This window comes from Lactuca serriola, chromosome 6, assembly GCF_051521515.1.
Source record: "Lactuca serriola cultivar US96UC23 chromosome 6, Lser_US96UC23_V15, whole genome shotgun sequence".
Taxonomy (NCBI): domain Eukaryota; kingdom Viridiplantae; phylum Streptophyta; class Magnoliopsida; order Asterales; family Asteraceae; genus Lactuca; species Lactuca serriola.
The window spans coordinates 27763464-27835552 of record NC_136413.1 but is presented as its reverse complement, the minus strand read 5'-3'; the positions used below and the strand labels follow the sequence as shown (position 1 = coordinate 27835552).

The following is a 72089-nucleotide window of genomic DNA, read 5'->3' as shown; positions in this document are numbered from 1 at the left end:
TTGATGAACTGAAAGGACCTTTATGGCTATATATGTACACATGATATATAACTAATATTTAAACGACCTTCGGACGAGTACCCGATATCCCACCAGACCACATCTCAAGCGCGAAAAGGAAATAGGGTGGATAGCCTTCCTAAGTCTTTTAAACATTTCTTATATAACTATACATATAGAGGCATGCAATTTATAATTTAAAAGCATAAAATAAGATTTGTAAAACCTTTGAACACAAATATTTTCTAAGAAAAGACCGACTTGATGTCGATCTATAAAATGGTTTTGAAGGCATGGGTTTAATAAAGCAGTTTAGTATAAAGAACATTTGTTTGAAACACAATTGTAAATAAGTTTGAAATGTAATATACAGAGTAAAATGTACAGTGTAATAAGGAGTTTTTAAACACATAAGGTGTTTATGAAAACTTTTGAAGGAAACTGTTTGGTAAAACGGCTAATGAGTAGCCAATCATTTGAATGCTGCTTATTAATCACATGTGATTGATATAATAATTAGCATAATTATACTTGTATCCCCCCCATAAAACATTTAAAAACAGTTTAAAACATTGATTAAGGGGTATGAACTCACCTGTAGTGAGTGGTTCTGATGACAATGTTGGATGAATTGCTAAGTGTCAAGTGGTGACTTGAGTACACACGCGAATCCTATTTAGCATATATTTGCACACATATGAATATAATTAGTGTTATGAACAACTAATTAATGAATTGGGACCACTTTAGGGACTAGTAAACACTTATATTGAAGTGTTACAACCATATATGATTGTATGAAGGGGTATAAGGCTATACAAGGGAGTGTATGGCCAAAATACACACTATATGTGTGTGCGGCCAGGTGGGCTGCCAGAAAATATGGTGTTCTTGGTGTTCTTGGTACCTTTTATGAAGATCTTCGAGGAGATTTGAATGATACTTGAGAGGATTTCGAGTTCTATGCTTGAAGAAGTGAAAGAAGTGTTCAAAAATGACTAAGTGTGGTATATATAGGTGGAGTGTGCGGTTGGGAAGGGTGTGAGGCCGCAAACACATGTGTGTGGCTGCACACTCAAGTGTGTGGCCGCACACTCCATGTGTTGGAGTGTTTGGCCTCTTTTTGATTCCTACACTTTGAGTTAACCCATTTCCACACTCCAACCTTGATTATAACATGTTTAGAACGCTCCAATAGACCCTAAATGGTACTACAAGATAGAAAAACGAGTCTATTATTGATAAGAAATGAAGAATGCAAGCTAGAAATTTTCAGGTTGTCACATCATCCCCCCGTTAAAGGGAATTTCGTCCCGAAATTAGAATTTAGACAAGGAAGTAGGTACGAATGATCGAGTCATGAGGAGGAAACTTTCTAATCGATTGGTTCTAGCGCTCCTAAGTGAAATCGGGTTCTCAGTTGGTATCCCAACGAACCTGCACTAATGGGCGGTGGCGATGCTTCGTCCGCTTGACCTCTCAGTCGAGGGTCACTACGGTTCAAATACGAAGGCGTGGATCTTGATGAGTAGACTTACAAGAGTCCTAACGGAAAGGTACGGTTTCACGATCGAGACACGAAGAGTAGAATGTACGCTACTGAGTTCACGGAGTAGGTCTAGTTTGTTCGAGGCACAGGACCGATTCTGATAAGAATCTCGGAGGTCCTAACTATATTGGATTTAGCTTTCCACGCGATACGAAGCGTATTAATCCATTCCCAGTGTGAGTTCTCCTAAAGAACTTGGTCACTCACTTGGAATCTCCAAGGTTTCTTTTTCTTGTTTAACTTCCCAGTCAAGGGCCACCCCTTGATGGGTCAGAGTCGAAAGGGTTTCTGTGATTTACGAGGAGTTATGGATGAACTATGACAGTAGGTCTGTAAGACCTAGAATTTGGTGAATTTCTGTCGGTGTCTCCGGTGTCGACAAACTCTCAACGATTTCGGATAATTGCCAGAGTACTCAAGAATTTCCACATCACTAATAGTGTGTCTTTAGGAATTTTTGACTCTTCAATTCCAAAACTCGAGTTCATAGAACTTTGCAAAAAGTATCTCCGACGGTAATGCTTCCAGAGGTTCATTCTTACCACGAGTGTCGATAAGTAAGTCATTACATGGAGAAATGACGAACTGATCCAAGTAAGAAAGACGTACCCTACTCATTTAGCTCATGAAAGCTATGGGTGCATTGGTCCTATCCGAAGGGTATCACTACGGACTTGAAGTGTCCGCATCGAGTTCGGAAGATAGTCTTCCGGACATCCTTCCCTAACACTCGAACTGGTGACATTCGGATCTCCGATCCATTTCTGAAAGTAATTCTTTCCTTGCGTTTGCTCAACCATTTCATCTATGCGAGGCAGAGATAACGATTTCTAATGAAAAATCTTGACGGGGTCCTCGATATCCGAGGCACATACGATGCAATCCGTCGATCTCTGGGAGAATAAGACTGGGGTTCTCTAGGATGAGAAGCCTAGTCTTCTAATTCTATTTTTGTGCAGTTCGTTAACTTGTCTGTACTGTTCTGGTATTTCCGTAGGTGTTTAGACTATAGGGCGATCTGTTTACAAGAGTCGTACTGGGTTCTAAGTTTGTTCACATGACGATGCGATTACTCGTAGGCTTAGGCAGTTCTCCGTCCTGAAGTTCATATTAGAATTCATACTTGGTTTCACAACCACAATTTCATGTATACGAGTCGTATATAATTAAGATTGAAAAGGTAGTCAAATAAGTGATTCTTCTTTAAGCTCACATCCCATCAGGGAAAAAGAAGTTAAAGTAGAATCATCAATTCTAAACTTGTAGAACCTTGATTATATATCACTCTTATGCATACATTCCTCAGTGATAGATCAATCGTATAAATCCTTGGATTGAACTTGACGTACTGCATGAGTGGTACTTCGGGGATTTCTTCGGAAAGAAAATAACTAAGAGGTACTCCTGGCATGAGTACTTCGGTGTTCTTGATATGACGGCTTCGCTGGAAAAGCGATCTAGACGAAAGAGATGTACGTAGGAAGTTGTTTTTGTGAGGATCAAATTGAATCTAGTCGTATGATAATGTTGAAATCATACTGAAACTTAAAGACATTAGATTTGAACATAAGACGTTTTACAGACGAAGCACAACCATGCAACCATCAACGGAGTTACACTACTTTAGACTTACAACAAGACCATTGCTGCAAATAAGATATACTACAAAAGACAAGTATACGCAGCACGAGCATCCCTATAAAGACATGATCTCGCAAAAGATAAGACCCTATTTGCACTAGTTTTGGATAGTTTACAAGTCTGTTACAACGAAACGCCTTAATTACATTAACGTGGGTTCCGGAGCAGGTTCTCCCGCAGCTGTGATCCTGAGAATCCTCCCATCTATGCCAGAGTTCTTTGCTATAGGGCAATCCTTCTTGACGTGCCCTATCTCACCACATTGGTGGCATGAGTGGCTAGTACTTGCATTGGTGACGGGATTGCGGTGTTTAGCCAGTGTTATGTGGACACGAGTGCCTTCCTCGTTACTCCACTTTGAAAATTGCTTCCTAAAGCGTTCGGCCGGAGTTGCCACTGGTGGCTGTGGCATGGCAAGTCTTTTGGCTCTCTTGCGCTCCCTTAAGGATTTACGATATCGTCTCTTCCTTTCGGTCTTTAGGCTTCACAAGTCCATGACTGTTGCCATTTGTTGGTTTCCCGGTTTGGTACTACCATCGGAACTCCCGGCTCCTTTTTCAGTCTTGTTTGTGTTGCCTGAGTTGATTTGTGTAAGGAAAGTTGTCACAGCAGCTGCTACTGCAGCTTGTAATGTAGCGGCGTCGATATGGAGGATATGGGTTTCGTTGCTCGGCTGATTGCTTCCGGATGACGACATGATTCTGTAACACGAAAGATAAGGATTTTGTGAGCGATTCTGGTTGACCCTTGATGTACTTAGATTGTTCATGTAAAGAGTACGACTATGATCTCGAAAGTTTGACCTACATCCCTATGATGCAGTCCTAGTACGGATTGGAAGTATGTTCACGGAGGTTTGATCTACATCCCAATGATGCAGTCCTAGTAATGGGTAGAAGTAAGTTCGTAGAATGGTCTCAAGACGTTTGTCGTTCAATCCGAGGTATCGTGGGTTGGTGAATAACAGGATCCAACCACTGAAAGAGACTTGGAAATGTCTCCGGAGCTAAATTACTATAGTCCAATGACTTGACTAAAGCATGTATCAGATAGACTCCAATGAAAGTATGATAAGAGTACTTGAATAAAGAATGACACAGAAGTTAGCCGACTATCAATATCTTTGATATTAATGACGTAAAGATTCGGGAAAATGACCTTGTAAAGGTCTTACATCATAGCCAGAGAAGATAGTTCTTGACAGCAAAATGACCTAACCAAAAGTACTTACAATACAAGATAGTTCCATAGAAAATGCCACATCGGGCATAGACAGAAAAACAATTTCTTTTAACCAGGAAAATAAAGTAAAGCATCTACTCCTGGCGACGGTCATCTCTCTGGTGAATTCTCAGTTCATCCAGTTGTTGTAACGCCCGTAGATCAGGGCTAGTCAGTTTTAAGACGATAAGCATCAAAAATGACTTTTTGATGGAAGATTATTTAGAAGAATTAATCTTAACCAAGTTGTAGTATATGTCACAAGGTTTCCGTGCATATAAAGAACGCTAAAATCCGAGTTATAACGAAGAAGTTATGACCTGTCGAAGTTTCGCGACAGAACCGGCACGACCCAGCGCGACGCAACGCGACGTTAATAGTGAATTTAAGGTAGATAGATATCTATCCTTAGTGATCTAAATGAGAATTGAAGATCTCATCGATAGTAGTGCAACGACGGAAAGACGGACGGAATCGGAGTTCAGATGAAGGAGTTATGACTTTCGAATGGAGTTTTCCTGTCCCGGCCTACGAAAGATAATATATAAGTAATATACTTATAATATATTAAAAATCAATTCAAAATTAGCCAATGGAGTCTAAACGAGAGTTGTAGATCATAATCTCACCTTCGCGGCGATATAAAGAACGTCGAAAACGAAGTTCGTATGCGAAAGTTATGAATTTCTGAAGTTCGGGGCGCGAAACCCCAAAACTGTCAGAGCCCACGACGTGGAACAAGGTTGCCACGACGTGGCAAGTGTCCTGACACCTCCGGGAGGCCCCCAGATGCAACTTGGGATGACGCATGCAGTGACGACCAAGCCCACAACGTGGAACAAGGTTGCCACGACGTGGCAAGGGCCAAATTTGCCCTATAAATAGATTTGAAGGGCCAGCCGTTTAGGGTTGCTATTTTCTCTCTTCTCTCTCCCGTTTTGCATCGATTTGCGTGCCAGAAATACCCCAAAGCCCCGGTATTATTCTCTAGCCCCGAGGCAAGTCCCGAGATCCCGAAGATCCCGAGAAGTGCGGTTCCCGAGCCGAAGCTCTGCCCGCGAGAAGTTCGATTTTTGAAGAGATCTTCCAGATCTGCTGAGGATTACTACTTCTGCAAGTCGTAGTGCTGTCCGATCATCTTCTGATCAAGTGAGTGTATAGTCCCTTTCATAAACACGATTTTAATACAAGTATTGTTTGAATGTATTAAGTATATGTTTGGTGTGAGTGTGTAGTTACTTTATTCTAATACGTAAATACGAAGTATTTACTATGAAATACGTGTTATATATATAACGGTGTTGATTTGAAGGGGGTACCTAATCTCTTTCAAATGCACGATGTTATACAAGTATCGATTTAATGTACTAAGTATATGTGTTATGTGAGTGTATCGATGTTATCTTCTAATCTCATAGATATGATTTATTCTCTATGAAATATGTGTCATGTTTATGTGCCTCATCTTTTATCTGGAATGTGTTTTGAATGAACATATTATATAGGTTTTAAACTGTGTCTAAAAATGTATATTTTATCTAATAGAATGTTGGGTAGAACATGGGTAGATAGTTGTCTTATGATAAAAGGACGAGAGGCATCGATGTCATTGTAATCCAGTCATCTAGCGGAATTTAGATGACGACCACGGACTTTTCTAGACAGTCCAGTGGAACGCTAGCAGGCTCATAACCTGTAGGTGTTAATGAACTTGGGTGTTCATTCGCTGTATTCCATCCCCCTCATGGTTGCCTTATTTGACTTATATTGCTGAGGAACCCCCGAAGCATGTGTTGTCGCCCCGATGAAATATTCTTAGACTAGGTCCCTTGTGTTAGTTGTCTTAGGGACGTAAGGTGAGAATAACGGGAATGGGTAATTGGGTTAGTATTGGTTGATGAAATTAAATTAATTATTTATTGTGGGTTGAAAACCATATATGCTCACCAGGCTCCCAAGCCTGACCCACTCAGTTTTCTTTGCATTACAGGTAATGGCACAAGAGTATAAGTTGGTGGACTTGACGAGAGATTTTGGATTATAGATCAGTAGTTATAAATAACTTTTTAAAGTCTATTTTGTTCTGTTTATGCTTTTGGTCTGTATTGAACATGACATCCAGAGATTTTGTTATATAATGAAAATACATTTCTTTAAAGAAATGCTTTGATAAACTCTTATCATATTTTGTTTTGGGAACAAATTCCGCAACTCTTTTAAATCAAAAGAATTTACTTTGATTTTATAAAACAAAGCATAAACAAATCGGTCTTTTCTGGCCGTGAAATTGGGGATGTCACAGTTGTCGTTCCATATCGAGAAGGTATCTTTCGTACACCCTCTGGCATACTCGGAGCTCTATGACTTCGGCTCGAGTTTCAGCTAATGTTTGCAGCAAGATCTCATGGTCTCTCTCAGACCTCTCACGAGCATGTTCAAGGCGATTGGTGTGAAGCATATGCATTCCTCCATTTGTATCAACTTCTGCGATACGTTGTAGAACTGTCATGCCCTGAATTTCGTTTTGGGCCACTCTACGGATCAGAATTGGTAGGACTCTGTCTGCTGTGATCCCTTCACTTACGTTGTAGAAACTTCGGTCTCCATTAAACGGCATAGGTTGATCTTGACCTTCGCTCCATGTTTCCAAACATTCCACCCATGGAGGCGTCGGGCCATGAAAAGTCGGACGAGGGTTAGGAATTGGAACGGGAGCTGCCTGGGGTAGGTCCTCAACCTCGGGTTCGGAGTTAGCACCATCCGGAAGGTCTTCATCATGGTGATCCTTCACGGGGACATGATGATCATTCTCTGGCTCTTATTCAAACCATCTAGCAATAACTTCGTTCGGAAGGAACAGGTTGCCGTGGGGATGGAGTCCAGCCATGTTATCTACGCGAGAATTGGGGTAAGAAAATAATTATTAGACGAATTATCTAGATAATTATTTAGAAAATCTTCATCAGTTACATCGCTATTTGTGAAGTGCATACCAGTTATATGTAATCGAATCAGGATAGGCCTTCGAATATGTGACCTTAACTCCAAATTCACACAAAATCGGGGTAAAGTAAAATTTCACAGATTCTAAGTCTATAACATCCTAATTATATATATCCTTAGTGTATCCACTTAGAAACTATCAACTTAGTAATGAAGATCCCGTTTTAGTTCTCAAGTATAAAGTACTTATAGTAACACCAAATACTCATATAGTATTTTAAATTTAATGTTATATTCTATTGTTCTCATTGTGGTAGGGTTGGTAAGATTTTAGACTTGTTGCAACCACACAATTAAACTTAGGCACATGCTAGTCAACCCCCGGATAATATAGGTGATCAGGCTATGTCTTCCCAGTTTTGATCATATGTCTCTAAGCTCACTTGTGTTGCCCAACAACCGTAATTCTTTTGTACTGTCCTAGTGACACTGATTTTAGTATGAATTCAGGCACGTATACTTTATTAAATAGTTTATTATTTAAACTATAAACTCTTGGTCAGAGTATTTCTAATCCCTTATGTATTTATAGTTAGTATATCTTTTATGGGTTGATATACTTAATTCACTATAAACAATGCCCTGATACCAATCTGTCACACCCCAAAACCAAGAACGGTGGAAACGTTCTGGGCGGAGGACTTCATGTACAGTATCACAACAATGTAAAGTAGTAAACAAGCAAAAACATCATCCATTGCATTAATAATAGAATTATTATACAAGTGTGTTCTATCAAATTTTGATAAACACTAAAGCATAAATCAAAATAAAAGATGAGTCTTCAACGAGCTCCATCTTCCTTAATCCTTGCATTGGTACCTGTCTATGATGACCAGAAGATACAAGAAATTTTGAAAGAGAGTATCAACTTTGAAGCTGGTGAGATCATAAGTATTTTAGTGTCTTAATTTGTATGTAAATACTTGTAGGTATTTGAAATGTAAGTATTGGTATGTATACGAATTGTAAGTATTGAAAATGTAAATGAACTGTATGTATGACAATGTTTGTAAAACAACTGTAAACGTTTGAAAAGTCCTAGAAATCCCTATGATTCCTATTAGTAACAAAAGGAGTCTTCTACCAAGACTTAACTGTTCTGAATGTAGTCTTCTACCAAGACCTAACTGCTTTGGATGTAGCCTTCTACCAAGGCATCTAGTGTCTGTGCGTGTGTCTCTTGTAAGAGTATGTATTTTCCCAGGTATGATTATCATTAACCAAAAATATAGTTTCTACATTACCGTGCGTCGTGTGAATGTGCACGAAGTGAATGTAAATGGGAAAACGAAATAGTACTATGGGGTAGTGTTGAACTACAACCGTACCAATTACCTTAAGTCTAAGGTAATCTTGTAAGTACTGTAGCATTTGTAATAAATAACTACATCGGTACTCAGCTGCCTTATTTGAGGGATAAGGTATAATGTGATGTATAGATCCCAGGCTGTACGCTCCCCTATCAAAGGGATTTTGGGACCTACCCACGACCCCTGCATATCTGCAAGCCGTGAGCATCCACATTACTATGATCATGTATACTTGATATAACTATCACAATTGCGTTGTGATTCATCAGTATAGTTAGATCCTGAACTGGGTCCATGCTATAGCACCTAGTGACATCTGTTCTATGTATACGTAAGTGTACTCGTGTAAGTGTGATCATGTAATTGTACTCATGTAAGTGTGATCATGTAATTGTACTCATGTAAGTGTGATCATGTAATTGTACTCATGTAAGTGTGACCATGTAAACACATCTATGTAATAGTATAGTAATGTACTGAAATGTTCTATCGGTAATGTATGTTCTCCCTATCTAACAAGTATAGTAAAGTACTATAGTGTTCTAGCAAGTATTGACTCATGAATGAACTGACTCATTGTAGGTTATCGCGTTCTAGTAATAGTTCTAGTATCTTCCTAAACTACCCCTATGGTAGTTTACTAGTAATCTAACTGGCACGTATGAACATGGATGTATACCCTTGCTACCCAGGGCATTTGATGAACTGAAAGGACCTTTATGGCTATATATGTACACATGATATATAACTAATATTTAAACGACCTTCGGACGAGTACCCGATATCCCACCAGACCACATCTCAAGCGCGAAAAGGAAATAGGGTGGATAGCCTTCCTAAGTCTTTTAAACATTTCTTATATAACTATACATATAGAGGCATGCAATTTATAATTTAAAAGCATAAAATAAGATTTGTAAAACCTTTGAACACAAATATTTTCTAAGAAAAGACCGACTTGATGTCGATCTATAAAATGGTTTTGAAGGCATGGGTTTGATAAAGCAGTTTAGTATAAAGAACATTTGTTTGAAACACAACTGTAAATAAGTTTGAAATGTAATATACAGAGTAAAATGTACAGTGTAATAAGGAGTTTTTAAACACATAAGGTGTTTATGAAAACTTTTGAAGGAAACTGTTTGGTAAAACGGCTAATGAGTAGCCAATCATTTGAATGCTGCTTATTAATCACATGTGATTGATATAATAATTAGCATAATTATACTTGTATCCCCCCATAAAACATTTAAAAACAGTTTAAAACATTGATTAAGGGGTATGAACTCACCTGTAGTGAGTGGTTCTGATGACAATGTTGGATGAATTGCTAAGTGTCAAGTGGTGACTTGAGTACACACGCGAATCCTATTTAGCATATATTTGCACACATATGAATATAATTAGTGTTATGAACAACTAATTAATGAATTGGGACCACTTTAGGGACTAGTAAACACTTATATTGAAGTGTTACAACCATATATGATTGTATGAAGGGGTATAAGGCTATACAAGGGAGTGTATGGCCAAAATACACACTATATGTGTGTGCGGCCAGGTGGGCTGCCAGAAAATATGGTGTTCTTGGTGTTCTTGGTACCTTTTATGAAGATCTTCGAGGAGATTTGAATGATACTTGAGAGGATTTCGAGTTCTATGCTTGAAGAAGTGAAAGAAGTGTTCAAAAATGACTAAGTGTGGTATATATAGGTGGAGTGTGCGGTTGGGAAGGGTGTGAGGCCGCAAACACATGTGTGTGGCTGCACACTCAAGTGTGTGGACGCACACTCCATGTGTTGGAGTGTTTGGCCTCTTTTTGATTCCTACACTTTGAGTTAACCCATTTCCACACTCCAACCTTGATTATAACATGTTTAGAACGCTCCAATAGACCCTAAATGGTACTACAATATAGCAAAACGAGTCTATTATTGATAAGAAATGAAGAATGCTAGCTAGAAATTTTCGGGTTGTCACAAGACTTTACATCAATATGGCCCCAATCATTAATACTTAGGCAACCATCCTGATTCCTTCCATATATCACAGACTCCCAAAGTGAGGAAGACCCGAAACGGTGTAACCCAATAATCCAACCCTACTTTTATTAAAACTTTATACCTTACTAAGCTTTATGGACGAAAATAACATAGTCCGGATCTCATGTCCTTAAGACTAGATGGCCAAGAATCAGAATCGACGCATCCTTAAGAACTCGTCATGGCGAATCAGATTTCGCTGAAACAACGAGCCTACCCGAAGGGGCCCAGCTCCTATGCTTTCAATTTTTCGAGAACCACAAGTATCATATCACACAGTTCTTCATTCGCCATATTTGACTTTGAATTGGCTTTTGATTTGATTGAACTGTGATTTGTACTTCGTTTTGAACTTGGATTCTTCAATCTTCATTTTTTTGGAATTTCTTAAGATTTCTTCGTTTTGGCACTTGAAATTCTGATTGGGTACTAGATATGACAATTGTACCCTTCCTTCTTTCTTTACTGTGTGGATCTGATACTTAAGCTCTCTATTACCGCGGGGGTAACACGTGTCAACAAATAGGTCCGTGTTCTGTGGGTTCAAAGTTGTCGATAAAGATTCTTTTTATATATTCAAAAGCAGATCATCCTAAAGCTGTTATTACCGCCCAAATACGTTTCAATATAAAATTTGTTTATTATCTAAGGCTAGGGTCTCGAATTACGGTGTTTGGGTCCCCTAGTTATGACAGCTGATTCTACACTTCCGGTAACTATCCGGTTGCTTCGGTATTTTTTTTTTCATTTTGATTTTTCGTTTTCCCACTTCATGGAGCACTTGTATGTAAAGAGTGTCATCATCTCGTACATTTTTTTTTGATTGAAAATGCATGCAATTGATGAAATGCAAAAACTTAAAATAAAAATAAAAATAAAAAATGTTTTTGGTTTTTATAAATGCAGAATGAAAGAAAAGAGAAATAATTTTTTATTTTTTTATTTTTTATATAATGATGCATGGATGCATGAACCTAATGTGACTCTACCCCTCCCCAAGCTTAAAGATAAGCATTGTCACCGATGCTTGAAGAGGGCAGAACAACCTATTGCGGCGGAGGAGGAGGAGGATAAGGATAGTAATCAGAGTTTTGGGTCCAAGCCCAAAAGTCCTCCTCATGCTTATGTTGGCACTCTTGATCCCTAGCGTATTGGGTAGTGAAGGAAAAGAAACTCTGAGTGAGGCTTGCAATATCTTGCTGGTAGGTGTCAAGGCGGGTATGGATTGACTGGAATTCATCCATATACTGCTGATGATAAGACGGGGGCGCAGCATAATGGGATGAGCTGGCACCACCGGTGGGAGGAGCACGGTGGGGCTCCTCCTCCTCTTCATCATCGTTAGCACCGGCTTCCTCGTTTTCTTCACTTTGCCCATCTACCTCAGTGGAGAATGAGTGGGGGAAGATGTATGGAATGATTTGCCAATCAGTTATGTGAATGGGGTTTCGGAAATCAAGAATGCCTTTATTTTCTGGTGTGATGAGGAGCTTAGGATCATGGTTTTAACCCACGGTCTAGTGGTGTGTGCCATCCGCTTCCGAACGGAATAGTTGCATGGACTCAAGGACAACAGTGGTGAGATAAGGCTCACCCGACAGTGGCTTGTGGGGACCGGGGTATGGGGCTCGGACTTGGGCGCTCTTTGCGAGCATGCTGACAATACCTCCGCAATAAATCTTTCCCGATCGGGATGTGCTCAAGCGCAGGAGTTTGTGGCATAAAAATCGACCATAATGAGGAACGAGGTTGTCCTCGGGATGAGCCATTGCATAAAGGATTTTGAGTTCTAGCGCGCTGATGGTACTTCACTCCTCTCTAGGGGCGACGAGCGAAGAAATGATTCTATGGGCCACCTTCATCATGGGATGGATAAGTGATGCAGCTTTAGCAACGCTAGAGACGTATGGGTATAATTGGGTGAGTTGGGTCCACTATGTCAAGTCAAAGTATCCTTGAATTGGGTCAGTGGGGCCAAATGTGTTTTCAGTTGGGCCCCAACAATGGCATTAATTTGATCCAAGGAAATCTCATAATCTTGATTCATGAGACGGAAGTAGAGGATCCCATGGTCCAAATAGACTGAGGATAGAAACTCAGCTGTTGGGACTTTGTAACTCAGTTCGTGGACCCTCAATAACCCGTGTCATCCTATGTTGCGAAACAGGGTTTGGACTTGTTTATAAATGTGCAATTCTTTAAGAGATGGCACATGCGCAAACTTTTGGATGGCATGACCCCGCTGAAGGAATGACTCAAATTTGCCCTCTAAATTGGGCCAAGACACATGAAACCACCATGAGCCGGGTTGGGTGGTGGTGATGGGGACCTAGATGGAGGCGATGGGGTCCTAGGTGGAGGTGATGGGGACCTAGGCCTACTACGACAGGCGGATGATTTGGTGCGTCTAGGCCTTTTAGAAGGTTCACCTTCCATAGTCAAATTGGGACAAATTAAAAGTCAACCAGTCAATAAGTCAAAAAGTCAAAAAGTCAACTATTGACAGGTCCAGTCAACATGAATTCAACCACCAAAATTATTTTGCAAGAAATTTGGTTTTGAATGATTTCCTATTGAGAGTCAAGTCCAATATGACCACAATTTCAAGCAATTTGACTCAAGAACATAAATCTCACAAGTGAAGAATTGGAAGGAATTTACCGAATTGTGCATGGGATTGTGTTGTTCTTGATGTGAAATACCTTCTTCAATCTCCCCAAGCTTTCCCTTTTGAAGATTAAGACACAAAAACACCAAAATCATATGAGATTTTCGGACCTAGGGTTTGTCAAAACCGCCAATTCCACCATTAGAATGCAAGAAAATGATATTTAGGATGAAGAAGATGAAGTATAGATGATAAAAATCAAACCTTTTTGGAGATGCAAGCCAAAATCTTGTAGAAATTGGAAGGTTTTGATGAAGCGGACCTAGGGTTGTTGTTGGGAGAGAGGGGCTGTTATGAAGTGATTGTGGGGATAAATGAGGCAAAGTCCCGATTTTTCTCATTAAAAACCACCAGGTCTGATGCGCGAACATGACCCGTGTTCCCACAGGCTAAATTGACATGCCCTGTGTTGGGGGTTTTTATGCTAACTAAAGCACGAACATGGCCCGTGTTGAGTATAAGGCAAAACTCAACACGACCCGTGTTGCTCTCTATATGGGTCAAAGTCATTTTTTTTATGAACACGGCCCATGTTCACTATGAGCCAAAATCCAACACGACCCGTGTTGCTCTCTGGATGAAAAATGATGCTTTTTTCATGAACACGACCCGTGTTCAATTCAGGTCAAGTGGGGCATGACCCGTGTTGCTCTCTGTATGCTAATCCCCAGTTTTTGAACTTAAAAATTCTCTCTCTTTGAAATGAAATGCGTTTGCATCCCAAGGTCCTTTTTTTTGAAAACAATGACAAAACACATTTTGAACATTAAAAACCATAAAAATGCAAAGAACGAAATGTTTTAACGAAAAATGACAAAAATACCCCCGGGTTGCCTCCCGGTTAGCTGCCCTTGTTTTAAGTCGTTGGCTCGACTTTGTCCCCGAGTATGCTTCAGTCTTGGTACGTGGGGTTCTCCAACAAATCAACCTCCTCATTCTTCACCTCGAATCCTTCATAAAACGGCTTCAATCTATGACCGTTAACTTTGAATGTTTTACCGGTTTGCTTGCTCGTGATTTCCACCGCACCATGGTCAAATACCCTTATGACCACGAAAGGACCAACCCATCTTGATCGTAACTTCCCTGAAATTAACTTGAACCTTGAATGGTAAAGAAACATCTTTTTTCCTTGCACAAAAGTCTTCCAAGAGATCATTTTGTCATGGTACGCTTTTTTCTTTTCTTTATAAATCATGTTGCTTTCGTACGCATCATTCCGAATCGCCTGGAATGGTCAAACACGCCCCGTGTTAGATTTCTAGGCCAAACCCAACACGCCCCGTGTAGCCCTCTGACTCCGAATCTAAACTTGATTTTCTCAATTCTTCCGTTTTACGCCCGATCATCCCGCAATCTTCACCAATGCCCTTTGGCACCTCCAAAAGCGCGCTCCAACCTCCAGTTTACCTGAAAGAGAGATGACAGTGTGCAAATAAGGTCGTTCTAGAGACCAACATGAATATGATAATAATGCAAGAATAATGAAATATAACTAAGCTAAATACATGCATAAAAGGGACTAAAAGTTTTGCAAAAAGGTGCACAAAATACACCTAACAGGTAGGGATGAAAGTGGGTCCAAACCCAGACCGGATGGACCCGGACCCGAAAAACCCGGAACCGGTTAACGAGATTTTGTAGAACCGGAAACCGGACTGGTTTATAGGAACCGGTTCCGGTTCGGTTCCGGGTATGGTTCCGGGTAAAGTGGGTCTAGAATCGAAAAATTCGAAAATATCAAAGTGGGTAGGTTGGAACCGGATAAAGTGGGTTTAGAACCGGAAACCTGAAAAAAAACGTAATTTTTTTGGTAATTACTTACTACTTAGTGGGTTGAACTTTGAAAATTTTCATATTGATATCCCGACTTTGGGGGATTGTAACTCATCGAATATGAAACCAAAATTAACAAATTATAGTCTAAAATCATGTACAAACTCTAAAGTAAACTCTGGAAAAAACCACATGTCAATCCAACTTTAAACGAATGTGATATGCATGTGTTAACATTTTCACATAATACAAAGTACAATAACAAATAGTTAAAAAGTTGAAAATTTTCAGTTTTGATATCCCGACTTCGGAGGACTGTAAATCATTGAATGTTAAACAAAAAATGACAAAATTATAGTCTAAAATCATGTACAAACTGTAAACTACAAGTTGGAAAAAATCACATGTCAATCCGACTTCAAACAAATTAGATATGCATGTTTTAAAACTTTCACCGATACAAAAAAACTGAAAAATTAAAAACTTCCAACTTTGATATATCGAGTTTGGGGAACTGTAAGTCAATGAATATAAAACTAAAAATGACAAATTTATAGTCTAAAATCATGTACAAACTCTAAACTACATGTTGGAAAAAACCGTATGTCCATCAGAGTTGAAATGAATGAGATGAATCTTTTAAACGTTTCACAAAAAACTGGTTCCAGCCCTAAAAGTGGTCCCGGTTCCAAAAACCGGTTCCGGTTTTTGACCCGGTTTACCCGGACCCGATGGACCCAAACCTAGATTACCCGGAACCCGGATAAAGCCAATTTTTAAACCCGGAACCGGAACCGTTAACCGGTTCTATATATTTCGGTTCTAACGGTTCCGGTTCCGGTTCGATTCCTGTTCTGGTTTCGGTCCGATTTTCCGGTTCTAAATCTCATCCCTACTAACAGGTACCGTCCATGTTGGAATCTAACTCAAGGAGACATGAGTATAGTTGTTGCATCATGCGATGGAAAGTCATTAGAGCATGACCATTCAGTCTGTTACGGTAGTCGAAATAAAGACCTTATCGTAGGTTTAGTCTGTTCTAGAAGGAGCAGGAGTCTCCGATAAAGATCAAACTTAGAGTGAGGAGCAAGCGCAAGATTGAGAACCACCAACAATCAAGAAGTCCAAGAGTTAGATACTCATTTGAAAATACATAAGTGTTGTGATGAATACATATGATGGAAAGGTAACGTGCATAATCATTATACAAGTCGTATTTTGCTGATGATTCCAGGACTTAATCATCCTAAAGAGGAGGTAATTGTAACACCCGCAAATTTGGACTAGTCAATTAAGATATAAAAGCGTTCAAAATGACTTATTGATATAAGATTATTTACAACAAATTATCTTAACCAAATTAATAATATATGTGATAAGGATTATGTATATATAAAGAATGCTGAAATCCGACTACGTATGAACAAGTTATGCTTCTTCGAAGTTTTGCGATTAAACCGACACAACTCTATGTATCGAGGAAAGTGAATTTTTGATAAATTACTTTACTAAGTTATCTAAAAAAAATTCGTAGTAGTCATAAAACTGAGAGCGTGCATATAGTGAATGTCCAAATTTGACTTCGTGAGAGGAAGTTATGATTTTTCGAAGTTTTAGCACAATAGTATGGGCACAAAAATTGAAATTCTAATCGGTTGATTATTAGCCGAAAAAATCTAAACTAGAATTGAAGATCTAATAAATACGAACTCGTCGATAAAAAGACAGTCGAGAACGAAGTTCGTATGAAGGAGTTATGAATTTCGCATGGACTTTAACAGTCTAAACTGGTTTAAATATGAATTTTTGTTAGAGCAAGAATTAGATTTTGAGACCTTAATGAAAGTTTTAGAGCTCGTCGATTGGATTCCAGGGATATAAAGAACTTAGAAAATGGAGCTTGTATGCGAAAGTTATGGTCGTCCAAAGATATGTAGAGAATACATTGTGCTGATGACGTGGCAACACTGGAGTGTGCCGTGTGGCTTGGTCGGCCACCCCCTCTGCCACAAGACAAGTCGACTTGGAGCTATGAGAGCGTGACACGTGGCACCAGAATACAGTGACATGTGGTAGTCTTCTAGAAGGTAAGAGGTGGCTGTTTCTGCAAGTGACACATGTCAAACAAACAAAGGAGCCATCAAGACTCATAGATGTGACGTGCCCTATAGCTATACGCGGTGTGCACTTGCTTTAATATATATATATATATATATATATATATATATATATATATATATATATATATACCATTTGTTTTTCATTCTTTCCACACCAAATTTCGATCCCGTTCTCTCTAGGATATCACTTCCTCTTGAGTTCGAATTTTTGGGGTTTCCTTAGGATATTTAGCAAGTTTTGAGGGGTCTAGGAGTCCAAAAAATTGAAACTTTCGGTTTCGATGTTCTGTCCGCGTGTTTTCCTGATTTTCACAAAAACCTATGTATGTTAAGCTACACTCTTTTGTTTTTAGTGTAACTTATATTTATAGTCATAAGTTGTTATTATGAACCTATAAATAAGATTTATAGTCATAAATCTTATATTTTTAGTGTAACTTATATTTATAGTCATCAGTTGTTATTATGAACCTATAAATAAGATTTATTAGTGATTCCAAGGCATTTTACTGATTGGTCTACTTACGGGGATGATGTCTAGGTTAGATTTAGTGAGATGTTTAAAGTGAGATTTCCAAACAATATACTTTGTATACCAAACGGACCCTACCTCCGATACGATCCTACCAGGTTATTCCTTACTTAATGGATCTTGATGTAGACAATAGAATTAGTGAGGAATATAGACAATCATTAGTCTCCAGAAATATTAGACTAAGACTTAGTATAAATCATACCTAAGTCGCGTCAAAGGAAAAGCTAAAGGTGTTAGGCGAAGCTCTTCCGAAATCACCAGTCGTTCACCTAAGTCAAGTGAGTATATAGTTACTTTCATCTTACACATAAATATCAATTATTTAATTTTCTTAGATGTCTTATGTGCTTATTATTTGTGTTCCTTATATCCGTGCTAAATGAGATAATGATTTTACTCGCAATAAATTACATATGTATATTTATTATACTTATATTGCATTAAGTGAAATGGGTAGATAAAGAGAGAAAGAGAGAGAGAGAGAGAGAGAGAGAGAGAGAGAGAGAGAGGAGATAGTGGTGATAGGCCATACCATAGATAATATAATGGTAAACGACCATGCCCAACTAAGAGCAATCATCTAGCAGAGTACTAATGACGACCATAGACTCTTCTAGATAGTCCAGTGGAACACTATCAGACTTGCAATCTTTAGATGTTAAAGAATTATACTATCCAAGAGTATGGATTGTGTGTTCATTTGAGTACCATATCCCACTCATGATTACCTTACTGTTATGAACAAACTCTTAAAGATAAATTTCACAAAGAAAGTTATCGAATACAATCTAGAATACTAATACTAAATGTGTCTAGCATTACATAAATACTAGGTGTGATACATAATCCCTAACAACCAGGGACTCTTCTTGCATATAAGATAACATTAGTTTCTCTTGAATAGGATCTGATCCTTATCAAGTATTCACATAGACATTTTGGTACATATGTTTCCTTGACCCATGTTTTCGGGTCTTCAACCTCCATACGGAGGCTATCAACATAGAAACACATTGAATCCTTCAACTTTACATGATGACAGTTGGTTGATGATAATTTGACTCATCAAATTATTGGGGTTGACCCACCACATATCAATATAGATGTTTATTTCTATGATTAATATCCATTTAGTATGATATGAAGAATCCATATTCTCTTTCTACTTCACAGTGATACACCAAAACACCTTCTATACACATCTTCAAGGAAAATTCATGCTTTATTTATCCTACTTGTCCTATAAACAAGTTACACCCTTCAATTTATACATATTATCAAAAATAGGTATTGTAAAAAGGATTTTAAAAGAGGTGAAAAAGACGTAGGTGTCTCGTATCGATGAAAATGAAGTCTATTATTAATCTCCATTTGAACATATGTAAATCATATAAAATCATAAATAAATTAGAGGCTTATGTCTTAAAAGACAAAACAATGTTTCAAAGCCTAACATAAAAGCAAAAATAAAAATATTAGCCTTCTGTGATGTCGGTGACTAGTGGTGTTGGTTGCGGGAAATGACATGAATAACGTAAGTGGAAGATGAAAAGATACATGAGAAAGCCGTGAGGGGAGGGGGGGGGGGGGGGGGGTTGGGTAGGGAATAGGGACGTGAAGGGAAATGAGTGGATACGCTAAATTTTAGTTTATATTCTGGTAAAAACATTTAAATTAATTTAAAATAGTTATAAAAACTATAAAAAATAAATCAAGGTTAAATAGATTTATTCAAGTTTTATAGGGACCAAATCTACAGTAAAAATGGGTTAAAATGACTATTACTTATGAAAATTCAGTGTATTGTATCCAAAGAAATTAGTAGACTATAAAAATAAAATTTGTAACAACATAAGTATAATAATTAAAATAACCACATTTCAAAAATTAAACAAAAATAAATAAATCAAATAACTTTTTGTAAAATTTTAAATTGACCAACCAATTCAAAATGCAATTTCGAACTAAATTATGATTTATGAACTCATTTTTTCAAACAAAAATAATTACCAAAATTGGTTTTTTAATAAAATCTAAATTTCCAATCTCCATAATCCACACTTAAAAAGAGATAGTTTGAAATTTCAAAAATGATCTCCTATAAATTTTAAACTTGTTTTTTGTCTGGTATAACTCCTTTGATACATGTTTTTTGTTTGGTATGAATATACATTTCTATATATATATATATATATATATATATATATATATATATATATATATATATATATATATATATATATATATATATATATATATATATATATATATATATTGAAGCAGTTAGGTTTGGGGAGTGGTAGACATGGCAAAGACTCTCCACCTCATTCTTGCTATAATCTATGTCATCTTCTCATATGTGAGGGAGTGATGCTTTGTGACAAGAAAAACAGGAAAATAGATAAAGTGGAAGAAAGAGAAAGAGAGACATGGCTCGGAATTTCAATGTCATTTGAACTTGTAATCTTATCGTGCCATGTTCGAGGGGTGGTGCATATCAGACCGCATAGGTGCCACCTCCTCTTTTGTCATGCCTATGCCACCCACACCCCCCAAGTCTTATAACAAAATCATGTGAGCTATGCTAAGTATCATATTTTTATTCGTTGTTTCATCCACTGTCTTTCTTACTACGTTAGTGTATATTGAAGAGGTTAGATAGTGTTGTTGTAACATTTAAGATATAAACTCTGTCTAATCAATAATCTTGCATAATTTGTATTTCTTCGTGGTGTTCATATCGTTTCCACAATACATTGGTATTGATTTCTTAACTTAACAAGTTGTATCAAAGCATAATAGTTCAATCTTTGAGGAATTTCTTTTCGTGTTTTAATCTCATATATGATCTTGTTCACAAATCTATTTTTCATTTTAAAATTTTAAAATTCTAAATTTTTGACAGTATAGATCATGTTTTTCTTAATGGAAAATGAATATAAGGATTAATTGATCCAATGATCAATCAACATACTGGTAGGGATATCCCACAATCTGCTAATGAGATTCCAAAAATCCATAATCCCCCAGTAGGGATGAACAATACCATCGAAAATTATGACATAATCCAGTACCGAACCGGTACTGATACCGTATTTGTATAATTGGTTTGGTAATCGGTACCATCAAATGCCTCAAATCGGTACTCGATGCTATCCTTGTTGATACTTAATTTCCTGGATTTATACAATTGGTTCAATATCGGTACCATATATATATATATATATATATATATATATATATATATATATATATATATATATATATACACACACACACACACACACACACTCTCTCTCTCTCTCTCTCTCTCACACACACACACACACAATTGGCTCGTTTAGGCTCATTTAGGCTCGCGAGCACATTAGCTGAAGCTCGGCTCGAGCTCATTTAATAAACGAGCCTCACATTTGGGCTCGAGCTCGGCTCGGGCTCGTTTAATTCGATATCGAGTCGAACTTTTAACGAGTCGATTCCGAGTAGCTCGGCTCACTTACACCCCTATATATATATATATATATATATATATATATATATATATATATATATATATATATATATATATATATATATATATATATATATATTTAATTCCGTACTCGATTTTGTTTTTTCACCAAATTTAGTACTCGATATATTTGGGTTGATAGCATGCTCATCCCTATAAAATCCAAATTAAATCAACCCTTCAAAACAATATATTCAACTTGATAAATGTAAATGTTTGGTCAGTTTATTAAAACTCGAAGAAACCGCAAAATTATTGATGGCCTGGTTTTATAAATCAGATTGACCAATTGTCTCATGGTTATTGTGAATACTATTTACGTGAATCTAGCTACTAATTAATGTTCCATATAAAATGTTTGATACTATCATTAGGTTATGTTCATTTCTTACAAGGGAAGTTTTTTCATTCAGGTTATGCATGGAGTTATCATCATAGACTTAGTCGGATAAAATTGCTGGTGTCAATTTTCGATACGACCTGTTGTCAACAACAGGACATGAAACATGAAAATAAATGAGTTTTCAATTGAGTTTTTCCTACCCATCAACTCGCAACCTTCCAACTTGTTTATTATACGGGTCGTGTTCGGGTTTGCAAATAATTTTACGGGTTGTCCCATAAACCTGTTTATAATATTAGATTAGAATAGTAAAAAATTAATATATCTAGTAAATAAAGGAGAGTGTAAGAACTAATAAGTAAATATATGATACTTAGGGACCACTTGTTTGCCTCTTAATTGGAAAATTAAGAGTTCCTTCTTGAAAAAGAGGCTCTTAATTTTCTAAAATCCTCTTAAAAGTTCAGACATAAAAGGTATATATGAAACAAAAAAAATGAATGCGTTTCCTCAACTGCTCATTTTCCCAAACATCGGTGTCCATTTTCACACCTCCTTCGCTTATGGTTGGTGGGTGTGGGCTACATGTTATTACATGTTACCACACCAAAAAGTTGTCACATCATCATCCTACTCATAACGGGTGTTATAACACAAAATATGGAAATGGACAACACCTAATAACATGTAATTACACAATTTATTTTTTATTTTATTTTTTAATTTGTAATTCCCATTTTTTTATTTTGTTTTATTTTTTTAATTTATATCATAATAATTTTTTAAAAAACACATAAATTAAATAACGCATAATTAAAATAAATACTAATTAAAAACTACATTCCATAGAAATAAAAAAACAAAGAAAAACATAACCCACATTCCATAAAAAAAAACATAGACCGAAAAAAAAGAAAAAAATTACGAAAAACAAAAACGAAAACTAATATTCGTCTAAATATTTTTGCTCAATCTTCGCCTTCATTTTTCGTAGTGTCCAACCGTTTCGGTGGCAAATTATCTTCGCTAGTTTGAAGAATTGCCAAATCTTTCGCAATACGATCGTTCTCAGCTTCACGGCGCAAAAACTCAAAATGTTCCCGTTGCAAATCATATCTTTTACGCGCGATTTCGTTGTGCTCGTCAAAATTTTTTTTCATCTCGCCTTGCTCTGGTCGTCTACTTTCGGCATCATCTGCGTGCCATTGAGCACGCCTCGCTTTGTCGCGGCCTATTGGTCGTCGAGGCGGAGACATCTCTTCAACGTCGTTCAAGTTGTCCGATATCTCATCCGTGTTCGCATTGAGATCGATGTTCGTGTGTACGTCCGAAACATTGACCGAGCCCGAGCTGCGCGACCTCTTCGATTGTTGTTCCGTAAATGTGTCCGTTTTATTCCACTTTGGGTCTTCCTTCACAATCTCCCGAATTTTTTTGTGCTAAAAAACGTGAGTAGTTTCCACGTGATATTGCTCTATCGCCGCTTTATAAACGTCAAAATCGGTTGCTCCACTTTGCTTGTGCGAAGAAAGTTTGTTGTAGATGGCGTTAAACTTGGTGCACTTCTTGCTAATTTGTGTCCACTTGCTACTCAACATGTCGTGGTTGCGGTAGTTTTCATCTTTATTCAAAAGGGCACGAAATTTTCCGATAACGGCTTCCCAAAAAGAAACTCTTCGCATGTCGTTCCCTTGCGTTGGATTTTTTGATGTCCCGCACCAAGCCACCGCCAATGCGTATTCCTCGTCCGCAGTCCACCATGTCGGAGGTTCGTCTTCCGATTGCTCCACCGCAACCGCTTTCCCTTTCTTTCGTCCTCTTCCTTTTTGAGTTATTTTTTTCCCGCTCCCCCCCCCCCCCCCCCGCTTGCGTCTCGGGTACAGTTTCTTGGGTGGGTTGTGGTTGTGTGACATTTTGTTGCATTGTGGAAAATGGGTTGAAAATGTTTTGTGGAAGGTTTGTAGTGAAATGTGGTGGGGGTGAGAGAGAATTGAAGAAGTTGCCTTGTGTGTTGAGAATGTTAGCATACATTTCGTATTGTGCGAAACCAAGAGAAGGAGGTGTGTTTTTGTTTGGAGGAGGAGTATTGGGGTTTTGATCCATAGTTGGGAAAACAATTTCTTTTTGAAGCTTTGGGAGTAAAAATTTAGGATGAATATGTATATATATAGTGGAAAGATGGAAAAAATCGGAATTTTTTTTAGACCGTTTTTTAACGGTCAAAAAATCAAAATGTTACCGTTGGAAACAAATTCGTTTCGTATTTAACCCGTTGTTGAGCGTTACCGGGGTAACGGGCCTTAACGTAACGCCGAATAACGTGACCCTGGCGCGGTGTGCGAGCCGTTACCACGGCGTTTTCTTCGATCCACGTCGGACTCGTCCTCGACGCCGTTGTCCGTACCGAGTCGTCTAAAGCTTCAACCACGACTTCCTCCCTCAACCGACTCCATCCTCTTGTTGTCACCGTCGTCTTCTGCTTTTGTCATCGCCATCGCCACCCGCCAGTTCCATCGTCGCCTTCGTCCGTCACTTCCGTCGGTGCATTCGTCCGCCAATGCCACCGCCACCTCCCTTCTTCAGCGTCGATCTTCGATCTTCGACTCCCGCCATTCGATTTCTGCAAGGTTTAAGGTTCGAACGCAGAAGACGTCCAAATCTTATCTAGTTCTCAGGTCGACATCAATGCGTGGTTAGCTTCATTCTACCTTTCATCTCTCTCACTCACACACACAAAACTATGTTAATTGGCTCAATTGTTAATTATGTTGCATCTACTTTTTTTTAATTTTTTTTAATTTTTTTTTTTTATGGTTTTCAAAGTTTGATTTCTACTGAGATGTTTGATACTTTAGAAGAGATGTTATTTTCATCGATAGTTTAGAAGAGATGTTATTGTCATATCCAGTTACACATATCACTGCAAGCTATTTCATTAGTTTAACATACAGTTCATCTCACAATCAATTTTAACAAAAGAAACTTTTGGGTCATCCATCCATATACAGTGTCAAGGATTTACCATTGTTTATTTATTGAATCATATGTAAGCGAAAAGAGGATTTGGACTTACTGCACAAATCAATGACCATTGCAAATATGATGTTTGTAAGACTGTTCTCTTGTGGGAACATGTTAGTGATTTTTTTTTCCAAAGCATAGTTAAATGTAAATGTAATCCTTTTTTTTTTTTTTTTTTTTTTTTTTTTTTTTTTTTTTTTGGAATTGTAGTATCCTAACATGACAACAGTTTTGACAATTGCATCAATTGATTCCTGATTTTCAATTGGCTTCAATTTGACTGAAAATTCTTAATGTTATTGGTTATACGTATACGACACTAGATGAAAACCAAATTCTTAATGTTATTGGTTGTGGTTGTGTGACATTTTGTTGCATTGTGGAAAATGGGTTGAAAATGTTTTGTGGAAGGTTTGTAGTGAAATGTGGTGGGGGTGAGAGAGAATTGAAGAAGTTGCCTTGTGTGTTGAGAATGTTAGCATACATTTCGTATTGTGCGAAACCAAGAGAAGGAGGTGTGTTTTTGTTTGGAGGAGGAGTATTGGGGTTTTGATCCATAGTTGGGAAAACAATTTCTTTTTGAAGCTTTGGGAGTAAAAATTTAGGATGAATATGTATATATATAGTGGAAAGATGGAAAAAATCGGATTTTTTTTTAGACCGTTTTTTAACGGTCAAAAAATCAAAATGTTACCGTTGGAAACAAATTCGTTTCGTATTTAACCCGTTGTTGAGCGTTACCGGGGTAACGGGCCTTAACGTAACGCCGAATAACGTGACCCTGGCGCGGTGTGCGAGCCGTTACCACGGCGTTTTCTTCGATCCACGTCGGACTCGTCCTCGACGCCGTTGTCCGTACCGAGTCGTCTAAAGCTTCAACCACAACTTCCTCCCTCAACCGACTCCATTCTCTTGTTGTCACCGTCGTCTTCTGCTTTTGTCATCGCCATCGCCACCCGCCAGTTCCATCGTCGCCTTCGTCCGTCACTTCCGTCGGTGCATTCGTCCGCCAATGCCACCGCCACCTCCCTTCTTCAGCGTCGATCTTCGATCTTCGACTCCCGCCATTCGATTTCTGCAAGATTTAAGGTTCGAACGCAGAAGACGTCCAAATCTTATCTAGTTCTCAGGTCGACATCAATGCGTGGTTAGCTTCATTCTACCTTTCATCTCTCTCACTCACACACACAAAACTATGTTAATTGGCTCAATTGTTAATTATGTTGCATCTACTTTTTTTTAATTTTTTTTAATTTTTTTTTTATGGTTTTCAAAGTTTGATTTCTACTGAGATGTTTGATACTTTAGAAGAGATGTTATTTTCATCGATAGTTTAGAAGAGATGTTATTGTCATATCCAGTTACACATATCACTGCAAGCTATTTCATTAGTTTAACATACAGTTCATCTCACAATCAATTTTAACAAAAGAAACTTTTGGGTCATCCATCCATATACAGTGTCAAGGATTTACCATTGTTTATTTATTGAATCATATGTAAGCGAAAAGAGGATTTGGACTTACTGCACAAATCAATGACCATTGCAAATATGATGTTTGTAAGACTGTTCTCTTGTGGGAACATGTTAGTGATTTTTTTTTCCAAAGCATAGTTAAATGTAAATGTAATCCTTTTTTTTTTTTTTTTTTTTTTGGAATTGTAGTATCCTAACATGACAACAGTTTTGACAATTGCATCAATTGATTCCTGATTTTCAATTGGCTTCAGTTTGACTGAAAATTCTTAATGTTATTGGTTATACGTATACGACACTAGATGAAAACCAAATTCTTAATGTTATTGGTTGTGGTTGTGTGACATTTTGTTGCATTGTGGAAAATGGGTTGAAAATGTTTTGTGGAAGGTTTGTAGTGAAATGTGGTGGGGGTGAGAGAGAATTGAAGAAGTTGCCTTGTGTGTTGAGAATGTTAGCATACATTTCGTATTGTGCGAAACCAAGAGAAGGAGGTGTGTTTTTGTTTGGAGGAGGAGTATTGGGGTTTTGATCCATAGTTGGGAAAACAATTTCTTTTTGAAGCTTTGGGAGTAAAAATTTAGGATGAATATGTATATATATAGTGGAAAGATGGAAAAAATCGGAATTTTTTTTAGACCGTTTTTTAACGGTCAAAAAATCAAAATGTTACCGTTGGAAACAAATTCGTTTCGTATTTAACCCGTTGTTGAGCGTTACCGGGGTAACGGGCCTTAACGTAACGCCGAATAACGTGACCCTGGCGCGGTGTGCGAGCCGTTACCACGGCGTTTTCTTCGATCCACGTCGGACTCGTCCTCGACGCCGTTGTCCGTACCGAGTCGTCTAAAGCTTCAACCACGACTTCCTCCCTCAACCGACTCCATCCTCTTGTTGTCACCGTCGTCTTCTGCTTTTGTCATCGCCATCGCCACCCGCCAGTTCCATCGTCGCCTTCGTCCGTCACTTCCGTCGGTGCATTCGTCCGCCAATGCCACCGCCACCTCCCTTCTTCAGCGTCGATCTTCGATCTTCGACTCCCGCCATTCGATTTCTGCAAGGTTTAAGGTTCGAACGCAGAAGACGTCCAAATCTTATCTAGTTCTCAGGTCGACATCAATGCGTGGTTAGCTTCATTCTACCTTTCATCTCTCTCACTCACACACACAAAACTATGTTAATTGGCTCAATTGTTAATTATGTTGCATCTACTTTTTTTTAATTTTTTTTAATTTTTTTTTTTATGGTTTTCAAAGTTTGATTTCTACTGAGATGTTTGATACTTTAGAAGAGATGTTATTTTCATCGATAGTTTAGAAGAGATGTTATTGTCATATCCAGTTACACATATCACTGCAAGCTATTTCATTAGTTTAACATACAGAGAGAGAGAGAGAGAGAGAGAGAGAGAGAGAGAGAGAGAGAGAGAGAGAGAGAGAGAGAGAGAGAGAGAGAGAGAGAGCTAGGTTATAATGTTTCTAGCAACTATTGTGTGCCTAAATGCACCAATGAGAATTCAAAAAATAATAAATAAATAAATCATTAAAGGGTATTTTAGACTTTTTGTACATTTAATTAAGGAAATAATTTAATTGGAATCCTATAATTAAAGAAATAATTGCCTATCACGTATTTGATCCCTTAAATCATGGTTCCTTCATCTTCATAACCCTAATTCTTTATGAGAGTATTCATCAAACTCCAATACGATTATCTTCTTCACCCACAATAGCTGAAATGTACAACCACGAGATAGCCACCTCCTCAGCTATCGTCTTCACCAACTGTCCTTCACCACCCGTTTATGTTTCTGGTCACCCTCGTTGAGAAGAAGGTGCTCCATTAATTCATAGTGGACAAGAGGATTTCGAACTCCCTGCAAATTGAAGCTAAAAATTAGGGCTTTTTTTTTCATTCATCTGTATACCCTGTTCCCCCATCCTCCATCGAAGCATTTTTTTTGAAAGAGGATGGCATACGAGTACTTATCTGCTTCCAAGCTTTAATTTGGAAATAACCGGCTTCCAGGTATGCACTCTATTATCTGTTTTGTCTCCTCAACCCTATCTCATCTCTCGCTCCCCTTCCATTTCCATTTTTTGAAACACAATCCAAGAAACAGACCGACCATGGAAAACAATGTTGACATATGCTTTCAAGAAGTGATTTTGACTTTGCTTATGATTAGTTATTCCATAAACATGATGATTTAATTTGATTTCTTTAAAGTAATTTGGATCAGGTGACTCGGGGAATACTTGATCAAGTGACTCGAGTACAATCTTTTAGAATAAATTAAATGTCTTTAATGTCTAACACATTTTGTTAAAATTATAGTTTTATTCTGTTAGAATATACTGAAAGTTATACTATTTTAAAGTTGATTAATTTTTTTTTTGGATTTAGGTTTTGAAGGGGCTGCCATTGATGTGAAAAATGAAGAAAACATGGAGAACGAGAGTATTCTAGCATAATGTTGTTATTTTTTAAGAATGTTATTCATTTCTGTTGATATTATTTTAGAATATTTATAACTATATTAAAATGTATAAGACTTTTAGTTTGTAAGAATATGTATCAATTTGTATTTAAGTTCGGATGTAAAAGAATATATATTAGAATGTTGTTATTTTTCGACCTCAGATTCAAGAATTTTGTTATTCTTCAATAATATTCTAATAGAATAAAATTATGAAAGAACATCATTCTAACAAAAAAGTATTCTGACAGAATAAAATCGTTTATTTTACAAATTATGTTAGAATTAAAATTAAATTAATTAAAAATTCAGATTTTTTAAATTAGGAGAATTAATTATCCCTAAAAATCCGAAATTTTCCTTTTATAAATGTAGTTAAATGTCCAAAATACCATTTTGTTAAATTTGTGGGATTATATGGTACATGCTATCCCATTGTAATAGCATACACTCTCAAATCATGTTCATTGATTAAATCCATCCGTTGGTCCATATCTGTGTATTTTAGCACACAATAGTTAGTAAAAACAAAATAACCTAAGCCTATATATATATATATATATATATATATATATATATATATATATATATATATTATATTATATAGGGAAAAGTTCAATAGAGAACCATAATTATTGGTTCTTCAAGGAACCAACTATTTTGTTTTCAATTTCTAAAGCTTATTCTTTATTGAAAAAAAATCTAAAAATATCTAAATTCATATATTAACATTGTGAATGTGAAAAATATTTTTCGGATTCATCGTGTGAATCCGGATTCACGTTGTGAATTTGACGTAAAAAAAAATCGAATTTTATATCATTGGAAAAAAGGATAAAAAGTTATGAATTTCTGTATTTTTACTTTTTTTTGATAAAAAATAAGTTCTAAAAGTTGAAAAAAAGATTGGTTTCTTGGTTAATTATGTTCTCTATTGAACCTCACCCTATATATATATATATATATATATATATATATATATATATATATATATAGTAGGTTCAGGTTCATTTGAGACCATTCTAATTTTGTGAGACCGTGAGACCAAATCTAAAAATAATTTTAAAATGCAAAATAAATGAAAAAATCCAAAAATTCTTTTTTTAAATATTATTTTTCGAACTTGAATTAACTAAAAAAAATATAAAAAAATCCCATTTTTATTTTTGAAAAAATACGTGAAATATTCTAATAGAATATTACACTGTATATATTCTAAAAAATAATTTTAAAATGTAAAATAAATGGAAAAATCAAAAAATTCATTTTTTAAATATTATTTTCGGAACTTGAATTAACTAAAAAAAAATAAAAACATCCCTTTTTTTTTAATTTTTTTAATTTTTTAAAAATACGTGAAATATTCTAATAGAATATTAAATTGTACATATTCTAAAAACTAATTTTAAAATGCAAAATAAATGGAAAAATGGAAAAATTCTTTTTTTAAATATTATTTTCGGAACTTGAATTAACTAAAAAAAATTTAAAAAAATTAAAAAAAATGAAAAAAAATGCCTCTCACGGTCTCACAAAATTAGACCGTCTCACATGAACCTAACCCTATATATATATATATATATATATATATATATATATATATATATATATATATATATATATATATATATATATATATATATATATATATTGTTAATCCGAGTTAGAGTTGAGCAAGACAACATAAATACTTATATGAGTAGTATCCACTTTAAATTTTACGACCTGCTAACTCGCTAACTCGATAACTCGCTAACCAAATACAACATAATTGCTACACTTTGAAAAACCACTGCTTCAGTTACAAAACAAATAAAACGGATAAAATTATTAGGACAAGAACTATAAAAGTTATTATACATATTATAATTGAACTAGTGGATAGCAGGGTTAGAGATTAGGTATAATTAAACAGGTGGGGTCGTTATTATCTATTATAAATTCCTTTAAAAAATTCAAATCTAGCTATCTTATTTTACGATTATTTTAGTTCCATCATTCACGTCTAATCTAATTCAATTTGAATAAAACTACGAATAATTTATTTTGTGAGAAAATTTAAAAACAAGTATAAAAATTGCCACAATGAAGGGACCAGATATCATACTTCTAGAGTCCTAGTTGTTGCTAAATTTCGGTGAATGGTGTGGGTGGGTGGGTGGGGGGGGGGGGGGGGGGTCTCCTATTTACTCAATTTCATTCCTGGTATTGTTGGCTAATATGGTTGTATTTGATCAAGATTAACAACCATGTTGGACTGTCGTGGATGGACATAAGCATTCTCATGGAAATAAGGACGGTGTTTTTTATAGACCGAGAACAAATTAAGCAAAATGTCACGTATGATTGTTCATATAACAAAGACGTATCCAAATTGTATACGACCGTTTATGTTACCAATTTTTCGCCTTCTCTCAATACTCGTGATATTTGGCTGCACTGTGAAAATTTTGGTATCGATATTGATGTGTTTATTGCAAGAAAAAAATAACATATGGGAAAGTGTGTTGAATTTGCTCCATTCATTAGGGTTAAGGATGCCAACACCTTAATCCGTTATTTATGCTCCTTATGGATTGGTAATTATAAAACATATGCTTCTTTTGCTCGATTTGAGAGGCATGAAAATAGGATTGAGTCGAGTACGCCTCATGTATTTGATGGTTGACCAACATGAAATCATAACAAAGTCTGGTATGCTAATATTATTACAAATGGACTTTTTTATCCTCGAGCTAGGGGTTATGGTTATTATATCCCTACTAGAAAAATGTTGTTACATCTATGCAACATCATATTTATTACATGTTCATTACCGTACTACTACCATTTGGAAATTGTTACCACTCCACATTATTTATATTTTTATTTTTTATTTTTATTTTAATATACAAACACATGCATTCATTGGCTAGCTTTTTGACGGTTTGGAAATAATACATTCTATTGGGCGTAATCAAGCATAGCAAACTCTACTCCACATCACACCAACTAGCCACTAACCACTGGGGCAGTGTGCACTATGGGACATGTATGCCACATCAACATTTCACGCGTGAGAATCCTCCTATACTCCAAAGCCTTACTTATATAAAGAAGATGTGGAAGGCCGACAAGTTTCTAGAGGTTAATTTGAAATATCTAGGTTGCCTTTGGGTGATGATTGGGCTCCCTAATGATATAAGAGGTCTTGTGATAACTTTCGAACAATGTTGTGATTAACACATGATTCTATTAATCGAGGCCTTGGTTACACGAATTTATTCCAAAAGAGAGATCATTCGTGTGGATATAAAGGAACTTCCATTAAAAGCTTGGAGTCATTCTCTAGTTAAGAAAACTGCTAATAAATAGGGGTTCACGATTTATATGGATAATGAGCGTGGCGAAAATCGCCAAGGACAATAAGAAACATTGTTTGTTGAAAACCATTCACTATGTTGGCCTGAGAATCGACTATGATAATTATAGGGTTTAGGTCATTTTTGGTCACTAAACTTTTGGTTTTGTGCTCATTTGGTCACTTAACTCTTTTTAAGTTTTAAAAGGTCATCAAACTTTTGGCTTTGTGCTCATTTAGTCACTTAACTTTTAGTTTGGTCATATTTATTCACCTAACTTTTAAATTTGTGCTCATTTAGTCACTAAACTTTTAGATTTTTGTCAAAAGTTAGTGACTAAATGAACACAATTTTAAAAGTTAGGTGACTAAATGAGCATAAATTTAAAAGTTAAGTGACCAAAATAAAAGTTAAGTGACTAAATGAGCACAAAGTCAAAAGTTTGATGACCTTTTAAAATTTAAAAAGAGTTAAGTGACCAAATGAGCACAAAACCAAAAGTTAAGTAGCCAACATGACCTAAACCCATATTTATACTAGTGTTGCTTTGGAGTGTAGGATCACTTCCATGAAAGAGTTCCGTGATACCAAATGCTTCAACAATTATGATTTATCCTAAAAGGCTAAAATTAATTGAGACATTGAAAGAGATGAAAACTCTAAATATTTCCATTCTATTATTAACTTAAAACATCACAATATTATTATTCATGGAGTCATGGTAGATAAGGAATGGATTGAAGATCTAAATCGGGTTAAGAGTAAGTTTGCTCACAAGGGAGATTAAAAGTCCTTTTGGGATTGCACTAGTAATAAAGCTCCAAGCCCCGTTTGGTTTAACGCCACTTTCTTTAGGATTTGATTAAAAACGATATTGTTAATCTTGTTACAACATGCTATCATATAAGTATATATACATAGATCTAGTGGATCACTTTAGTACAACATCCTATATACCAGGATACAGATCTAACAAATCGCTACAATATAGCAACATCCTATATACCAGGATACATATCTAACATATCGCTATAGCATAGTAACATACTAAATACCAACAATTAGGGGTGCAAACGAGCCGAGTCGAGCTCGAGCCTGGCCAGGCTCGGCTTGGGCTCGTTTAAGTTATATAAGGCTCGAGCTCGAGCTCGGCTCGGTTCGAGCTTCCTTGTACTGAGCTCGGCTCGAGCTCGTAAATAATTATACAAGCTCGGCTCGGGCTCGGTCTCGACTCGTTTTTTATTTGATATGTCTAAATAAGCATAAGCTCGGCTCGAGCTCGTTAAGAAGCTCGTTTACTAATACCCTAAATCCATAATTTCCTTAATATGTTTTTATTTTAATATATTTAAATAATATTAAATTATATTATATAAAGGCTCATTTAGGCTCGCGAGCCTAATCAAGCTTAATGACATAGGCTTGAGCTCGAGCTCGTTTAATAAACGAGCTTAATACTAAGCTCGAGCTCGGCTCGGGCTCGTTTAAAATCGATTTCGAGTCGAGCTTTTAACGATCCGATCTCGAGTAGCTCGCGAGTAGCTTGTCTCGTTTGAATCCCTACCAACAATCCAAGGAATGCATAACTATATATACTCAAAGGTGAGATAGACACTCGAACAGGTGATCCTACTCTAGAGCCACAACCAAACAAGGAACAGGCAAGAAAGCCTAGATCAAGAGTCCTCATTCTATCCTACATGAATACATACAACCCTAATACACTCCACTAGATGATAACCAAAACTAGTGGTCCACACTTGGTGCCTTTGACCCACGGGTATAATGAGGTAAAACTCACCTGAAGAACCTTGAAATACTGCAATATGCTCCCTTCTGCATTGCTTGCTCCCACGAATCCGCTAATCATCAAAACCAGGTAAAACCTTAATCAATAGTCCAAAACCCTCAAGTTTTATCAAAATTCAAACTTGGTAAAAAAACTCAACGGTCAATGGAAGTAAACAAAATACAAAGTCCAAGGTTGTTGAGTATGCCCAACGTACAGTTCTCCATTAAGCAATTTATCCATTATGTCCTTTTGTCCAGAGCTCACATCTAGACTCAGAACACCGACGTAAGTCATAAAGTTTCCACATTTATGTCTTTCCATGGCTAGAAAAGGTCAAAAAACCAAAACCCTAACTTATTAATCCATTAAGACATCATAACTCATGTATGGAAGGGATAGAAGGACCAAGATCACATTTTTATGGTTCCTAATAGCTCCATAATGAATAAAGCTTCCAACTTTATCCATTAGGGTGATCCAAACAACCGAGATCTAGTCTTTAAGTCTCAAAGGGACCAAAGGTGCATCTCTATCAACTTAATCCATTAAGTCCAAGTCTTCAACCTTTAGATTTGAATCAATATGATGTTTGGATGGATAAAGTTTCCAACTTTATCCATAACAAGGTCACAAACTTTCAATATCTAAAATTTATGCACTAAAGTGACCAAAACTCATAACACCCAAAACTTTCTAGATCTAAAAATGCATCATTAATATTTAAGCTTATACCTCCAAAAGAAAGATCAAGGAGAATAAGGTCTAGATCTACAAGCTCTAATGCAACTAAAACTTCTCCAATGAGCTCTTTCTTCTCCAAGACGCAACAAGAACACTCCAAAGCACTTAAAAAAAATACCTTCTTCGGCTCAGAAGGATCAAACTATTGTTAGGTTTCAAGGGAGGATGTTGGAGAGGTGGGTGCTAAGAATGGAAAGGGTTTGGGGAAGTTAAGGAGCTTAAATAGGGCTCAAAACCCTGAAATTGCGGTCTGGGTTCTGATCGCGTACGCCCAATATACTCCTAGTACACCTAGCGTACCAGGTTGAATCTCTACGATCATCCTTGCCTAGTATGTCAAGTGTAAACCCTGTACGCCTAGCACACTAGGCTAAACCCAAAACCCCCTAACTTATAACAATCATAACTTCTTCGTTCCAACTCTATTTTCGACGATATTTATATCCACATAAAGGTATTGAAGAACCACACAATATTAGCTAAATATCTTGGACTAAAAACTTCTTGAACAAAAATCCATATTTCATGTAAGAACCCGACATATGACTTTTCCCTTTCTACCCTTCGGCCCAAAACACAATTCAAGGGTTAAATCTCTTAACCATCATTACCTCCTTCCACAAGGACTAAACATTTACTCCTTAAGGCCTAAAGCATTTACACAATCGAATTCCAACCCATGATCCTAAAATAGGAAATGATAGGAAACAGGATGTTACAATTCTCCACCCCCCTTAAATTAGATTTCATCCTTGAAATCAGCTCTCCTTCCACTTCATGATGCAACCCCTCACATTAACCAAACTGTCTAGAAATATATAGATTTGATTGGATTAAGATCTTCTTGGCTAAACATCGTCATGCTAATCCCACACATTAGTGCACAACCGTGACGAAAACCGACTGCTCATATACTAAACTGGGCCACGCTCCAACTTGGCTCCGACAGCCCTACTCAGTGTAACATCCTAATTCAGATCGTCTATGATTTAGGGTTTGTGGGCTGCAACCAGGGAACAAGGAATCCTTAAGGTTGCAACGAGTTACAAGAAGCGTAGGGCTTCTCGATATTTTCCCGTGGATGTAGGATTCATTGGAAATGGGCTTATAATGAAGAAGCTATGATAGTTTGAAGCTTTGGCAAGTTTGGTCCCTTATTTGAAAAAGGTGGCAGCTGAGTACGCGGGGCGTACGCGTGTATACACTTAACGTACTCATGTGTGTGATTTGGATGCAGAGCCACCTAGTATGCTGGGCGTACCAGAGGGTATGCTGGGTGTACTAGGCTCATGGTGAAAACCCTAAATGAGGGGTGTGTCCCTATTTAAAGAACATGATGGCCTCATTTCAGGCCACCATTTCCAGACCTCAACCCTCTCAAAACCCTAATTTCCATCCCTTGAGCTTGAGTGATAATTTGTGAGCTTCTATGTGTTCTTATGGGATTCTTTGAGTGAAGAAGGAGCATTGAAGAGAATGAAGTTGGAGTCCAAGCTTTGGATCTGAGCTTTTCTGTGGATGGAGCCTCGTTTGAAGGTGTAAAGCTCAGAGCTTTCTCATCCTTTTTGATTTGTCATATTATGGTCCATTTTAGGGTTTTTGGTCCCAAGGCTTGAAGCTTTATGAGTTGTTGAACTCCATAGCCTAATATATGTCCCTTTAAGTGGTTTTAGTGGAGAGGATTCATAAAAATGAGGTCTTGGACGTTAAAACCACCCCATGCATGAGATATGAGCATTTTTTGGAGTAAAGAGTGAGAGTTGTTGTGTTGGGACTTCCTCAACCATGCAATTTCTTAAAGTCATGAACTTTATGGAGTATGAACCTTTAGGGAGTCCAAATCTGAGAGTATAACTATGGTCCTAACGGGTTAAGACCATGAGAGTGGGGAAAAGCAAGTCTTGCCATACGCCGAGCGTAATTCTGGTACACCTCGCATACTGATCAAGTCTCCCCGATCAGGATTCGTGTGTACACTGAGCGCACCAAGGGAGGTACGCCCGCATAATCTTGTTGTGGGCTTTTTGGGCTAAATCTCATATTGGGCTGGATTTGGGTTTATTGTGCTGGAGATTTTGATCAGAGAAATATATGTATATCTCTTGGGCCTTTGTGTTATGCTTTCCATTTGGACTTAAGTTTAAGAGTTAGGTCTTGGGAGGGCCCATTTAGTATTGGGCCTTGGTGGGCCCAATGGGCTTGGGTTATTTATGGGCCATGGAGTGGCTATCTTTAGACCTAATGAGTGATGTTTTGGTCTTATATATTAATTTGTTTAATTGTGGGTTTTGACTCAGTGTTAGAGGCCAATGTGCAACTACAACATTTATAGGAGCTGTTCATCATCCGAGGTGAGTCTTCTCACTATACTTACTTAGAGTGGTAACCTTTATGTGACCGGAGGGTCTTATGTGCTTGTATTGAGTATTGTGATATCCTTCATTATGTCTTTGTGATTTATACTGTGTATTATTCTGAGCTTACCGAGTTAGGACCGTAGGGTCCACCCGAGTTATGGGACCGGAGGGTCCTACTGAGACACATTGACCAAAGGGTCTTATTTGAGCATGGCCATGAGAGGCTAATGAGATGTGTGTGTGGTATTTTGGGGAACTCACTAAGATTTGTGCTTACCGTGTTATGTAATATGTGTTTCAGGTATTTCTCAGGATCGCGGGAAGGCGTCGGCTTGATTGTACACATGAGATAGAGTTATGTTCTGAGGATACTGGATTTTTATTCAACAATTATGGAAATGGTTTTTTGATAATTTGATACTTTGGGGTTTTTGTGAAATGTGTTAATGAGAATTATGTGATTAAAAAATGATAAATTTGTTTGAAAATTTACGGTGTTAGACTCAGCTATCATTATCAACACTCGGGCTCATCCCCAGTCCACTAACCGACAACAACACTCAGCTTACACCCGATCCACTAACCAACAACAACACTCGGGCTTACCCCGATCCACTAACCAACAATAACTCTCACAGCCTAACAAAATGCACATTGATCCTATTTTGGTTGAAATTTAATGAAGTAGAAATCAACAAAATTGTATGAGAGGTTGTGGTATTGTGATCAAAATGAATATGCTAATGATGTATAAATGACACAAGTGAGTTTACAAGGAAAGTCCTTGATCCTTACTAGGATCTCCGACATAAAACCTTGGAAGGTGATAATGATCACCTGTCTTGTTTGTTTATTAATTTCAAAGTAGGTTTATAGTGATTATGAAGATAATATGAGTACACGTGAATTAGTTGAGCTTTCGTTTGTGTGTGTATAGTGTGCGATTTACATGTGTTATTTATATCTTAAGGTTGGTTGAAGTGGTTCTCCTTTGAGAATGGGTCTTATGTTGACTAATTCTGCACAAGTGAGAAAAAGAAAGAAGAATATAATCGTTAAAAGTGTTAGGAAATATTAATGATAATAATCAGGATCCTATGACATGTTTAAGGACCCCGATGCTTCAGAAATATTAAGGATCCAGCCCCAAATAATTGCCCCCAAATTATACATGTGAAATATTAAGGTTAATTTCCAAATATTTAAAGGTATAATTTTTTAAAAAAAAAATTAAAGAGATAAGGAATTTAAATTTCAAACCTTAATTGGATAGGATTTATCCGTTCCATGGGTATCATTACACAGACAAATCTCTCTCTCTCTCTCTCTCTCTATCTCTATCTCTCTCTCTCCCCCCCCCCTCTCTCTCTCCTGTCATTTAGGTTGAATAGGGGTAACTAGATGACTTTCTTTACCTTCCCTAATATTTTTCTTGATCATCTTCGGTCACCTTCACATGTAATTTCTTTATCTTCTTTTCCTTTTGTTTTCCTCTTTTTCAGATCATGGGCAAGAAGGCAACCCATTCCCATGCCAGCATTACCGTCACTTCCGAGAATAACTTCATTGAGCAAGGGATCCTGACCTATGATGAGGTATGTTCCTTTGATTATGAAGACATACAGTCACTCAAAGCCGACAAAGCTTTTCTTATAATCTTCTAGTCCTTCGATGCTTCTATTCAACCTAATTTCATTTCTTCTTCCTGGGTATACTTCCATGAGTATCCCTTTTCGGTGGGTCTCAAATACCCTTTCTCGAGCATTGTTTCTGATTTCTTCCAAGCCACCAATCTATCATACATTCAAGCTATGCTAGTTATCTGTAGGACTTTATCTTGGATTGATCGAGTGAATCGCTCTCATAACCTCGACATAGGTCTTGCTGAGTTAGCTTATGTTTATAATCTTTCTACTTTTAGGAATTCGCATTTTTTTTCGCATAGTTAAAACCAATAAATACCCTCTTATCCTAAAATCAAAACATAACGATGGATCCTGGAAAGAAAAATACTTTTTTTGTGTGACGTGAATCCATTGTTGGCGGGGATCTCTTGCCCAAAGCTTAGCTTAAAAAGAGTAGGATTTATTTGTTGATCTTGAGGATCGAAGGATTTACTTTTCTTATTTTGTTCATTTGATGCAGGTTTCAAGTTTGAAGAAGTTTTTTCAATTGCTGAGGACACTGAGGATAAGATCGTGAGCTTCCTTGCTTTACGTGTAGATGTTAGATCATTCAAGTTTGAGTACCCTAGCGTTCAACAAGGTTCATCTACCAACTTTAATGGCCACCGGTAAGGATCCTTCTTTGATGTATTTATCTGTTATGACATTAGGATCCCGAACTTATGAGGATCCTTCTTAATATATAGGATCTAAAGCTACTCGTTCTAGTGCTTGATTTGCCTTATTTGATGTTGAAGATGAGATATCTCGCGACATGCTTATGGTGAAGTAGGAAAAGATTCCTTCTTCTCTCCCTCTTAATAGGACTCGACTTGATCTTGCTATGAACACCCCAACATATCATAAGAGGAAATCATCTGATGCTTGGGATGTTGAGAATCTTGGAACAGATGAGGCACTAAAGAAGTTGATACCCTTCTCCCAATCCGTAACTATTCTTGTGTTCTTACCGTATAATTTTATTTATTACTTACTGATGCTCTTCTTAGGTCGCTGATCACGTCTCTCGCTCTAATGAGGATCTCAAAGCCAAGCTTGCTCAAACAGATCATGCTCTGAGAGAGCAAGAGGAAATCAACAAGGAGCTCCTGTAAAGGGCGGAGAAAAGAATAAGACCGAGGTGGTTCCGAGTGGTGGTGATCAATCTGCAGCTTAATTTTTTTTTTAAAACAACTCTAATATTTTGGGTATGTAAGACAATATTTACTTTTTTTGTGTGTGGGGTTGGTGGGTAACCCCTTTTTTAATTCTTGGTTGTTGATTATATATTTTTATTGCTTGTGTGGTTGTAGCAATAGGTTTTCTAAGAACCCTTAGACAATCAAGATCCTAAAAATTTCAAATCTTATAAGAACTCTTTAAGATCTTAATACCCTAAAAATAGTTAGTAATCAATTGGTGATCTTAAAATAGTTAAGATCTTTTAGGATAACAAACCTTCAAACATTATGCAGGAAAAATAAATTTAAAGGGTAGAACCTAGTGATCTTTAAGGTTAATAACTTTTTTACTTAGGAGAAGTCTGAAGTGATGATTCTCTTAGTATGATTATGAAGTTCACTTATGAAAGGATCCATGCTTTAGGAGTTCATCATAGAAGGTCCTTGTTAGGTTTTTACTTAGTAAACCGAGGAGGATCCCACCTTAGGAGTTTACTAGGAATAATCCCAACTTTGAATATACCTAGGAAGGATCCCTATTTGTAATATGATAATGCTACAAGCCTTAGACATTTCCTAGGGAAAATCCCTACTTATGAAAACTTGACAATATTTATGGATCTTAGCAAATCAAAGGGGAAAATCCCAAGTTAAGATAACATGTTAGTGTTATAAACCTTAGCAAATTACTGGGGAGAATCCCAACTTAAGATAACACGTTAGTGTTATAAACCTTAGCAAACTATTGGGGAAAATCCCAAATCTAGACAACACGTTAGTATTATAAACCTTAGGTTTAAATGTCAGAATCTTAACAAAATTTCAGAAATAAGAGGGTTGCCAAGTCATTGAAGCATGAAATGATCCCTTTATTTACATCCCATAGTAAGATTTTGTGCATTCAAGCTAGGTGCAGAAACCTTAACTCATATGAAAAAGGTAATTAACTCTTTAAACCTAAAAGGGGATTAAGTACCCTTAATCATAGGAGTGATGACCAGTCTTTATTCGTAGTTACTAGGGCACTTGTGTGCTGCAATCCTTAAGATAATGGAATGATGTAACTATTAGGATCCTTGAGTGCTAGCATCCTTGAATGTCAGGATCCTTATGTGTCAGGATCCTTGAGTTCCTGCGTGTAACAAACGTTAGCTTAGGGTGGTTGTTAGCTTGGCTAACGCCCCTTTGATGCTTAAGTTAGTAATGGTTTTTAGAAGAGTAAATAAAAGAACTAGATAAAAGTAGATAGTAGAGAGAGTGTACCTTGAGTTCGTCAAAAATAACTTACATTAAATATGCTTTAAGGTGAATGGCATTCCAAAATATTGGTAAGACCTTCCCTTCAAGTGTAGCTAGGCAATATGCCCCCTTTCCTGCTTCTGATTCGATGAGATATGGTCCTTCCCATTTAGGCACCAATTTACTAGCATTGGGATCCTGACGGGTTTTGGTCATAAGACATCCTATGTGCTCATACAAACCCTAATGCTTGGATCTAAGTTTCTCTATTGTACATGCTTTGAATCCAAGACTATAAACCCTAATTCTAGCATATGGAAATCAGAATTCACATGTAAATAGGTTTAAGAACATACCTTGATTGTTATATAGCAATAACAATCCAACTCCTCCTTGAATTGACCTTGGAAAGCAGAGAGTCACAAGTGTCACTCCTCTAATGGCTTACAAACACCATAAGCAAGTGGAAAAGGTATAAAGAGAGAGGATAGAGGTAGGAATTCGTCCTTAGGACTTCTTGGGAAGGCTTGGCCGAATTCACAAGCCTTAGGGGGTTTATATAGGTGTAAAGATTAGGGTTTTAGTCCTTATCCTTATCTAGTTGCTTGTCCACCAAGCAACCATAAGATAAGTCCTAGAAATCCTTATCCTAGTCAAATTCTAAGGGATTTACACCTCAAATTCGTTCACCATATATATAAGATAATCCTTACCTTATTTTGTAACTATCACATAATTACAATTCAGCCCCTCTAGTTTAATTAATTACACTTGATCACAAAATTAATTCTTAATTAATTATTGACCAATATTAATTAAACAAATATGATTTCTCCTTTAATATATTATCCTTATAACATATTAATAAATCATAATAACCTCTCTCTCTTTATTTATTTCTCCAATCAAGTTGCTTTGGTGAAGGCAACCCAAAAGGACCATGCACCATCGGGTCAAGTACATACCAAAATAGTTATGGACTTAGACACTAATCCAACAGTCTCCCACTTGGATAAGTCTAACAACTATTCTGCGTATGACTTCGGATCCCGATCTGCAATCGTAGCTTTCCAAAGTCGTTGTCAACTCTGATCATATCAAATACGCGTGTCCTTAGATAAGGGATCATATATTCCTCCATTCTAGATATCATATGAGATATGATTTCAAATCATTCTCTTTGTACTATATCTCGATTCCCGATTTATAACGACTGACTAATTGAACAAATCAAATTAGCCCTAGCCCGACCGAGCATTTACGTTTGTCATCACTAAACCATCGAGGGGCCCAAAGATATCGCTTTTATCCTACTTTGAATAAAAGGAATGGATAAACTTTGATAAAATGCTTGCTTGCACTCACTAACCAAATCACACACAACAATATGTTTTATAACACCAAGTTACTAGTGCGTTTACATATTATCAATGTGCAACCGATTCGCAAGATACAACTCACACATCTCGGTTTCAAGAATATAAGATATTATCGTCTCACCAATCACTCGTGATACAATCTATGGAGTGATCCAAGTGAGCGTGGGTCTAATCCAATGCTCAAATCACATTCATAAGCACTCATGAACGTTGCAGCAAACATTTGCTTATGTCTAATACTCTTTTAGACAATCCACACACCAATTCACGACAGTCTTCATTCATATCTACTTCCAACATATGAACGACTGTGACCCGTTTGAATAATTCGATTATTCTTAATAAACTCAATTATTCTGGAAGTCAAAACATGCAAAGTGAAATACAAGAATAATACTAATCCCATATGGCCTCAAACCTTTGAGTATAAATAAAACACCTTTTATTTATCACCATATCGATTACTCATTATTTGTCGTTTCAGTTAATCAACTTCTTACTTGAATTCCAACACTTGTCCCATGCTCCTAGCATGCACACAATGTTTACCTATGGTTCTTACTTTGTGAAATAGATCACATTGAACACATTTCCAATCCTTCTCATTTCACAACTCCAAATCCGTTTTTCATAAGTCAAAGAATATCAAATTCTTGCTACTTATAGAATATGCTAGATTCTAACATTCTATGCAACTATCCTTTCGTAATGTCACTGCACCAAAGTCACAAAGACTATTGCCAATGATATTACAAAGTCCTCTATCGGAGATTGTTACAAGACAATTCCATAGACGTGATGTCTCTCACTCAAAGTACATTCTTTGAACATCCTTTTGCATAGAAGTTTCTAATCTAGTCATAGATTTCTCAATATTCAATTCCCAATATGGACACACTTCCATATGTTCCATATGACAACTCATTCTTAATAGAATCTTATCTATTCGTAATGATGTCGATATGGTCCATCCAATATGGAAACATTTCCATATTTTCCAATACTATACTTCCAACTATTCACAAGCGACCAATCCTCGTCGAACTTTGGATTGTCCTTTGATAGTTGTTTAATTTTTTTAGTCAAAACCAATTCTAGTCCCTTTTCCCTCTAAATGCGCTCGACATTTGGAAAATTTTAGAATGGTCAAGCATTAAGCATTTGCAATCGATCCTATACCCGAAGCGTATGGGACACGACGCATAATGTTTTATTTGCTATGTTCTCAAAATTCGAATTGTGAAAAGGGATGCCGTAATCATAATCGAAATTTTAAGAACACACTATGTACCTTTGACTAAATTTATTAACATTTGTCAACCTAATCCTTTAGATTTGAAATGAAGCATAATATTCTCTCCCTTAATTATAGCGAAACAACCTTTCAACTCTTACAACTTTGCAAAGTATGACTCTTGTTTTCTATAATTAATATTGCTAACCTTGCAATACTTTCCTTAATAATCATACAATCATAACATTTATGCTCCCACTATCATGATGATTATTATAAAACATAACACTTATGCTCCCACTAGCTTCGACATGTATTCATAAACATCTTAACTTTCAGAAAACAATACTTATTGAATTTCTTAAGTTCATGTTTCTAATACTTAGTGCTTTGATAATATTTTATCAAGGCTTCTTGAACTTATACACCTTTGCCTTCGATAGTTTATATGTGTGTCTAAACACTTACGACTAATTGCCAAACCTCACAATTCAAATTATGGAAAGGGATGCCGTAACCATAATCGAATTTGAGAATGCAATTTTACAATCACTATCTTCTTAAGATCTTTCTTAGTGAAAGCATTTCCTCACAATCATTTTCATGAAGGAGGAAATCTTATGACACTTAGATTTAAATGGCGTATGTGTTCCTATCCATGTGAATTTGTTAAAACCAAAGTTTACGACAAATTCAAACTCATATGGACCGAACATTCTTAATCTTGATTTCTTGCCTTATGGTAGCACAGCTGCCCACCATGTCTTCCAAGTAGTTAACCGACTCACCCTTTCCTATCAATGTACCTTTCATTGATTAAGGTGCTTTGCCTTTTATGCGTTCAAATGAGAACTCATAGGACTCACATGCATAATTAACTTGATTGGATTGGCACAAAAACAAAATAATGTCAACACAATAGGTTGTAAACCTCAACTCGTGTGCTAGTGATGATCGATAAGGTTTATTTGATTTGTTCTTGAAACCTTTCAAGACCATTAAGACTCCCACTGACTCCTTGACATATAAGATTCTCTTGTCAAAAACCATTTCTTGACAAACAAGTATTCAAGAGTTTGTGTAGCTTTTATCAAAACACTTCATAAATTGGTCCTAGTTGGTCTTTGTCTTATCCAATACATCACAACTTTCCACATTTAATGAGAGTTACAAACCTTCTTAATACCTTTCACTCAATGTCACAATCTTAACTTTAAGACTTGTTATTGGAACGAAGTATGATTGACTTATTGATTTAACCATTTCTTCAATTCTTGATTCATCTTCTTAGACATGCAATTGTACTAAGACTCACTTAGAGGATCAATTGAGATATGGTTCTTAATCATTAAGACCTATCATAAAGCATAAAAGGTACTCTCCCTTCTTCTTAGAATGGAGAAACTTTTATCTCTCTGCCTACTTGATTCTTGTTATTCGTTCTACTATTGATTTAAACCTTTTGATCAATTCAGAATTACACTTAATCTTATAAGTATAATCATATTTACTAAACCTTTAGTAAATCATGACAAATATCTCGTTACTCTTATGGTGGACTTTGATCACACAACTTTGTGTACTCGATCTCCTAGTCCTTCACTTGACACTTTGTCAATGAATTAGTCTAATTTCCAAATACGAAATTTCTCATTCATCGTGCATCCACGTTGCATGATTCCAAGTTTCTGTCCAATTGAAACTTGGGCGATGAGAAACTCTCCCTATTTGGTAAATTCTCGACTTTCCATAAATAACATAATAAGAACCAAATCCATTATTGCTAATAATAGAACCATTTTAACATCAATTTTTCATACACGCCATTGTAAGGATAAATAAATAAAATTTAAAATCAAAATTTATTTTATTGCGGAAAAATTTGTCCTTACAATGCAACTCATTGAAAAACTTATGCTAATACATCTTTCTTAGCAACCTAATTCTAACTCTAAGTAGTAGCTCAAGAGTCTAATCTTCGAGAAATGCGATCGAAATCCATTCCTTCACGGTTAGATTCTGCTCACTTCTTCCCTTAAGCTCCCTTTCTTTTCTTCGATCCTACAAAACATCAATTGTAATCTTATTACATTATGTATTAAGAATCTAGAATAGAAGCTTAAAAGAGTTAGTAAATGGATTTTACCTATATTAGAGCCATACGTTTCGACTCTCCCATCTCTTAGATCTGTTAGGTAAATGGGGCAGCTTCGTCTCCAATGCCCTTTCTCTTGGCAATAAAAGCAAATCGACTCTTTTGGAATAGGACATGGAACTACTTCAGACATCGCCTTTCTCTTATGATCAAACTTTTCGATCATAGCATGTCTTCGTTGCCATTGTCTATATCCATAGAGGTCTCGAAGGCAGATTCACCAATCAACTTTGCTTTTCTATTGCACCAAATCATTGCAGATTTAGCAACAAGCATATAGGTGAGATCTATAAGGGTCACGTCGTAGTTCATCATATAGTACTCTCTTACGAACTCACAATATGAGTTGGGAAGTGACTGAAGAACCCAATCAACAGCCATTTCCTCACAGACAACGGATCCCAACATTCTTAACTTATCAATGTGTGACTTCATCCCTAGGACGTGTGCACACACGAACTTTCCTTCTTTATGTTTACTTGCCAAAAGGGCTTGAGTGATCTTGAACTTTTCAAGCCTTTGAACTTGTGGGTTAGGGAGAATAATTGGAGGATGTAGAGGAAGTGAAGCATGATTTCTTGTTCCTCGATCGAATCGTGGAATATCATTTTCATGTGGAATGCTTGTTCCACGGGATTTGAGAAGACCATAGTTGTCGAACATTGACATCTACAAAGCGGGAGAAAAACGAATTCAAGTTAGTTGATAGATTGAGTCCTTGGTAGATCACCCAAATGAAATTCCAAGGCTAGGACCCAACACAATACGCTACAACCTAGAAAAGGGATGTCGTAATCTAGTTGCAGAATATTTGAAGGTAAGTGAATGACGATTCACTAATTTCCACCATGAAAAATGAAAAAGAAAATTAAGTTTTAAATATATGAAAACTCCTAGATCCTTTGAGATACATTGAACTTTCAATGGCATGTTTATATCTCGATATGCCCCTCTTGTTTGTGACTGGGATGCCGAGGATCACAAAGCGGGTGTGAATAACCATGCAAACTACATGGTGCCCTCAAATGTTACAGTCACCTATTCGATGTGCCGGTAAACCACACACGCTCCATCGAACTATGACAAACATTGAATCACCCTTTGCTACCTTTGCTTAGAACCATTTAGTGTGCCGGTTAACCACACACGCTCCACTAACGTCTTCGCAAGGGCACAAAGTGTAATTTCATGGAATTGCATCAATTCACTTTTGCCTAAGTAACTAAGATTGGGAATTTTATGAAAACATTTAGTTACTTTAGTAATTCATTATACTTATAATGGAAGGTTTCGTCCTATCCTACCCGTTCGGCTAACGACCCTCCACTAGTCAAGAGTGCGGTGGGTAAGAGTGGATACCCATTCAATCGCCATTTTATAGGCAATTTCCTTAAACACCCCTTATAGACCAGCTTCGTGAATGAGGCCTACTAACGGTAAGACTGACTTTTACTCATACATATATATAATGTTAGACTTTTAATGTTATATATAGTATAGGGTGTATTTTACACTTTTAAAATATTAGGTGGTTCAATTTAACAATTATACTTTTAATTCACTTGAATTGTAAACCTAAACTTTTATGGATTTATTAAACCTCTTTAATTAAACACCTTAATTAGTTAATAAAACCATAAGGGTGTGATTTGAACTTTTTCAAAACTATACTAGAGTTTTAGAATTTAACATTCCTAATTAAACTTTTAATCAACTTTTAAATTCCAAAACTTGAGGGCAAGTTATGAAACATTTCAACACATTAGGGTTTAGAATTTAAATATACATCCAAATTAAACCAATAAATCAAAATTTAAATTCCAAAACTTGAGGGCAAGTTTTGAAACGTTTTTCAAAACATTAGTGTTTTAACTATTTAAATTTCAAAACTACAAAACTTTTGGGTTCAAATTTAAACTATAAAACCTAAAGGGCAAAATATGAAACTTTTCATAACAACAAGGATCAAATAACAAATAATTCAAATTAACATTTAATCACATAATTATCCATATTTGATTTATTTAATGATTTCTTGCAAAACAATTTATCAATTTAGTCAAAATAATTAATCAATTATCTTATAAGGAAACAATTATCTTATTAATTGATAAATATCTTCAATTAGATCAAAAATATAGTCAAATATATCATATAATCGGATTAATATTGATCTAACATGATAAGGTAACTATCCATAAGCAAAAACAGCAAGAAATCCCGAAGTACCCTCCATCTGACGAGTTGACTCGTCGAGTCAGCCTTGGACTCGTCGAGTCACCTTGGACTCGGCGAGTTCAGCCATGGACTCGGCGAGTCCAGCCTCCAGAATGCAAAAAATCGAATTTTTCAGTTACAACAAGCATCAATACAATAGAAACCAATCAAGGCTCTGATACCACTGATGGGTTTTGGTCATAAGACATCCTATGTGCTCATACAAACCCTAATGCTTGGATCTAGGTTTCTCTATTGTACATGCTTTGAATCCAAGACTATAAACCCTAATTCTAGCATATGGAAATCAGAATTCACATGTAAATAGGTTTAAGAACATACCTTGATTGTTATATAGCAATAACAATCCAACTCCTCCTTGAATTGACCTTGGAAAGCAGAGAGTCACAAGTGTCACTCCTCTAATGGCTTACAAACACCATAAGCAAGTGGAAAAGGTATAAAGAGAGAGGATAGAGGTAGGAATTCGTCCTTAGGACTTCTTGGGAAGGCTTGGCCGAATTCACAAGCCTTAGGGGGTTTATATAGGTGTAAAGATTAGGGTTTTAGTCCTTATCCTTATCTAGTTGCTTGTCCACCAAGCAACCATAAGATAAGTCCTAGAAATCCTTATCCTAGTCAAATTCTAAGGGATTTACACCTCAAATTCGTTCACCATATATATAAGATAATCCTTACCTTATTTTGTAACTATCACATAATTACAATTCAGCCCCTCTAGTTTAATTAATTACACTTGATCACAAAATTAATTCTTAATTAATTATTGACCAATATTAATTAAACAAATATGATTTCTCCTTTAATATATTATCCTTATAACATATTAATAAATCATAATAACCTCTCTCTCTTTATTTATTTCTCCAATCAAGTTGCTTTGGTGAAGGCAACCCAAAAGGACCATGCACCATCGGGTCAAGTACATACCAAAATAGTTATGGACTTAGACACTAATCCAACAGATCCGTGGTATTTTGGCATTCTTTCCTAAGGACCAAGTCTTTTACCTGGAATCTTCTGGCTTTGATGTTTTTGTTGTATGCTTTAGCGATCCATTTTTGGTGAGCTGCAATGTGGATCTTAGTAAGATCCCTGAGTTCAACGATAGTATCAAGACCATGGGTTAGGATCTTATCATTGTTTTCTTGATCCTGCAATTGGTATCTTGCTATTGGGATCATCGCTTCAGTTGGGATCATGAATTTTATTCCAAATACTAAAGAATATGGAGTTTGTTCTATGGCTATTTTTGAAATGGTTCTATCTGCATATAGGATGAAAGGGGGTTCTTCTGCCCATCTTCCTTTCATTTCGTCTAACCTTTTCTTCAAATAATTGACTATGATTTTTTGCTAGATTCTGGTCGAACGTTAGCTTGAGGGTGAACAGGAGTGGACATTATCATTTTAATTCCCCAACTAGTGCAAGTCTCTAGTCCTCTTTCTTATGAACTGGGATCCATTGTCACATATAATTTTAACAGGGATCCCGAACCAGCTCATTATATTATGTTTGATAAACAAGACCACTTCCTTATCTCTTACTTGGACAAAAGCCTCACTCTCGATCCATTTTTATAAAAATTCTATCATTACTAGCATGAATACTTTTCTTGTTGACGCCTTAGGTAATTTTCCCACTATGTCCATCCCCTACTTTTTGAATGGCCAAGAGGAGATGATAGGATGTAAACGTTCCGCCGGTTGATGTATGATGTTGCTATGTCTTTGACAGGCATCACGTCTTTGACCATGCAAGAAACCATCATTTTTCATTGTTAGCTCGTAATATCCCGTCCTTAACACGTTGGAGCATAAGGATCTTCCCTCAGTGTGGTTGCCACAATCTCCTTCATGTATATCTTTTAGGATTTTTGTAGCCTCGTGATATTCTAATCATCCAAGGTATGGGCCTGACATGGATTTCCTATTTAATTTACCCTGGATCATCACAAAATGTGAGACCCTTAATGAGATGTGATTTGTCTAGGGCTATCTGAACGAAGCCTCATCCGAGGAGGAAAGTTTGCAGCTTGATTCCTTCTTAGTTAGTTTTGGGATATGATTCTTCGCATCTCGAAACGAAATGTTTTGTCAATTTTCTCTTCATTTGGGATGGTGCCATTTTATAGATGATCAAGGATCTCAAGGTTGGTGGAGAATCCTGGTCGTTAAGATCATGAATATTAGGATCCTGATGAGAAAGTTGAGGATCAAGATCTTCAATGGTTGCAATGTCGGTCGTTTTCTCGTGTTCTTCAGGATCCCTCATTCTTTTGGTAGTATCTTTGATTGTCGGTATCTTCACATAGATGATTGGGATCATGGTCTCTGGTGGGATCCTAAGAGAATATCCTAAGTTGGCTAATGCATCTGCTGCGACATTATCTTATCTAGAAACTTGGTTTAGACTAAAAGTGTCGAATTTAGAGGCTATTTTTTGAGGATCTGGAGGTATAGTGCTAGTCTTTCACCTTTTACTGCATAAGATTAATTAAAGTGGTTAGTTATTAATAAGGAGTTGACATATACCTGAAGATCCTTGATCTGGAGATCCTTGGCTAGCTGTAGTCCCATGATGAGTGTCTTGTACTTAGTCTCATTATTGGTTGCATCGGTTGCTCAAAACTAAGTACCTAGGGTAGACTTTCCCTATGTGGCAATTTTAGTATGATCCCTAGGCCAGTTCTTCATTGGGTTGATGCTCCATCTATGAATAATGTCCATTTTCCCATGCTTTCTTCTTCTAGAAGTTGTCTTGTTTCTATTTATACTTCATCTTGTAGATCATCACTACACTCTGCCATAAAGTCCGCCAGTGCTTGAGAGTTTATATCGGATCATGGTCCATAATTGATGTTGTACATGCTTAGTTTCACGGACCACTTTACCATCCTGCCTGACATCTCTAGTTTTCTTATAACATTGTTAATAGGATAATTAGTCTTACATGTATAAGATGTGTTTCGAAATAGTGTCTTAATTTCGTTGACGCAACTACTAATCCAAGTATTAGTTTTTCAAGGTGAGAGTACCTGTTCTCAGGATCCGAGAGACCTGTATTTACATAGTAGATGGGATGTTGGTTCCCGTAAAGATCCTTGGCTAAGACTATATTCATCGTGTTTGAGGATACTGAAAGGTAGATAAGGAGTGGTTCTCCATTTAATGGCTTTACCAATAGGGGAGCTGAAATTAAGTATTTCATAAGCTCCTGGAAAGCTCTTTCTTGTTCTTTAGTCCATTCAAATATTTTGTTCTTCTTTAAGATTTCATAGAAAGGTTTACATCTTTCTGAGGATCTTGAGATAAACCTATTTAACACTGCCACTCTTCATGTTAGTCTTTGAATATCCTTTTTTGAAGACGTGGATCTTAAATCATTAATGGCCTTTATTTGCTTCGGGGTTTCTTCCATTCCTCTTTTAGTCACCATGTATCCAAGGAACTTGTCTGATCTCATTCCAAAGAGGCTTTTGGAAGGATTCAACTTCATGTTGTATTCATCTAGTATGTTAAAGGCTCATTCAAGATCCTTTAGGTGATCTTCAACTTTCTTTGACTTAACCACTATGCCATCAATGTAGACTTCCATGGTGTCCCCTAGTTTGTCTTTGAACATCCGGTTAACTAACCATTGGTATGTTGCGCCTGTATTTTTGAGACCAAACGGCATAGTAGTTTAGCAATATATACATGTTGGGGTAAAAAATGCAGTATCCTCTTGGTCAGATGGTTCCATTTGAATTTGTTGGAACCCTATTGATGCATCCATGAATGTTAATAATTCATGACCATCAGTAACATCTATTATGGAATCTATGTGTGTCAGAGGGAAAGCATCCTTAGGTCAAGCCTTGTTAAGATCAGTATAATCCACGCATACTCGCCATTTTTCATTATTCTTTTGTACTACGACTAGGTTGGCCAGCCACCTTGAGAACTTCACCTCCTTGGTCATCCCTATCATGAGAAGTTTTTCTACTTCTTCTTCGATGATTAGAATTCTCACAGGTGCAAACTTCCTTCTCTTTTAATTTATTGGTTTGAAAGAAGGGTCAATGTTAAGTTTATGAGTTATAATATTTTTGTCCATACCTGTCATATCCTCATGCTTCTAGGCGAATGTTTTGCTTCTATATTTTTGTAACTTTATTATTTCTTGATTGATTTGTTCTGGTATTGAGGATCCTATGAGGACTTTGGCTTCAGGATCCTTGAGGTTCAGGGGCATCTCCTTTACATCATGCTCTTTTGTTTCTATCACACCTTGTGCCCACTACTTTAACTCGTATGATTGTCATGGTACCGCTGAAGATTTCATCAAGGTCATGTGGCGCTCCTTGGAGTCTTGTTGATTAATTGTGATTTTTATTGTCCCCCATGGAGTGGGCATCTTCACACACTGATGGTGTGTTGAGGGGACAACCTTCATATCGTGGATCCATGGTCTACCTAGTATAACATTATAGGAGGATAACGTATCAATTACACAAAAGTGTTGCATAAAGGTTACCCCCTCTATGTAGATAGGTAGCTTTATCTTGGCAACGTATGTTTTGTTTCACCACTGAATCCAATCAAAATTGAGGATCTTTTAACGATTTTAGACTTTAGGATGTTCATTCTTTTTAAAGCATTCATGAGTATAATGTTGAATGCGGATCCTCCGTCGACAAGGATCCTTCTGACAAAATCGTTGGCGATGTAAAGAGTGATCACCAATCCGTCGCGATGGGGATCTTAGATGTCTTCTCTATCTGCTTCGTCTACGGTGATGTCTTTCTTGTTCGTGATTGGCCTATTCTTCCATGGTCTTTCTTCTTTTTCTGTTTTGACACTTTGGCATGCCTTTTTGCTGCAGAATAAAAGGTGCCACAAATGTCAAAACCTCCAAAGATAACATTGATTACCTTGGCGTCCGTAGGAAGGGACCCTAGTTTTTCTGGGATCTTGTGAGGATCCTGATCCTTTTCTCTTGATTTTTCTTTTCTCCTCCCAAGGATCTCTTCAAGGCATCCCTTTCCTAGGAGGTAATTGATCTCCTTCCTGACATATATTCAATCTTATGTAACCAGAACAAAGTCTTTTTGATATGCACACCGCTTGGACTTATCCTTGCACCTGTTGGATTTTTCTCCCTTTCTTGGCCATATTGATTTATCTCCAAGATCCTGCATAACGAATATTAAACCTGAAGTATCCATAAAAAATCAATAGTCACTAATCTTAGAAAATTCTTCTTCCTCTCCTTTATATTCAAGGGCATTAACCATTTGATGATCGGGTTTAGAATATGATTTTGACTTACAGGATATTTGGACTAAAGAGTCAGCCTTCCTATTGGGATTATCATATGAGTTTAGGGGGTTTCTCCTCTTTTGGATCTCCTTGTCTTAGTCGAGCCTTATGAACCTTAGTTCTCTGCTCCTTACTTCATCCATTCTTTTGCATGGAGTCATTACAAGGTTTTCATAAAAAGGAGAGTCCTTCTTTAAGCCCATCTTTAAGTCTTCTACGGCAGTTGCCATATCAATGTCGAGGATACTTAAAGCTTCCCTGCCAAAAATGTTCACAAAATCACTGGGGGATTCCTTAGGATCCTGAACCACCTGATAGAGATCACTAGTGATCTTTTCGAATGTTCAGCTACGAGAAAATTGGTTATTAAAAATATTAATTAAATGTGGAAATGAAATAATTGAGTAAGGAGAAACATTTAGCAACCATTTTAGGGTTGAGCCTGTGAGGGTCAAACCAGAACCCTTGTATAGGTAAGCTTCTTTCAAATGTAGGGGAATGGGGATGATCTCCATTATTTCCCTGTATTGTGCCACATGTTCTTTAGGATCTATAGTCCTGTTGTATGTCTCCACACTGGGAGTTTGGAAGTGCTTTGGGACTTTGGTGTTAGCAATCGTGGGAGAAAATCTTGAAATACTATGGCTTGTTGGGGAAATCTCAAGTATAGCTACGTTGGACTACTTTGGGCACACTTAGGATCATTTGTCTTAACTGCTGAAGTACCTTGGCCATGATCGACCTCATTCCTGCATTAATATCCATAAAGTTAGTAGTAAAAGTATTATTATTCACGAAGTTACCAAGATCCTTGTTATTAGGAGTGGTGAAGGTTTCACCGGGATCCTGGATCACATAAGTTTGATCATTTGGAGCTGCACCCCACGCAAGAGTCGGCAATGGCGTTCTGGATCTTATCTCCAGGCGGTTCCCTAAGGATTTTGTAATGTCAAAGTTAAGGATATTGGGCTGCAAGATCATGGGTGCTGCTTCTTAGGGTTTTTGGATCTCCGTCCTCATCCTCTCTATTTCCTTGAGCATCGTCCTATTATCCTAAAAACCCTTGGGTAGTGATCAGAGAGATGTTTTTCTTTGGTGCCTATGAAGTATTATTAGGAGCTCGGTCTGGAGGTGGTGGAAAGTTTTTAGAGGAAATGGGAGGAATGGAGGAAGAAGATAATATTCGTTGGGTAGACATGATTTGTGAACGATTGTGAACACCACGACCCCACGATGGGCACCAAATTGTTTTTGTCAAAAATTAATGAAGTAGGAATCAACCAAATTTTATGAGAGGCTATGGTGTTGTGATCAAAATGAATATGCTAATGAAGTATAAATGACACAAGCGAGTTTACAAGGAAACCCCTTGCTCCTTGCTAGGATCTTTGGCATAAAACCTTGGGAGTTGATAATGATCACCTACCTTGTTGTGTGTATTAATTTCAAAGTTGGTTTACAGTGATAAATAATATAATACGCATACAAGTGAATTAGTAGAGCTTCCGTGTGTATATGAATAGTGTGCAATTTACACGTGTTATTTATAGCCTAGATTAAGCAACAAGAAGTCCGATATTTCTAGGATCTTCTGGGATGAATATTTGCACATTGTTTGGCTTGTTATTCCTGGGACTTAAGCTTGGTTGAAGTGGTTCTCCGTTGAGAATGGGTCTTATGTTGACTAATTCTACACAAACGAGAAAAAGAAAGAAGAATATAGCCATTAAAAGTGTTAGAAAATATTAATGATAATAATTAGGATCCCGTGACATGTTTAAGGATCCCGAGGCTTCAGAAATATTAAGGATTCTGAATATGATTTTGGGATCTTTCCCTAACAGATCCTAATAAGACTTAACTGATCCTACCAGGTCTTCGGGCCGTGACTCATACCTCCAAGCCCCAATCTAACAAGAAAAGACAAGGAAGCCCTCATCGCATCCCTTAACTTGGGCTCCTAACATCCTAAAGTCTAAATCACAAGCAAGCTCTACAGATGTTATCAAAACTAAAAATAATACAACTCGAAGTGAAATCCAACAACTGAAGATGATCTTGACGCGACATTTGAAGATTTAGCAATTGTGCGGAAGTCTTGGACTTGGAGAAATCTAACCGAGAACCGAACCTTGGCATACGATCTTTCTGTTGCAAGGTTCCACTCTCCCCCGCTTGTAATATGTTAGAATCTAGCAACTTCACAATCCTTCAATACCCAGACTAACTTGAACTCTACCACTTGATCCCAACCACTAATATCCAGATACACCAGAAAATTTGAACCAACGCAACATTCGCAAATTCCAATACAAATACAACCAAGGGCAAAGATAATTAATGCATTAATAACAAGAAATCAAATTTAACAGAGCTAAATAAGATATTTTCATTCAACTAATCATACATGAAAATAACTGAACTTCGAACACTGCAACAAAAAACCAACACTGCAACAATCGACCAAATAGAGGAATGGATAACTCAAACCTTGGTCCCCGGGACTCCGGACACCACACGACGACTGTCGGGTAGCTGCCAAGCTAGGAGTGTAGGGTCTGGCACCTCACCAAAAACAAGAAATGGATAATTAGATCTGATGTGGCCCTCCTAGCCATAGTGGAAACATTCCCGTGAACTCCGCCTGTAATCCTTACCAAAATGAACCTCCTTGCCACACATGCGACATACAAACGATCAACATCTTCCATCATGAAACTTCCTGCACTCGCTACACTCGGAACTCCTCCCCTCAGTTGATTCTAAACTTGGGTCACCGGACTTAACCTGCTTGCTTGCCAGCTAATGCTATCCTGAAGTTGTTCCCTTCTCCTTTTGCTGAATCTCCAACTCAATATCTCCCCTCCTAACACTTTATTGCATCTCGGTCAAGGTATGATACTGTTGTGTAGATAAAAACTCTCGAATCGCCATCTTGAGCATACTCTAGTATCGCGACATCTGTGCCTGCTCTGAAACAGCTTACTCAGGGCAAAAAAGAGCCATCACCGTGAATATCTTAGTGATCTCCGTCACCGACTCGGTCGTCTGCTTGAGCGATACGTATTTGATGGGGTTTTGAGCATTCTAACACTCCTATGGTGTACATGCAACCCTAGAAACCTTGGATCTATGTTTGACTAAGATACATGCAAATAATTATTTTTTCCAAGGTTCTTATCCTAACTAGCATGGCATGGGGTACTTGAATCAAATAAAGCTAGTAGAATTACTTACCTTGTAGTTGTAGTTGATTGCTTGGAGTTTGAGAGCCTAACACCAATAATGTGGATGCCTCAAATGGAAGTCACAAATCACCACAAACTTGGAAACTTAAGAGAATAGTCACAACCTTTCTTGAAATCGGCCCTCTTAGTATACTCACCACAACTAGTGTTATTTCAAGAACTAACGCCTCTTTTATATAGTGTGGTGGATTAGGGTTACATCCATGTAAACCCTAATACCCATGTCTTTTTATTTCCATGAGATCCATGGGTTAAAGCTCCATGGTGTGTCCATGGACTTTCCATGCAAGCCTAACCCATTCCAAATAAGCATTAGCCCACACTATATAAATACAAGAGTCCATATTTAATTAGTCATACTTTTGATCTCTAATAATTCTAGATTAATTATAGATCAACGCTAATTAAATAATATGATTTTATATTAATATATTAGAACTTATAATATATTAATAAATCATAACTTATACTATTCTCAAAAGATTATCCATAAATTGTTCGGGTGAAGTGCAACCCAAATGGACCATGTCGGGTCGGGTCAAGTACATACCAAATATATATAGTTATCGACTTAGACACTATATCCAACAGTATTCTTGTGCCAGTTGCTGCTGCTCCACGAGAGGAACATACTCCGCTTCGAACATATCCATAAACTGTTCCCAAGTCACTATTGTTTGCTCTGCATGCAAAAATCCCTGGGTCACAAACACTCACCAATCCTTCGCACCCCAGTGAAGAAGATTCAACACAAATTTCACCCTCTGTACCTCAGGTGTGTAGAAACATCCCTCCACGTCAGAAATCCATATCAAAGCGATGATCGGGTCCCTGTCGCCTTGAAACTCAGGAGGTATCGTATAACTCAACTCTTAGTATTGCATCGCCACGCCTCCTTGATATCCTGCAATGGTGACGGCTATTGTGGCTGCGACAACAACTACCTGTGTGACGACGACATACCACCGGTCATACTCCTCGATCAAAGCGCTTTTAACTAACCTAAAAAACTCTGAAGGCGCCTCCCTGATCGCCTCAACCACTTCAGCAACAATGATTATGCATATCTCCTCCTCACTCAGACCTGCTCTCCTAGTGTCATCAGCTCCTGATCCTAAACCTTAAAAAGCCGCCATATTGAAAACATACCAAGGAAATATCTGACATCAAAACACAATGCTCAACACACTAGACTACACTCTTATTAGTTTCTTGTACTTTTAGTAGTGTGGGCCCATACTACCTTTCACACCTATCCATAGTCGATTTAGAATTCAATCCATGGTCCTAAGCCACTATACTAGACCACTCTTACACGCGCTAACACCTACTTCTCCTACGAGATACACTAAATTCCTAGGCACTCTTTCTAGGATTATACTTGCTCCTACATAACTAGTTACTTATGTGCATGCTTGTTGTACATAATACGGGGTCAGATAGATTGTTGAATAATCGACTTTTCCCTACATCCAAAACCATACACAGAACATGAAGTCTGGCTGATTCGATCATTCCGAGGCTATTCCTGACCATATACAACTAATCAATATACACGTAGAAATCACACAATCAAGTAACATATAGCAAACAATTCTCTATATCATAAGGCATCACTGAAATCAGGCACTTCTATCCAACGGTCCCTATAAGAACCCTAAATTATCTACTAGCATGCTTTCTAACTGTTCAAATATCAACAAAATCAAAAAATTGGCGCATATAACAAATATGGGTATTTTAGGAACCACTCTCCCATTCGGGCTGTAGCTGACTGTACACATTGTATCTTCCTATAAAACCAAAGTTAAGTTAAGGTCCACATTCCCGATCCCAAGACAACAATCAAACAAGAACATGACAAGATACTGAGCCTATGTCCCTAACCCAACCCTTTTATTATAAATTCTATTTCAAAAACGTTTTATGAAAACTCTCGCATCCTAGTTTGAGTCTGGATTCACACAAGTGTTCCTCTAGTTCGCTTAATCCGGGGCTCTGATACCAACTTCTAATATCCAATTTTCACAGCAAAAAATTTTGCATTTTTTTATTAGAGTAAAACTTCCCGATTATAAATCCATTATTAAGAAAACTTTTTATTCCAACATACATTTATTGACAATCAGAGTAATATTAAAGCGCGAAATCTTCATTGTTGATGATGAATGTGTACAGTCATGCCTTCGCCTTCCCATGATAACTGATGATACATGAAACAATAAACAACTAGGTAAGCACAAAGCTTAGTGAGTTTCCCCCAAAAATAACCCATACGATAAACATATAAGCATGCATAATGGCCCACAATCATCATATTGGAATACCCAGGCCCAATGAGTTCATGGATTGGAATGCCAACATTCAACGGGCCCAATAAGCCATCGAGCTGGCATGCCCAGGGTTGTCGGCCTACCGCCTCAACCCAACCGCTCTTCCCGAGCCTCTGTGGCTACGTCTTACAACTAGCCCACACTGAATATCTTTGCCTACAACAGAAAGCATGACTGCCTCAACCCACTACCACCATATGTCAACATATAAACAATCAAGGATAAAATAGGCACATAATATAGGCAAACATCAATCATACAACTCCCTATCGCCTACTAGTCCTCTCACAAAACATTGTCCTGCTACCAGCTAACCTTTATGAAATCTGTAACCATAAGTAACTAGAGGTGAGATAGCCACCTGAACAGATGAGCATATTCTAGAGCCACAACCAAACAAGGAACATGCAAGAAAGCCTAGATCAAGAGTTCTCAGGCTATCCTACATGACTACATACAACCCCTGGGGCACTCCACTAGATGATAATCAATGTACCACTATTACAACATCCTATACTATAAGGATATATACATAGATTTAGCAGATCACTATAGTACAACAACATACTATATATTAGGATAAAGATGTAACAAATCACTGCAGTATAGCAACATCCTATATACCAGGATACAGATCTAACATATCATTACAACACAGTAACATACTAAATACCAAAAATTCAATGAATTAATAACTATATATACTCAAAGGTGAGATAGATACCCAGACATTTAGCAAGAAAGCCTATCAAGAATCCTCAGTCTATCCTACATGAATACATACATCCCCTACGACACTCTACTAGATGATAACCAAAACTAATGGGCTGGCCTTGGTGCCTTCGACCCGCAAGTACAATGAGGCAAAACTCACCTAAATCGAAGAACCTTGAAACACTACGATACGCTCTATTCTGCACTGCTCGCTCCCACGAATCCACTAATCATCACAACAAGGTAAAACCTTAATCAATAGTCCAAAACCCTTAAGTTTAACCCAAATTCAAACTTGGTCAAAAGCTCAATGGTCACTGGAAGTCAACAAAAGTCAAATTCCAAGGTTGTTGAGTACGCCTAGTGTACTCAATGTATACCCATCTTACACGACCTGTCCTCACTCCTTCATTAAGCACTTTATCTATTAAGGCCTTTTGTCCAGAGCTCATATCTAGACTCATAACATCGACTTAAGTCATAAAGTTTCCACCTTTATGACTTTCCATGGCTAGAAAAGGTCCAAAAGCTAAAACCCTAACTTATTAATCCATTAAGATATCATAACTCTTGCATGGAAGGGAAAGAATGACCAATATCACATTTTATGGTGCCTAATAGCTCCATATTGGAAACAGTTTCCATCTTAATCCATTCAGATGTTCCAAACAACCAAGATCTAGTGTTTAGGTCTCAAAGGGACCAAAAGTGCATCTCTCTCAACTTAATCCCTTAAGTCCAATTCTCCAACCTTCATATCTGAATCAATATGATGTTTAGATGGATAAAGTTTCCAACTTTATCCATAACAAGGGCACAAACTTTCAAGATCTAAACTTTATGCGCTAAAATGACCAAAAGCTCATAACACCCAAAACTAGCTAGATCTAACAAATGCATCATCAAGATTCAAGCTTTATATCTCTAGAAGAAAGATCAAGGTGAACAAGGTCTAAATCTACAAGCTCCAATGCAACCAACACTTCTCTAATGAGCTCCTTCTTCTCTAAGATGCACCAAAAACACTCTAAAGCACTTAAAAACACCTTCTTTTGCTCACAAGGCTTAAACTAAGGTTAGGGTTTCAAGGGAGGACGCTGTTGAGGTGAATGTTGAGAATGGAAAGGGTTTGGGGTAGTTAAGGAGCTTAAATGGGGATTAAAACCTTGAAATAAGAGTTTGGGTTATGACCGCATACACCTAACATACTCCTGGTACACATAGCATACCAGGTTAAGTCTCTGCTATCATCCTTGCCTAGTACGCGCAACTTACACCCTGTATGCCAAGCATACTAGGCTAATCCCAAAACCCTCCTAACTTCTAACATTCATAATTTCTACGTTCCAACTTCATTTTCAATGATCTTTATACCCAAGGAAATGTATTGAAGATCCCTACAATATTATCTAAATATATTGGACTAAAATCTTCTTGAACAAAAATCCTTATTTCATGCAAGAACCTAGCCTATGACTTTTCCTTTTCTACCCTTTGGTCCAAAACACAATTCAAGGGTTAAATCTCTTAGCCGTCATTACCTCCTTCCATAAGGACTAAAATTTTCATCCTTAAGGGCCAAAACCTTTACACAATCGACTTCCAGCCCACGACCCTGAAATAAGAAACAACAGGAAACATGATGTTATAGAGGTAGTCTTTAATTTTCATTTTCCAGAAACCAAAATCTTTTCCATTGAACTTGTCGATCTCAACTCTCCCGTCTTCAGCCATTGCTCTGATACCAGTTAGTTGTTGGGTGATAATAAAAACAAGTTAAGTACTTCAAACAAATATCAAACAAGCTTTTGTGAAACTCGCAAAAATAAACCTTCGGAAATACGTAAATCAAAAGAACACAAGATTTAACATGGTTCGGTCAAGGTGACATACATTCATGGGTGAACGAGAGAGAGAGAGAGAGAGAGAGAGAGAGAGAGAAGAGGGGAAGGGGATTTTATTAACTTTCTGGACCTATTACAATCACTCAAAATTGTATCTTAGCTTGAGCTCTCATATAAATTTAACAATGTATAATGATGGGGGTGTGAGCCTATTTATAGGCAAGCATGGGAAACCCTATTTATGATGGGCCAGGCCCATCCATAATTAGCCCATTTAGGGGATGCCCTAATTTCCAACCAATCACGAAATTCTATATGGGAGCTTCTAGAATCTTCAATCTGATGAGCATCAACCAAAAACATGATGGATCATCATGGGCCATGATGGCGCATCATGAGCCACGATAGCGCGTCATGATGGTTTACCTGCCATCAAGATGGTGAATCAACCTTGTGGAGTGTCCTCTTTGAGCATCTTCAACCTTCTGAGTAACAATGAAGAATTTCGTGTATCCTAGTGAGTCTTGCACCTAAATGGTGCACCAAGGAGACATGATCGCGCACGTCGAACCTTTGTTGCACATTATGCTCCAATCTCCGTAATGGCACATCTTTAACTTGAGTGACACATCCTTTCTTTTTTGTTCGTCAACAACACTTCAACACTCCCATAACGTAACAAAGCATGTAATAGGTGTGGATCAAGCACCAATGTGGGGCACCTTGATCATAGGTGGTGCACCTTGTGCATGGATAGCGCACCTTGTGCACAAGGTGGCATATCTCCTTTATAATGGTGCACCATGATGCACAACGCATAATTGGTGCTCCATTCTCCTTCCTGATGCTCCACTCCAAGTCCATGTGCTCTATGTTGGTCCATGATGCTCCATTCCACCTCTAATTGCTCCATTACAACTCCAAATGCTTCACTTGAGTGAGTGGGTACGGTAGAGGGTGTACTCCCTTGCCACATCAGCTTGGAATACCGCCCCCTCCTTGCGGTTTTGGTGCGGTAGAGACCGCACTGTGGCACTCCAAGGGAGCGCTCCTCTCTTCCTATTGACATTCCAATTGACCGTCGTTTGGTCAGTTTTTAATTTTTTTTCCTTTTTCTTTTTTAAACCTTTTAAATTGAGTGTGACACCACTCCTTGGGTGTGACATGAAACCATACTTTTGTGATAATTGATGACGTGTCGCCTACGTGGCAGTGAAGGGAATGCAACTTTTTTTGCCACCACTCCCTCTAGCCTAATATGAATGACATTTCTAGATGACATGGGGCAATTATCAAATATAATTTCAAACTAATTGTTGGAATGCTAAAACACTATTTATTGGAGTAAGATTAGCCTTAATAAGGTATGGTGTTGAGAATTTTGGGTATCTATTATATATTATTGTTCAGAGTTCGTGAAATTGTTATAAATCTTTTGGAAGCTTTGTGAAGACGATTTTCCATGGAGCAGAGTTGTGAGAGAAATAGTTAGCCTAAATGTATTGGAAGGAAGTTAAGGATAACAATAAAGCATGTCGTCTTGGTGTTGGAAGTAGGGGTGCAAATGAGCCAAGCTACTCGCGAGCTACTCGAGATCGGATCGTTAAAAGCTCGACTCGAAATCGATTTTAAACGAGACCGAGCTTAATATTAAGCTCATTTATTAAACGAGCTCGAGCTCAAGCCTATGTCATTAAGCTTGATTAGGCTTGCGAGCCTAAACGAGCCTTTATATAATATAATTTAATATTATTTAAATATATTAAAATAAAAACATATTAGGGGAATTATGGATTTAGGGTATTAGTAAACGAGTTTCTTAACGAGCTCGAGCCGAGCTTAAGCTTATTTAGACACGTCAGATAAAAAACGAGTCGAGCCCGAGCTCGAGCCGAGCTCGGTACAAGAAAGCTCGAATCGAGCCAAGCTCGAGCTCGAGCCTTATATAACTTAAACGAGCCCGAGCCGAGCCTGGCCAGGCTCGGACTCGACTCGACTCGTTTGCACCCCTAGTTGGAAGTTTAAGTTCTTTTAACCGTGGGTTAATTTTTAAATGGGTTTGGAGATTTATAGAATACAACTCACTTTGAGTTAAACTAATCAATGTTATTCATCGGCAACATGGTGGATAGACTTCTAATATGAGTCGGTCCACCTCTTATAGGTCTTGGCGTAATATTTTAAGAATTGTTGACCAACTAAGGAGTCTTGGTTTGGATATGTTGTTTTTTTTTTATTAAAGTGGGAAATGGTTTACTTGCCCAATTTTGCAATGTTCCGTGGTTAGGAGACGTCACTTTGAAAGAAAGGTTTCCCATAATATTTGTGTTGGATAAAAGTAAAAAGGGTCTCACTAGTGAGTGTATTCGGTTGAAATTTAAATTTGTGCAGACTGCTTAGAGGAGGCGTTGCGCATGAACAATGGTAAAATCTGGTCTTTATTGCACTCTTTTTTAGATCAAACAGGTAAGTGGTAACGGAATTTAGATTCTTCGAGAGTTTATTATGTGCCCTATGATCGTGCGTTTTTAGATGATGTTGTGTTTCCTACGGAAAATCACCCTACTAGTCGGGAACACTTTCATTCCTATCAAAATTAACATTAGAGGAAATTACTGAAATCGTCCCTATGGTTTGGTAAAAATTGTATGTTCGGTCCTTAACATTTTTTTGCACTCTCAGATCGTCCATGTGGTTTGATTTTGTTGCGTTTTTCGTTTCTATGGTTTGGTCAAAATTGAACGTTTGGTCCCTAACTTTATGTACGTAAGGGACGAAAAACGCAACAAAATCAAACAACAGGGACGATCCGAGTGCAAAAAAAAGTTAAGGACGAAACTTGCAACTTTAACCAAACCATAGGGACGATTTCTGTAATTTACTCTTAACATTACGGCTTAGAGGATGACTCTAGAACGTATGCCCACCGAATCAAATTTGGTGGATAAGGGTGTTGATATTGATTTTATGCTTTTATCCTAAATGCAAAACTAACAACAAGACTCTAGACATCCTGATCCTTAATATTTGTTTTCCTGATTCTATTCGGTCGCCTTGTAGTCATATAATCAAAACCAATCTAAAGTCCTAGACAAAACAAAAAATATAAGACTTTTTGTTGCCACTGTTTGTGACGGGTTAACACCAAACTATTTTCCTAAACTTATATAAGTAGATACATAAAAAATGGGCCAAAAAAATTTAAAGACCCTAAGCCATCCCTCATGTTCCCCCCACTCCCCCTCTAGTACCACCAGCTTGTAGTTCTTTGTGAGATGTGGTTATTTTGTCTCATAACTACATGATCAACTGGTTTAGAAGGGTAGATATATAAGTATATATATTTAAGTTCATGTGGTTGTCATCGCGATCTATCAGGTCATTTGGATTCGCCACAGCATCATTTTTTTAACGGTAAAATCTAAAAAAACTAAAACTTTCAACAAGGTTGCTACTCAGATTTTTTATCATTCATAAAAGCACTACATGTAATATACATTTGGCAGGTTGATTACAAAATCTGCCTGTTTCTAGTTTGCTTTTCTCAATAAAATTGTCTTTAAAAAAATGTTTGTGGAAATTATAGGGGTCAATGGCGGATTCATGATCAAAGTATAGGGGTATCCCGCACAAGTAAAGGGGTATCCCCGATAAAAAAAAATCGTATAATACACAATAAGAAAAAAATTCCGGAAAAATTACAGTACTGAAATTTTTTTAAGGGGTATCCCAAGCTATCCTAGGTTATATACTAAATCTGCCACTGATAAGGATAAAAGATTTTGAACAGATTAAATCTACTATTTAATTATTTAAATCAATGTTTATCCTTGTGGTCCCCTAGCTATAAATAGGAGCCTTTTGACTCTTAATTTTCATGGCTTTTACTTCACACAAAGAGGAGAACCAAATTTCTTCCTCCCTTCTTTCTTTCTTTCTTTCTCTCTCTCTCTCTCTCTCTATTTCTCTCTCTCTCTCTCTCATATTCATTTTAGGGTTTCTAGGGTTTTGGATGTGAGTCATTAGAGGCATCATACTTTTGGTGCTTGTTTTCTAAAGTTTAAGGAAGGATTTAAGAGTATTGTTTACTATAAAAATACAATGGTATGCAACCCTGATCTTATGATTTTGATTATAGTTAGGGTTATTGTAGTTCATTGTATGTTTCTTTCACTGTGTGAAGACAGAGATCCTTATAGATTGCATATACCCTTAACTGTTAAGTGTTTTTTTCGCAAGTACATGATATTCGTAACCTATAAATTCCATCACCGGTCACGAGTAATTCCAAGATGATAATATCTTTTATTCCTCAAACCATAATGCTTATAGGATTTTGTTTGCAAAATATGTTATGCATTGGTCTGCTCCAACATTATTTGTAACTAGTAGTCATAAAGGGTATGCCCGCGTATGATTAGATATGTAGATAAAAATTATGTAATCAAATTTTAGTTGTTCCTTCTCGTAACTGGGAAACGATATCTATTGGTCCCTCGACAATTTGGTGTTGACATCTAAAGTGCTTGGCCAAGACATTACTATATTGATGTGCTCAGCTTAGAAGTCAAATATGATGGTTAGAAATCGTTAATCGAGAAACAGAATGTTGAACATTGAGATTGACCCTTATCCATGTTTAATGTTTATAAAGATCTTTAGAACAAAAGAATAGTTGATCAGTTGTCTAAGGACTAAATTTCAATTTTGACCAGAGTTTGGAAATTACATTGGATGACTACTCTATGTTGATTTCTAGTGAAATATTTGATTCTAAAAGTTAACGGCTTGTCCAAGTGGGAGACTGATGGAAATCGTGTCTAAGGTCATTAATTGTTTGGTGATATTTCTAATAATAGAAAGGTCCTTTTGGGTTGGCCTCATGGCCTAAATGGCAGTAAGAAAATGAAGATAAATAAGTTATTAATTTATTAACTATTTAATATAATTGGAAATTATTTTAGAATTAATTAATTTTTTTTAATTAATTAAAGAGATTGAATATTAATTAAATCCTTATTATTAGTTGGAATATTTTAGAAGCTCCTAGAGCCTTATGGACTTATGGTGGATAGTTTCTGCATGTCTCTGGATAAGGATATGGTAGGTTTTGAATAAGATAAAGAGAAACCTTATGAGTTTGAAACCCTTGAGGATTTATCTGCAGCCTTTAAATAGATTGGCAGGGTCAAACCCTAAAAACATGTTCTATTATTTTCATACATATTCCCCCTCTATGTCCTTAATACGAAATTCATAATCGCTCTCCAAGGGTTAGTGAATTTTACATAAAATCTAACCTAGGGTTCATCCTTCTTGCTTTTGGTGTTTGTGGATCTGACTATATTAGATAGATTCTACTTTGGATCCTTCATCTATTGCAATCACTGAAATTCATAAGGTCTCAAGCAAAGAACCAAGAGTTTAGTAATCATCCCTTTAGTTTGTTTTTAAATTTCGTTGTTATAACTAGTAAAACCTAGATCTTATGGTGCATGTACACTTAGGTAAATTTTCATTGTTTCTGCTACCTTTAGAAAGTATATTGATCTGAATAAAACCCAACAATTATAATCGTATGACTTCCATTCAAAATTGAGTTTGTCTCTTCCACTTTTTATTTCTATCTATAGTAATAATGTTATTTACCAAATTGATTACTATACAAACAAGTTATTTCTCCGATATGTATATCCATTTTTTCGTATCATATCACAAATTCCTTCTCATACAATCTCTACTTTCTACTCACACAAAGAAGTTATCTTTTACCATACATAAATATATCCTATGTCATCTTAGACAAAGAAAAAGTTTAGTAGTTTCGTTAGAAGAAACCATAAAAGCCTTCGTTGAACAAATTCATTTATTAAAGATTATTCGTTCTTATCCGGTCTCTTCAAGCATGCCGTTGGCAGATGTACTATACAAATCAATCACACTTCATACAAAGTTTATGAAGACTGATTTTATTAGAGATAGGATCAATACAAATATAGCTTCGCTTGACAAGTTGATGAAAGGTCGAAGGATTGGCATAGGTTTTTTTTCCACTGATCTGTAAATTTGTTTTTTTTAGTTTGGTCATGTATGCTTCTTTAATATTATAGTTTAATATTGTTCAATGTGTTTCAAAATTTAAAAGAAAGTACAAAACAAAGATAGCTACTTCGATTTAGTTTTCTAATTAAAATATAAAACCATTGTATTGTTACATTCTAGGAATTGATAAAAAGTAAAAAGAAACGTTAGAACAAAATTCGATTCCACCATACTGGAATATTCTACCCACCATATCAAAATATTCTGCCCACCCTGACATCGAGCATATTAAGAAACCAAATCAAGTTCAAGTTTGCACGCCCCACCAAATATATTTCTTGAGTGAGCGAGTTTCCCACCGAAGATATTATATTATTTTTCCTTAAGACCATCAGGTGTACCGAAATATGTTTTTATGCCTAAACATTTTATTGATATATTATTCAAACTTAATTTGAAAAAGGCTGGATGTAATATTTGTACATGTTATGAATTTGTAAATACGTTTTTGTTTATGATTATGAATATTATTAAGGATCATACAATGTATTTTAAATTTTAAATTTTAAAAAATATGAAAGACTGTTGACATTGCACTATATTAATGTTTCAATAATATGGATAGTTTTAAGAGGTTTTTGCATTTGTTTTTACAACAAGAAAAACGTTTCCTTTTATATTCACGGATAGATACCCTTAATGAAGTGTATCATAAGTAAATACAAAATATGACAAAAGATTATTTTAAATAAATTTGAATCAACAAGGGAAAATATACATTGCGTTTTCATGAAAATATCAAAACTTTATATCTAAGTGAGTTGCTCAAATAGTGACATGTTAAACTTCACTGTACCATCAAGCACCATCAACGCCTTCTCCAAGGTTGTTTGTTGTTTCATGACCCTCTTGATTATTTATGATGAATAGTCGTGTAATATCTCTATTTATAGAGTTTGGAAAGGTAACATCAAAAAGTATTACTAATGTATGTTGGAGGACTATATCTATTGCATCCTATGTGTAACACCCGTAGATCCGGGCTAGTCAATTTAGGTATACTACCTAACATATTTTAGACACACTCCTCACAATCATTACTTAGCATTCTAAGTTTAAGTCTAGAAATTTCCTATGATGAGTTTATAAAACTCTTTGATCGATTAAATCTTATAACAGGCGAATCAAGAAAGTAATAACAGTAAGATAAAAACACAAGAGTGGATCTGAATGAGTCAAATGATGCAATTAACTCAATCCTCAGCAGAGCTCGATGAAGAACTTCCGCTGTTGAGGATATTAGGGTTACAAAAGTATAAGAACGTGAACGCTATAAAAATCTCTATCAAATCTTACGTTCTAGAATGCATGCAAGCATCTATAAATAATAAACCCTACAAAATAACTCACGGATGGACAGGCCCATACCGGAGACTAAACTGGACTAGCTAACGAGCCCAAGACGCAACACAAACTAGACCTAACAATCTCCCCCTTTGTGTCAATTGGAGCGAGACTATCACATCTGCTTGCTGGGTCCAGCTGCCGGAACCTTCTTAGTGGTATCAAACAGACGAGGGATAAGAGCAAGGATTGTCTGTCTGAAGCGAATGTACCACTGGATCATATCATCGAAGTACTTCTTGTCGTCTGCTGAGTTTTGCTTTCAACGATGAATGATACCCAAAACATGTTCCAGGCATGCAGTGGTGTATAGATGTTTGTCTGCCAAAGCGAACATGCATTTTTGACCTTCGTTTCTGGTAAACATAACATAATTTCTTTTCGGGTCTATCTTCCCCATCTGCATCATGTTCAGATCACTTGCAAAGCCAACAGGAGAAATAGTGGGCTTTTTCTTGAAGACACTAGCAATCTCCTGATCCATCTTGGAAACTTCCATTACGTAGCAGACAAGCATCCTCTTGAAGTGGTCAATGATCGGACCATACTCTGCTTCATTTGTGAGAAGGATGTTGTGCAAAATTATCCAATCATGTGGATTCAAATTGGGAAGATCAGCTAGCGAAATGGTATGTTCGGTCTTGGCAGAACCTCTCAGCACCTTGAACCGAACGTTTGTAAAGTTCCCTTCTCGATACGGCTTGAGGACCCGAACGTTGATAATCTTCTGAGCACTCCATGTTTGATACCGTGGTTGAGCAGCTCTCAGATAGAACTCGACAAGATCCCTGTCAACCTTAGGATGAGGATGAGGGATATCTGCAACGTTGTCAAAGGCATGGAAAATGAAGGCCTTTCGGGTCAGTGGCATATCGAACTGAGAATCGACAGAATTGATACGATCTAGTGAGATCACCGGTTCGAGCCACAAGATGCTTGGGGTTTCAATCGCTTCTTTCAGCAACTTCTCAAGAGTCCATGGAGGAAAAAGATTTTTCCTACTCTCAAGAAGGTCGTGAGCCTCTTTCATCTTTCTTTCAGCTTCCTCAGCCTCTCTAGCAACCCGAGCGCTCATATCAGCGTCCTTGTCTCGGCCTTGCTTTTTCAAGAGATCAGCAATCGTCTCTTTGTCGTCTTCACTATCTTCAGCAATTTGTTTCCCTTTGTCTTTGACACCCGAACCTGAGGCTTGGGCTGTTGGAGGAGGTTCGGTTGTTTTTGTTGCTGTAGAAGTGGGAGGCGGTTGAGATACATTCTCTCCCCCTTGTTTCGGAATGGACACGAACTCAAGGAGCCCTTCAATTTTGCTCAGGAGAGAAAGGGTGGGAGCAAGCTTTTCTGCAAGAGTACGCCTCACTGAATAGTTTAAAATTGGATCATGTGCTTCAAGGATGTTTGAAAGGGTTGTGTGGACATCCGAAACACATGATGAAATCACCTCTCTTTTAGATCGAAGAGACTCAATCTCCTTTTGAGAATTGGAGAGTTGAAGATTCTTGACCTTAAGAGCAGTGGTCTATCTAGCGAGAGCATCCATTAGGGAGTTCTTAGTAGCTAGATCTTCATGAAGCTTGGTGAGGCGCTCCTCAATGGCCGCCTTAAACGCTGAGTTGTCGTCGGTGAGAGTTTGACGAAGAGTGGCGAAAGACATCAGTTCTGAGGCAACTGAGGTAGCCAGCTTGTTGACAACCGGGTCAAGCTTCATTTTGGTGGCTTCGGCAGTTTCCTGTAAAGACTGCAAAAGAGAGGAGGCATCAGTAAATAGTTTTTCGACTTTTTCGGTCGCAGCAGCACATGCTTTGGTGGAGGCGTCAATGGCGGTAGTAGCTGAGCTAACGGAGGCTTCATGAGCCTTAGAAAAAGCATCAACAATCTTCTGAATAGCAGCCTTAGAGATGGTAGAATGTGATGAAGAAGAAGAGGAATCGATGAGAGAATCAATCTTCTCGTGAAGCTCCTTGAGATGCTTTTTGGTGACGGGAGCATCATCATCATCGTCACTCTGCACCTAATACGGACTGTAGTAGACCGAATCAAATGTCATATTCTCCCTAACAAGAAATGGTTCTTCATCCTCTGCGGACTGAGCAGGAGATGAGGGTGGAGGTGAGGGTGGAGGCTTGGTAGTGGGAGTGGGTTCGGGTGCTTTAGTAGGAGCCCCCGTATCAGATATGTTGTTTCTTACTTCAACGGTTGTTGTGGTAGCTTCAGTAAAAATGGGAGGGGGTACTGGGATAGAGGTAGGTGGTATTTGCGTGGTAGAGGTTATGGGGGGAATGGAAATAGGAATGGTGATTGGTGGAGAAGAGACATGTGAACTGGAAAAGTGTACTTCTGGGGTAGGCGATCGTGGAGGAGTGTTACCACAAGGAGACTCGTCAGAGTCTGAACTTTCTTCCTCAGATTCGCTTGAGGAGGAAGCGAGTATCAGTTTTTTCCTGGGTTGGGTTTTTTGCTTCTTCAGTGGAGGAGATTGAGCAGCCTTGGTAGTTTTTCGTTTCTTGGGAGAAGGGCCTTTCGCTCCCTTGCCAATCTTCTTGTCTTTTCCCTTTTCATTCTTCTTTCCCCTTGGAGCGGGCTTATCAGCTTCGTGGATGGATTTGATCATCTCAGGAGTGAGCTCTCTAGGACCAGAGCGACGAAACTCCTTGTAAGTTCGGATGATACGGCTTTCGGCAGGAACGTCTCCAAACATTGACTCAGGGATGGAGCCAATAAACTGAAATTTTGATGCATCGGAGACTATTATCTTCGTGGTATGGAAAGTACCTATCGAAGAGAGTGGAGAATCAGCAACAATGGGGACGTGATACTTGTCCATCACCCATTTTGTGACTAGAGTCCAAAATCGAGCGTAGGAGATCTCGGAGTGTCGAGACGTGGATGCAAGGCTCTGGATCAGTTGCTGCCATAACATCGACCCATAGTCGAGGTTGATTCCGTTGTATACCCCATAAAGAATCATGATGAACAAACGACTTGCTCCGTCTGAATCGACACTGTGTTCCGATAACCCCTTGAATAGCACCGTAAATAACCCGTTCCATTGTGGAGGCAGGCATGATTTCTTGAACTTAGTGACCGTCGTCAGAACCTCTGTGTACCCCATGCTATAAAACATAGAAAACAGGTGACCCACCGGAATGGATTGAGGATTAACCCTAGATGAATCGGGTTCAAA

At 37.2% G+C, this 72089-nt stretch overlaps 1 protein-coding gene across 1 annotated transcript; it reads right to left on the bottom strand.

Moving 5' to 3' along the window:
- Window positions 1-25683: 25683 nt before the first annotated feature.
- On the bottom strand, window positions 25684-49333 carry LOC145059601 (uncharacterized). Its single transcript, XM_079007427.1, has 2 exons — window positions 49031-49333; window positions 25684-25818 (listed from the first exon to the last, which is right to left on the bottom strand). Exons 1-2 carry the CDS (start codon window positions 49331-49333, stop codon window positions 25684-25686), a joined length of 438 nt encoding a protein of 145 aa, XP_078863553.1.
- Window positions 49334-72089: the final 22756 nt, after the last annotated feature.

Coding starts and splice junctions, on each gene's coding strand:
- LOC145059601 (XM_079007427.1), bottom strand. CDS start 49,333: ATGAAAGGAAGATGGGCAGAAGAACCCCCTTTCATCCTATATGCAGAT. Junction 25,819..49,030: donor TCAAAGCCAGAAGATTCCAG/GTAAAAGACTTG, acceptor TAAATCTTGCAG/AAATCGAATGGCGGGAGTCG.